The sequence below is a fragment of the Canis lupus genome, chromosome 1 (genome assembly GCF_048164855.1).
Source record: "Canis lupus baileyi chromosome 1, mCanLup2.hap1, whole genome shotgun sequence".
In the NCBI taxonomy this organism is placed as follows: domain Eukaryota; kingdom Metazoa; phylum Chordata; class Mammalia; order Carnivora; family Canidae; genus Canis; species Canis lupus.
In genome coordinates, this window is record NC_132838.1 from 26696699 (window position 1) to 26768787 (window position 72089).

A 72089-nucleotide genomic window follows, 5' to 3' on the forward strand; every position below is an offset into this window, starting at 1 on the left:
TGTTCAAGGGGGCTAATGCCACCGCTACACATAGGGTCTCAAGGACAATCAAGGGAGAAAATATAATAATTTTAAAATAAAAATTATTATTTATTGTTCCTAAAACAAACTTCAGAATTTACCTTTCATGGGTATTTCAGATGCACATTTGTGTACTTTCTATAAGTATTATAATGTGCTGGTATAAGAGTGACTCTGGCCTTTAGTCTCTATGTAATATTGTCTTCCACTTTTGGCAATATCCAAAATTGAGAGGAGGTAACCTTAAACAACTGAACAAGGAGAATTTATATTAAAGAATCCTTGAATCACCTCAGTGTCCATTACATTTATTCCTAGGATTAGAAACAGCTATATGCTAGAACTTCAAAAAAATATGTAGGTCTGGTTCTAAGGAAAGAAATTTACAAATGATAGAAAAGATACTTAGAAGGCGAAATATTAAGGTATAGGCCCATGATATCTGAGTCTACATAAAAGATTACCAGCTGCTAGAAGACAGATAAGAACAACGTAAGATGCACTTGTTTTCCCTCTATATAGATACATTGCTTAGAAATGATTATTTTTCCCCCTTATGTTTCTTGAGTATTTACCAAATTCTCTGCCTTCTATCTAAGATTTGTTTTGGGGGAAGGAGAGGGGAGGAAATCTAAGATGAAATCTAATGCTTAGCACATTAACTTTTATTAACTTTAGATAATTAGAAACTGCTGAAACCACCAAATTCTTTCTTGAAAATGCAAGTGTACTATGATAACTTCCAAAAAAGCCAAGGAGGGTATTAGAATGCCCTCTCCTTTTCTCTCATCCTTCCTTAGAACCCTTTCATTTGTTGTTTTCCCATTTCAAATGCTGCCACAGCCTCAAATCCATCTTTATCTTTCCACATCATCCCTATTCCTTAAGCCCCATGCCATTTTGTACCTTCCCTGTGGCCTTTAGGTATTCTAATCTTTGGTTCAAATCTTAACCCTCCCACAACAGTGAGAGTGGCAGAAATAAATCTCATTCTTGTAAACTCTGCAGCTTTTTTTTTTTTTAAAAAATTTTTTTTTATTGGTGCTCAAGCTGTCAACTTATAGAATAACACCCAGTGCTCATCCCATCAAGTGCCCACCTCAGTGCCCATCACCCAGTCACCGCCCCCCCCCCCCCTTCCACCACCCCTAGTTCGTTTCCCAGAGTTAGGAGTCTTTCATGTTCTGTCTCCCTTTCTGATATTTCCCACTTATTTTTCTCCTTTCCCCTTTATTCCCTTTCACTATTATTTATATTCCCCAAATGAATGAGAACATATAATGTTTGTCCTTCTCCGACTGACTTACTTCACTCAGCATAATACCCTCCAGTTCCATCCACGTGGAAGCAAATGGTGGGTATTTGTCATTTCTAATGGCTGAGGAATATTCCATTGTGTACATAAACCACATCTTCTTTATCCATTCATCTTTCCATGGACACCGAGGCTCCTTCCAGTTTGGCTATCGTGGCCATCCTGCAGCATTTTTTTAAAGCAAACGTTTAAAAGGTAATTGAATCAACAACTAAGCGAGCAGCCTTTTAGGATGAGTTATGAATAGACACTAGAAGCTCAACACTTTCAATATGAAAAATCTGTAAGCATTCGAAAAGATAAAAACGAACCATACAGATGTGTTAAAATTCCAGTTCATCTCTGCTGTCCTGGTTAATTCTGCCCCGCCCTCATGTTACCCAGTTTTTTTCCCCCCCGCTCTCTCTTCTCACATTATCTGTTCACTACGTATCCATAGTGAACCGTCCGGGCGCCGATCAGATGCCTGAATGCTGATGGCTTGGAGACTTGCCAGGAGAGGAAGTTAAGAAAAAGAGACTGATGATACGCAGCCGTATTCCATATATTTGCATTTTGAAATGGAGGTAGTAGGGGTTTGGCTGACATGTGCAAAATTCAAAATGTTGCCTGCCCCTGGTTGAAGCCGGGTTCCAGGGCTCTGGGATGCCCCCTCTAGCTCCGCCCGTCCTGCAGGCCAAAATCAGGCGGGATTTCTCCAAGGCTCGGTTCTCACCACTACATTCCGGTCCTGGGTCGGGCACACCGTGGGCGTATTAAATGCACCTCCTGAATCCTGATTCGCGCGGGATGACGAATTTAGGGGACGATCTACCGTGAAAAAAAGAAAAAAAAAAAAAAAAAAAAAAACAACTTCATTTAGAACCAACTACCTTTAGAAACCGTAACCAACCACCTGAGGTTCCGCTTTACTAAACACATCACCGGTGAAGCGGAATTTGCCTAGTGCTTCGTACCGAAAAGGTGCTGGCTTTTCGTTTCCCAACAAACCAGGATCGCCTCCAAAACGACCTTTAGAGTGACTGAAACGAGAAGGGAGGGCATGCGGCGCAGGGAGGCCCAGTTGGCAGGGGCGACAGAAAGTCACAGCGCAGCGCTGCTGACCTAGGTTGACACTGACTGCGGAGCTCGAGCGCCGCGGGAGCCAAGCAGGCGGCGCAGGAGCGCGCTGGGCCTCCTCGCGCTCCGTAGGACGAGCCCTCTGGGCCTCCGTAGGCCACGCCTCCGGCGGGGAGGCCGAGGCGAGGCTGCCCGCGTTGGTGCCTGTTCCGCGTGTCAACGACCGGCCGCGCAGAGTCGGAAGACTAGGAGTGCTCCGGCCTCAGAGCCGCCTCAACCCGGAAACAGAAACTCTCCGGCCTGGCACCACCAGAGCCACCTCCGTCAGGAAAGGCAGTGCACATGCGCGCAGGGGGCCCTGGGCAGCCCTTAAATACCGTCATGCGCGCGCGTGCGACCTCTTTCTCTGCCGCCGCCGAGTCGCGCGGAGGCGGAAGCTCCTGGTGAGTTGAACGAGGCGGGGGTAGTAGTCTTGCCCCTGCTGCTTCTGGCCAAGGTTGGGTTTCGGCTGATTTGTTTAGTCATCTGGTGTTTTTGTTTGTGTCTACGTTATAGTGCGGTCAAGATTCGGCTACACTCGTAATCCACCGCCATGGCCGAGGAAGGGTGAGGCCGGGGTGCCGGGGTCGTGGTGCGGGCTCAGGGTGGGCCGCAGCGCCCCGAGGCCACCTCGCAGAGGATTGCGCGGAATTTGCTGGTGGTTTTGACTTGGTTTGGTGCATTTCAGCATTGCTGCTGGAGGTGTAATGGACGTTAATACTGCTTTACAAGAGGTGCTGAAGACCGCCCTCATCCACGATGGCCTAGCACGTGGAATTCGCGAAGCTGCCAAAGCCTTAGACAAGTACGTGTATCAGTCTCAATACTGTGGGTTGTTGGAACCGGAGCAAAACTGCAGCCAAGGGAAGAAAGCGTGAAGTTCATGGTGTTAGCACAAGAGTTCTGAATGACATCGTCCTACAGGAAACCTAGGAAAAGGTATCAGAACTCAGATATGTATAGCCCCACAAAGTTCGTGGGTTCCTGTTTCGAGTGGGAGTAAGCATTTGATGTTTCTTAGCCAAAGACTACAGCGTTTGAATGATGACTTAAATTGTCGGATACCCCTTCACTCTCTCGATGAGTGAAACATGAACAGTCTGACAAACCTGTAGGTTGTGGGACGAATCTCACTTGAAAAGGACAGCTAGGAGTCCTCATTTGGCAGTTTGCAAAAATTGAAGTATGAAGTTAGGGAATTGCAAGCTATTGTGGAAGTAGCCGGGTTGTTGGGAGAATTCAGAAGGTAGTAGCTATAGAGGTGAACACATGAGAAATAATTGTAAATAGATCTGCTTAGTTTTGGGGCCAGTGACGTTGGCCAAAACAACTGCATGTATTAACGATTTGAGCTGAATTTTAGTGCACTTTAAGAAGTTCTTAAGTAATTTTAAGTCTGTTCAGCTCACTTTGGTGTAGACTGGCCACTTGAATCCACTGAAAAGAACAGTTGGAAGCCCTTCGAGTCCTGGTGTGACTCCCCTGCAGTATTTGTACAGTGATGGTGCTGCACGGTATTGTGTTCCTGGGCCAGTAACCGGTAACAACTCTTAAGCGTGGTTAGTTTCATACAACAGCTTTTAAGCGTGTAATTGGCTTGCAAGAAAGGATGACAAAAGTTTGTGAACTAACGGTACATAAACTTAGTATTGGGGAGTTACTGAAAGCTTGATCCTGTAGATGAACATAGGCTCTTTAACAGGTTCCGCAAGCTGAAGGAGTTGTATCTTCCAGTGGGTGTTGCTTGTTTTGCCACTGAAGTCCTTGCAAAGATACATACCTCCCTTATAAAGTGCCAAGAGAGTAGATTCAGACCTGAGATTGAGATTTCTCCTATTGGATTTTGCATTTCAGGCGCCAAGCCCATCTTTGTGTGCTTGCATCCAACTGTGATGAGCCTATGTATGTCAAGTTGGTGGAGGCCCTTTGTGCTGAACACCAAATCAACCTAATTAAGGTAAGTTACCCATTTAATTTGATTTATCTGAATTGTTAAGAGATACCTTAGTGTAATGAAAATTGAACCACTTAGAGTTGTCTGGATTAATGCTACTTTATCCTATCAGTAAATTTCGTAAAGAGCGTGTCCCTGCTTTCTGGTGTGGAACATCACATAAACATGGTATGTTGGACTGTGCTGAAGCTAGTTACGGAAATGTTATATTCCTGTGGAATTGCTAATTTTGGGTGTTGGTACAGAGTGAGCATATTCTAGGTGATATTGGTGCTGTACATGATGACAACTGGCTCCCTCTACTGAACTGCAGTGAGGAAACTGCCATGTCACCCTATCTGATTACAGCTACCTTTTGGGTCTGATTTATTGTCAGTATTCCTGTCTGGTAACTAATCCAGTGATTTTTTTTTTTTTTTTAATTCCACTCAATAGGTTGATGACAATAAGAAACTAGGGGAATGGGTAGGCCTCTGTAAAATTGACAGAGAGGGAAAACCCCGTAAAGTGGTTGGTTGCAGTTGTGTGGTGGTTAAGGTAAGTCAGTATTTCTCTCTGGGATGAATGTTGTGCTAGGAAGCTGTGTGTGTAGGGTTTTAATTGTTAAAAGTCAGGAAAGTCATAAATTTGTTATTTTCAATATTTAAAATCCCTTTTCTACTTTTCAGAAAAGGAAAATAGGCTGCAATTAAGCCAGCCAATGAATCTGCTTACCTGAATATGTTTCTGCAGAAATTTAAAAATTGCTGGCAATAGTAATGCCATGTTACGAGCCTTAAAGACACTGAAGTCCTTAAGGTCCCTGAAAATGGCTATAAGAAATTTTAGTGTTGTGAAACATTTTCCTAAGACACAAGCTAACTTTAACTTTGTAAAGCTTCACCATAACTAGTGCTAACAACTTGGTAGAGTTTCTAAATGTTTAAAAAATGGTTTTTGTTTATTTTTTTAGGACTATGGCAAAGAATCTCAGGCGAAAGATGTTATCGAGGAATACTTCAAATGCAAGAAATGAACAAATAAAAAACTTGGTTTTTGTTCCTCACCTGCCTTTGTTTATTTTGGGGGCATAAGGTCTCTGTTAGCAACGAACAAAAGATAATCCTTGTAGAATTAGCAAAGTAACTAACTGGAAACCTGCTACTTCTCCTGATTTCTAAAGGAAAGCCTACTCCAACCACTAAAGTGTGGGTAACTGAAAACAATGACTTACAGATAGCCTTGCAGTGATTGTGACTGCCAAGGTTTCCTAGATGTCATTGATCAAGACTAAGGCTAGGCAGTCTAGGACCTAGAGGAAATGGGCCGAGGCTGGTCAGTGTGGTTAACCTTGGCAGTCCTACAATTTGGCAGCAGGTTGAAAAAGTTGAAGTCAAACTGCAGATATGGGCAGGATTGGATTTAGGGTATGGGACATAGTAGAGGATGGCCAGAAGTGATTAATAACGGACATGCCTATTAGAAAAGGTCTGTCCATGGGGTTTGTTAACACTTGGTGTTAGATAAATGTTAATTAAGCACAGAGGCAGGATGTGCTTTGATACGCTCAAGTCTCAATCCCAGGGAAAGGTGATTACACACGTATTTCAGGCCTGGACCAAGTTACTGTGAGCATGAATTAGCCATGTAGGATGAATAGTGTTGTAATCTTTTTTTTTTTTTTTTTTTTTTTAGTGTAATCTTAAACCCTGCCAAATTGCTGCCTGGGGCACTTTGAATCTCTACCCTAGTTTCCCAGTATTGCTGTTTAGTTAAGGAGGGGGCACATGTGTGAACTGGAGCCAGATCTGGTTTTGAATGCTCACTTGTTGAATAAGCCCTTTTCTAAAGCCTGCCTTTGGAGAAGTAGCAGCCTCTACCATCCCTGAAAACTGCTGTTCTCTGCCTGGTAGATTTACTGTGGTGGAATGAATGGCCTCAAAAGCTGTATAGAGTTAAAGCCATAAATAATGTACCCAGGGGTTCATCTACCATTAAATGTCAACCTGAGATATCGAATTTCTAAGCAAAGAGCTTTCTGTTGCTCTTGAGTTCTGGTTTATGTCAACATCTGTGAAGCAAACCATTGAGTTATTCTATTATCTGGCACTGTTGGAAGATGTTGAGGGAATAGCAAGAACCTTTACCAACTTTGAGGCTTAATGGTTTGTGGGGAATTCTGAAGCTCGTGCTAGGGAGAATGGCCAAGTACAGCACTCTTCATTTTTTTCACTAGACTCCTTTTGGGGGGGTAGTATGGAGAAAACCAACTGCTCAGTATTCTGTTGTCTCACTAAGGTAAGCAGTGCAGCCTTTTTTTTTTTAAGATTTTAGTTACTCATGAGACCTAGGCAGAGGAGAAGCAGGCTTTATGTAGGAAGTCCGATGTGAGATCCTGGGGTCCAGGATCACACCCTGAGCCAAAGGCAGACCCTCAGCCACTGAGCCACCCAGGCATCCCAACATTGTTTTTTGATCTTTGCATCTCCATTGTCCCCTGGGAGAAAACCCAGTCTCTTCAAGGAATACTCTTGTCCTTGATCCATCTTTCTCAAAATAGGTACTACCCTACTGTGGCTGTTACTCAAAATCCTGCTACTCTGGATGATAACCATGCTCTCGTTTGCTGTTGGCTTCTGTCTTCTAAATGTCCGTGTGACCAAAAAGACCTCATATGGTCAAATCCAGTTGCATCACAGTGTTTTCCTCTTCCCTCTTGCTGGGATTTTCTCCTATAACTTTGCCATCCATAAATGAGTGCATCCACACTTACCCTTCAGTCTTTTGTTTCTCCCTTTGCACTGTGTTAGAACCAGAGTTGGGCTCTGGCCCATTTCTGTGCAGCCTTCCTGGGACATTCCTGTAGCTTGAGATTCCTTCTATTTCTAAATCAGTTCTCATTTTATTTTTGATCAATGGTAGACAAATGATACATTCTAGGGAGTGCCTTGTGAACACCCACTTGAACAAGTTTTGTATACATTAAAGTGAACGTAATCACCCTAAAATGTTTTCGTTAGAGGAGTTAACTAGTGTATCAGGCTCTCTACCAAGCGTTCATCTCTATTTTCTTCCAATTTTCAAGGCATTGGCATCTGGGGTCCTCTGCTCCTGCTTCTACCTTGTATGGTCCTCAAGCTCTTTCTTTGCTGCAGTAGCTTTTCCGCTAACTGATGCTGTGAATCACTGCTCACTTCAGGTAACATCCACACAGCTCGGAGAGCAGGAGTTTGAGCTTTATGCTTGAAGTATAGTTTTCCCTATCTGGCAGTCTACTTCAAAACCCAGTTTAAATGTAACTTCATCCCTAATGATTGTGACCTGTCTACAGCTTTCATGGGATTCACAGTGGAGCTCCTCCATGCTGAAGTACCAAGGCAGAAGCAGCTGTCTTCGTTTTTTACTAGGAAAAATACTTCTGTGAAACCAGTTGGTCTCAGAATCTTGACCTCTCATGGACCTAAGCCAAGCACTTTATACTGTTAACTGGCTCCTATGGTCAGTCAGTGAGACCTGGACATTCCTGTTCACTTAGGCTATAAGAAACCTCCAAATCAAAATCCTCCCATTTTCTTTGTCCTTACCTCTGTTTTTATTTTTGCTTGGTCTTGGTTTTATTAAAAGTTCTATTACATGTATTTTTGGTAAGCCACTTTTAAGTGCTTTTAAAAAAGAACCAGGACATCCGCAAAGGACTTAACAGGGCTGTATTAAGTCAGTGTCTGTTAAAAACAGGAATTTGTTAGTAATTTTTAACTAGATTGTGGAAGCAGTGAAGCCATATGCAGGCAGAAGTGCATAGAAGTCCTAGAACAGTGTGGGAGTATCAGTTTGATTGAAGACTAATCTAGCCCTTAAGATGGAGCTTGAATTTTTCTTTTTAGGTGAGTATACATATAGAATTAGGTTCTGTTCAAGGGATATGTTCAAGCATTTAATACTTTTTGCTGTACTCTTGAGACCTAGAGGAGGAAGATAAGGATATTTAGCTAAGGAGGGGAAATAAGGGGACAGCTTTCATGACTCCAGGCTGGTGATGGGGCAGGCCTAGAGGGGTGAGGCATTGTCTTCCCAGTCAGGGTCCTCACCTCAATCTACAAGCCAGAACAGAACTTGTAGGCAGTAAATTCCAGAAAGAGCAGTGGAGGCATCATGGCTCCACTGATGGTTAAGGAGAGAAGCCACTAGGCTCACCTTCCTGTAGAGAATCTATTGGTTAAAGTATGACTAATTTCTGGTGGCTGGCCAGGTGCTGGGGGGCAGAGGGATCATGGAGGTCAAAATTGAAGATTAATCTTTCAAAGGGTTGTCAAAGGGTTGTATTTGGGACTTGGGTTACATAGTCTTGCCTCAGAATGTTCACAAGGATTTGGACTGGTGCTTGCTCCCAAAGGGAAAAAGATTGTGAGTCCTTTTAAAACCTGGATTATGTTTCAAATAGCACAAGCACACCTAAATTCAAACTGCTTTATCACAAGAAAGGTGTTTCAGCCAGCTTTTTTTTTTTTTTTTAAAGATTTTATTTACTTATGAGAGACAGGCAGAGTCTTAGAGGAGAAGCAGGCTCCCCATGGGGAGCCCGGTGCAGGACTCCATCCCAGAACCCTGGGACCATGCCCTGAGCTGAAGGCAAGATGCTCAACCACTGAGCCACCCAGGTGCCCCTCAGCCAGCTTTTTATCTGAAACCTGTATTACCTAACCACAGTCTGCTGATTGAAGTTGCATCACAATTTGGCCTTTGCTTGGAAAGACTTAGAAATGAGGAAGGTGATCTTGAGGATTCCTTATCTATACAAAAGGGACAATTTTCTCAGCTTTCTCCTGGTTTGCATGAAGCATCCCTTCAGTATGCCTTTGCTTTTGGTCTTTGACCATCATCACTGCATTCCGAATTTGCTGATTTCCACAGCAAATTGGCTTTGGAAAGAGAAAGTGCCAAAGAGGGGAGAGAGAAGTACTATTACAGGTAGGAAACCGATCTCTTTCAAGTCTCTTTATGAACTAAACTGGATGTGAAATATGTAGAGGTAGAGACACTAGTGATCATCCTGTAGTCCTGACAACCCAAGAGGTTGTATGTTAATTTCTCAGTTTTTTTTTTTTTATTAAGATTTTATTTACTGGGCAGCATGAGTAGGTGGGGAGGGAGCAGCAGACCCCCTGCTGAGCAGGGAGCCTGATGCGGGGCTCTATCCCAGGATCTTAGGACCTGAGCCGAAGGCAGAGCTCAACTGACTGAGCCACCCAGGTGCCCCAACTTCTCAATTTTTGATGATAAAGGAAAAAAATTGTACAGCATCAGTTCAGAATGCCCTTAGGTAAGAGCACTCATTTATTGTCTAATAATAATAATGATTAAGTAAAATGTATAATTATATAATGGGATATCATGGTACCTAAAACATAGACAATATGAAGGACATTTGTTAATGTATTTTAAAAGAATATTCAAAATGTACAATAGGACCACATTTTGTAAAAACAATAACATATATAAGGATATACAACGAGGTTTTAGTGGTTTCTGAAAAGGTGGATATTTTGGTTTACCTTTTGCTTTTTTTCCTTCAACATGTATTGCTTTTGTAATAAAACCTATTTAAGGAAATGAGATAATGGTATAGGGCTCTCTTGGGGTTAATATTAAGTACCACTAATATACAAGTTAAAGAGAATAATGCTTTGTGAACAAGTGCATTTATTTACTTGTCCAGTAAAATAGCAATTGGGTAAAACACAAGCTTTAAAAGGCTGAACTTAGACTTAGCCAGCAGAGGGCAGTAAGAAGCTGGTGCCTGGTGAGGGACCTGTCTGCAAACCAGTCATACAAGTACTAAGGACAGTGCTCCTTTCCACAGCACTTACCCTAACATCGAACAGAGACAAAACTAGCGTGGCCCCTGCACAAGGATGACACCCAAATTTGTGAAGCAGCAGTAACTATAGCAGGCTCCCCGTAGGGAAAGCTGCTCCCGCTCTAATATTGTTGGGCTTTAGTTTACTACTTAGGCTGCATTCACTTTTTGCCTTGCTATTGCAGAATCTGCGATCCCTGGCCAGGGAGGTTGTTTTCCTTATGTCCCTGGAAGCTGTCAGTAGAGGTGACTGTGGTTATTTTTATATGCAACTAAGAAATTGAAACTCTGCAACACATTCCTGGAGGAAAGTTTTGAGTCCATAGTTGTATGCTTCTGTTAAACTCCTCTTCCACTACACTGAGATTTGTCTAGAGCCACCTGAAGGCCAGAAGGTTTCAGAGCAGGCCGATTGTGGAAAATGGGCAGAATTTGGAGAGTATCATGGCAATAGATGTATTTTGGAGATTACAGTTCACATGATAGCTCCATGGAAGCATTGACTTGGTTCTGTGCTGTGTCTCTGACCTTGCACAGTACTGGTGTGGTAGGCACTTGGATATTTTCTCTTGGATAAACAGATTTGACCTGCCTATCTGTCTAGTAGGTTAGTTAATTTGTGGGTTTTCTTTTCGGGCTTGAACTCCACAGCCTCTTTTGCTATTTCAATTTCTCATGTTCCTTTTATTCTGGCAACAACAGTGAATCTCTCAGGGTGGGCCTCTTTTAGACTAGAACGGTTCCAAGCTGTCTCAGCCTCCCTTCACTCCAGCTCCACTCTTGGGAGCAGGGCAGAGAAGTGTATTCTATCACAATATGGGGTACAGAGCTCTAAGAGTCTGAAAAAATCATTTAAAAAGCCACTTTGAGACCTGGGAACAGTAAAAAGTACTTGAATTCAGTGAAACTATTTTTACATTGCAATAATTTCTTTTTGAAGCCTGTTTATTAAGACACATGCCAACAGCACAGTATTGTACAAGTGATGTGAATTAAACCTTACACAAATGTAGTATTTGTCTTTTTATTTTTCCTTCTCTCAACTGCCCCCAACTAAAATTTACAAATGGGTATAAAAATCCTGTTTGTACCTGGTTGGCTTATTAGAGAAATACTGAGTGAAAGGCCTGTGATATTTCACAGTGCTGCTACCAGATTAAAAGTAACAAAATGCACATAAATATGAGATTCATAACAAAAATAAAATATTAACATACAAAAGGCTACAAATTAAAAGCACTGTTTTCACTTTTGGACTTGATGTTCAGATATACTTGGTGAGTTCCAGAGATCAGCAGGTGTTTTGCTAAGTGGGTGCATGTTGTGCCTTGCTGGGAGGTACTTGCCCACACATGGATTATAAAGTGATGCAGTTATGCCATTATTTTAGGAGGGATTACATGTATAATTTTTAAGAAGAAATTAGAATCTTTTCTAACCCTGCCCACAAGTTGCATTTTGGAAGGCAGCTATGATCACTATACCGCCAACAATACACCACCAACTGCATTGTGATATCCAGTTCACAATTTTATATTCTAAATTTCTGACATATGAAGAATCTAGAAACTTTACTCTAAAACATGAAAATGATGACATGTATAACATGAGCCATGCTGAAGTGCAGAAGTAGAATTCAGAGCCCTATACAGAGAGGAATCAATGTATATTAAATCTTTCAGATTTTAAGTTACTGTGGTCAAGGCATAAAGATCATCCTTGTTATGACCTTGACTGTGGCCTACCGTTGTCATAAGAGGCGGGCTCATTCAAAGCACTGCAGGGCGCCTGGCTGCCATCTGCAGTGCTGGGTAATAGAATGCAGGACGGAGGTAGGTGTGGCTGACATTCAGTGGCAACGTGATATTTGGGCAGCAGTAAAAATCAAACAGGTAAGAAATGAGTTGGTCTTCAAAGAGGCTTCTCTGTTTTAGTAAAACCACTTAGTGCTTTTCTCTTCTCAAAGCTTGAGAACAATGGGTAACAGTTCCTTTAATGAAGCAGAAATCTGCCTGAAAAATGCGTCTCAGGACTTTCTAGCATCATGACAATTTGAAATAAGTGTTCTGTTCATTTGTGGCAAATGAAGGTGACATTTTAAAAGCAAGCTGTATTTCTGGGGGTTGGGGGATAGAGAAGAAGAGGAAGGAGGGGGCAGAATGGGGAAAAAAATAGAGATAGGAAATGAAAGAGGGAGGTGTAGGGGGCCAAGGGCAGACTGCCCCAAGATGGGAGATTTTAGCATGAGGATTACTTGAGTTAAAGACCACCAAAGCTTAGTAGATTCAGGAGAAGCTCTTTACTTCCTCCACAGCCATCTGAAAAAAATTTATTTTTTAAAAAAGATTTTATTCATTTTAGAGAGGGAGAAAGAGCATGAGCAGGGAGGGGCAGAGCAGGATGAAGTAGGAGACAGAGTCTGAAGCAGACTCCGCACTGAGCATGAGCCCTATAGGGAGCCCATCATGATCCTGAGATCGTGACCTGAGCCAAAACCAAGGGTCTGGTGGGCAACTGGCAACCCACTGAGCCAGCCAGGTGCCCCCATGAAGGATTGAGATTGAGGACCTGCTCCAGAGAGGGAGCCATCACCACAAATAACTACACTATAATGTGAACTGGCTATGGTGGACAGGGAGGAGTTCAGCAAGGCCTGTCTGATCAAGCTCCTCCCCAGTGTCTTCCCCAGTGGCCCAGCAAACATTCGTTTACCAAACATTTACTCTTTTCCATCTTTCTGTGAATTGCATTCCTTCCCTTTGAAGTCCCAGATCGCTACCCCCTTCTCCTTAGTTCAGAATGACATATAGACCCGATTTTGCTGGTCTTTGGAATTTTTATGTCTGTGTGGATTCCCTGTGCATATGAAATGAAATTTTATTTTGTTAATCTGTCTTTGGTTAATTTGATTACTAGTCCAACTGAAAGGATCTTGAAAGGCAGAGGAAACTCTTCCTCCCAGACAGTGTGAATGAGGAGGTAGGTGGAAAGAAAGAGAAGGAGGAGGTGGGCATGGGTTGGGGAGAGAAGAAGACAGAGAAGGAGGGCTGGAGAGGGAGAGAAGAGTATGTTTATGTTATTATAAATTAGTAGGAAGCATTTATTAATTTATCCACAAATTATTTTCTTCGGTTAAAAAAAAGAGAATATCAACATTTGCCTTTGATTTTTGGAAGGTCAGTAATCACTTAACGTTATAAATCACGAGTTGAAAATACATATAAGTGAGTTGAATATCAGCTGACCAGTTCCACTTTTATTGCATTGGCTTGAAGTCCAGTAGTTGTTTTCCCTGGTGTTCACAGTCTCAACTGTAATTATGTTTTATTGAAATGAAAGTACTCAAATCATTGCCAGTCCTCAGACTTGTGCTTGTGTGCTAAAAATGTTTTCTCTGAGCAGCAAAATAAAAAAAATTATATCCTACCTATATAGGTTAACTGTATCTTCCTTGCAAAGCATTGAAATTTGGAGGTTGACAGTCAGTTTGGATGAAAGATGCCAACTCTTCTTATTTAAGGAAAAAGTACATTTAATAACATTTATATTGCTTTATCTAAATTGAAACATAAATAACCAAGCAAAATCCTCCCAACATACAAATAACATGTAACAAAAACAGGAGCACCTGGGTGGCTCAGGCCATTAAGCATCTGCCTTTGACTCAGGTCATGATCTCAGGGTCCTGGGATTGAGCTCCACACCCAGGGTCCCTGTTCAGTGGGGAACCTGCTTCTCCCTCTCTCTCTGCCCCAATCCCCCTCCCTTGGGCTCTCTTTCTCTCTCTCAAATTAAAAAATAAATAAATAAATAAATAAATAACATGGAACAGAAGCAAAACATCTGTGTAGGGTTTAGTGTGTGGGTATATAAACTGTTCCTTTTAGCCCTGTAATTCTGATTCTTTGATTATTGCCTGTTACCTTGATAATATGAGTTAAACAACTGTGCAAGGAGTTAACAGACCTTTTATTCTATCATTTTGTCATTGTAGGCAATTCCCAAATTGCTTCGTGTCTGATATGAGTCCTTTGAAGGGGGTCTACCAGCAAGGGACTCTAACATCATTCTGGGCTCTATTTAAGACTAATTTAGTGCAAAAAAAAAAAAAAAGAGTATATTTCTATTATGCCTATCACGATCACTTCCTAGAGTTAGCTTATTGCTAAATGATATAAAATTTAGGGAAGTTTAGTAGTCTACACAATGACACAAGTGATCTGTTTAATACTATCCTCTAAAGTAATCATAATGGCAATTGTGGTACATTATTTTCTGACTATCAATAGCTACCTTGCCTCTGTTACCATTTACTGGTTGTGTTACTTTTTTGAAGTGACTATGTGTGCTGAACAAAATGTGACCTTGCTACTTTCTCCTTATATTTCTGGAGAAGATGTTCTCTTGCCCGGAAAGAATTGGGTCTGGAGTTCAGGCCTGAAGTGATGAGATTTTTCCCACTGCAGACTCTACTTGCAGTTAGAATCTGAACTTTTAAGATAGAAGGACCTGAGAAATGGTCTTGTTTGATTCCCTCATTTTCCAACGGAAAAGATAGAGTCACAAATCCTAGGACATGCCCCAAGAAGCCTTTGGATATGTGTATAAACTGAGAGATTATCAGATTTGTCAGTTTGTTGAAGATTAAAATATTCTGTATTTAATATACATAGGATTATTTGTCAATGTGTAAGTGAAAACTATCAGTGATGAGAACCACAAACATCCTATAAATCCATAAACACTTCTTAGAGCCTGAAAAAACAGTTAATGATGGCAATTTAGTCGGCTCCTACAAGAGGAATGTATAGATGTGGAAGAGTGTTTATACAAAACAAATGTACGTGCATAGTCTTTCACAAGTCATCCTTTTGCAATGCTCAGCACGTTGAGTTTGTCCATGCACTGTTTTCCTGATCTGCACTTGTTCCATATTATCCAGGCCAACAACATGATATAGAGGAGCAATGTCTCTGGAACCAGAGATCTACAGCAGAGACCTTTGTGGGGCCCTCAGAACATAGGTGAACCAATAAGTTCAACGATGTGTCTTTTAAAAAAAGATAGAAGGGAAGGGGAGCTATTGGTCCAGAAAACAGTGATTTGAATAAAACCCATCTCAAAGTGAATAATGAGAATGTATTTTTACAAAAGTTTATAGCTAGTGTCTTTGCCTTGTCATTAAATAAAGAAATAAGCTTTAATTTTCAGAAGCAGTTATAAATAACTTTAAAGGAGGAGGACTGCCATCTATAATTGATTGGTAAGGAGAACTGGACTTTTCTTTTTAAAAATGGTCCTGGATTAGGTGTCCATTCTTCTAACATACTGTTGGCAGAATGTTGCTAATATTTGTAGAGAAGAGCCTACCTCTTAATGATCTCTTTAAGTTATGGTCCAGAGACTTAGATTCTTATCCTAGACCAGAATGCAGTTCCCACCCACACAAATCTGGGGAGACAAGTACACTAATACATCAGGTGTTAATGGTTTACATGGCAATAACAAGGGAAAGAAAAACTAATTTTTGAAGATATGGAACCCTCCAGGTATGTTTTCAGATTCTAAAGGTTAGTGATGAAAAGAAAATCTGCAAAGTTTATTTACCTACTTGTCTCTGTAGTTTGGTAAAACTCCAAAATAAAACTAATTTTTGTCAATGTTAACTTGTCTTCCACCTACTCTCATCTCTATGAGGGTTTCTGAATTTGGAATCATTGAAGAGAAATCAATTTCCTGAGAACACGTTAGTTAATATTAGAATTCAACATATGTGATTGTTATTTTTAATGTTTTAAAATGCTTTATTCGTGTTTGCATTGAAAAAACAGATCAAGGGATCCCTGGGTGGCTCAGCAGTTTAGCGCCTGCCTTTGGCCAAGTATGTGATCCTGGAGTCCTGGGATCAAGTCCTGCATCCGGCTCCCTGCATGGAGCCTACTTTTCCCTCTGCCTGTGTCTCTGCCTCTCTCTCTCTCTGTGTCTCTCATGAATAAATAAATAAACTCTTAAAAAAATAGTAACAGGAATTACTATTTAAAAAAAAGCACATCAAAATTTAGGTCATATGGAAGCAATATTTAGAAAACTCAGAACTACTGATTTAATGTGTAGATAAAAACTCCCAAACTTCTCTACAGTAACTTATATCTAAAACATACCAAGTTTAAAACAAGATTACTGTAGCATTACCACTTTGAATGAGAGTGGTCTTAATCTACTGGCTGAAGAAATGTATGAAAGAGCCAGCATTCTCTAGTTGGTTGGGTTTGTCCTTTGCAGGCCTTTGCGTTCCTTTGGAGGGTGGTTTCATTATATTCTACGCAGTGAACAGGAGATGGCAGCATGACTTCAGACGTTCGAGAAGAGGCGTCTAATCCCTTCTGAAAAGAGGAGGTTGGAAGATGGAGAGCAGAGTTCTAGCAGCAGGTGCTACAGTGTGTCTATCAAGCAAGATACATAGGAAACAAATGTGAAATAAAACTGTTTAATGCCCCTGAATGCTGCAGATTTTTACGCATATTTTCCAGTGTAATAGTCCCTTCCTTTGTAAAAATGAAATGGGTCAGATGTTGAGCTTTTTATGGGATTTAGAAAGCTGTACAAGCCTAGCAAAGAACTTGGCTCTACAGCTGTGAGATTTCTAATTTCTGCTTTTTTTTTCATATGGAGAAGTAATTTTCTAAGAACACTAAACATGTATCTTCCTTATTTCTTCTCAAGTTTCTAAACAGACTTTAATAATGATGGACAAGGAACCTGGATCTCAGGTCCATAAAAAGACATAAATGCACAGAACTGGAACTGCTACTCTGTTTTGCTACAAGGTTAATGCAGGAGAAAAGCCATTAGATTGGTAAACCCATGGGTCTCCAGGTCTCAAGACCTCAGCTTCTTTTCAGTATTCAGTTTGGTACCTTTCCTGGAGGAGGCAACTTCAAGGAATATAAACATGTAATGTGCAACCTGGATATATCTTACTGACATACTTAAAATGATACATATTTGTAAATATATTTACATACATTCTATATATAATTGAACTTGGAATTTCTCTCTTCAGGAATTTCTTTTAACCAGCTACTGGAAGAGTACCTGGAGAATCAAAATTTATTGGCTTTATGAACAAAGAAGAAAAAACAAAGGCCTCTAGAAAAGGTTTTGTGCTACCTACGGTAGGTCTTTTTACTCTGGTTAGGAAAGAAAAGATTCAAAGGATCATTGGAAATTGGAGAGTTGAATTCCAGCTTTAACCTTCATTTTAAAATTCTATACTTAGGGGTGCCTGGGTGGCTCACTTGGTTGACCACCTGACTTTTGATTTTGTCTCTGGTCATCATCTCAGGGTCATGAGATCAAGCCCGTGCCAGGTCCATGCTGAGCAGAGAGCCTGCTTGGGATTCTCTTTCTCCCTCTCCTTCTGCCCCTCCCCCTGCTCATGCTCTCTCTGGCTCCCTCTCCATACATACATACATACATACATACATAAAATTTTGTTTCTTAAGAGTCTTATTTAGGAGATATTTTCAAAAATGCTACCTTTTAAATATGGATTTCTATTGCTCATTTTCATTAACCTGTGAGCTTTAATCTCCTCATGTCTCCATAGGGTCTGCTTTAGGCAATGCTTGGTTGTTGTGGTTATTTAGTTTTGTTTGTTTTGTGTTTTGTTTTTAGAAAGCAACCCTTCCACAATGGCAAATTTTGATCTGTGTGTACTAAACAGAACATTTTATTAATATGCTAACTCTCTTTCCATTAAAATCCAAGGTTAACAAGTACATATATATAGCTTTTATGGGCTGACCAGAGACTCGAAGGTGAACTTGAAATTTAGTCTACCACTTGGCAGCTTATGTCACTGACAGGGTTACTATATCAGAAATAATGGCTTGAGTGTGAATTTGAATAAATGAAAACCATAGATGTTTAATCATAACTCAGGAAGAGGTTTATCCTAGCCTCAATTATGTAGTAGGAAGGAATATCTAACCTTAAAACCCAGGCCACCTTTTTCAATATGTTGAGCCTCCTCATTAAATAATTGTGAACAAAAATACTGCTAGTTTTCATCCTTTTGATGTACTAAGAATTTAGTTCTTAAGAACTTTAGGATGAGATTTGACAGAGGTTTTTGGTGTGTTTGTAGGACCAACCACTGGGCATCAGATTGGATAGTAGAAGTTGACATGGTGTTCATCATCAATTCATTTGAAAATGAGAACTCAGGGGAACACAATCACTTAAAGTGTGTGTGTGTGTGCGCGTGTACACTCATACTAGTTGTTTCAGCCCATATTGGCCTGCATGTGAATCCTAGCTTTGCCAGTGAGTCATTGTGAGACCCTAGAGAAATCATTTAGCTTATATAAACCCCAATTCTTTTTCTCTAAAATAGGAATACTAATAATGTCTTACAGATTTTAAAAATTAAGATTAGATGAGATAATATGTGTAAAGTGCTTAGCTGTGTTCAGAACATAAATGGTGGTGGGTTAGTATGATGATGATACAGAATTATCACAGAAAATTATATGCATATATACAATATAATTAGATTACTTTTTTCTTTGCAAAGCCCTTGGCTATATAAAGATAGTTTTAAAATCTGTTAAAAATTTGGATATCCCTTAAGGAATAGGTTTATAACTTTTAGTTACACACTGCTTGAGACAATTTATTTGTGTAACCTTCTCAGAAAAGTTTTATAAATAGTTTCGAAGGCCATGGACTTTATTAGGGTCCCAGTCCTAAGGGGTTCATAGAAGCTGGTCTAAAGATTATTTAGTAAGATTATAGAAAACTGTTCTACCTAATGGGAGTTTATGTCTTTCAGATTCCTGCTCTTGAATTCAGCTCTCAACTCTGGCTTTGTGCTTCCATAGATACCATGCATGTTAAGAGCATTGGTTGTAGCTATGTGGAGCCATTCCTCTGAACAGCATTTGTAAAGCAGGACATCCATTTTTGCATACTACTTAATGTACTGCATGTTCAATACAATGTGTTACTTTTTTTTTTTTAAGATTTTATTTATTTATTTATTTATTTATTTATTTATTTATTTATTTATTTATTTTAAAAGATTTTATTTATTCATGAGAGACACAGAGAGAGAGAGAGGCAGAGACACAGGCAGAGACAGAAGCAGGCTCCACGCAGGGAGCCCAATGTGGGACTCGATCCCAGGTCTCCAGGATCATGCCCTGGGCTGAAGGCGGTGCTAAACTGCTGAGCTGCCTGGGCTGCCCAGGTTTCATTTATTTATTCATGAGAGATTCAGAGAGTAAGGCAGTTCTTATGCTCGGAGGGGCCATAAAGAATGGAATGTATCACAGCTATAATTTTATAATTATTTCATCCTTGTCCTCATATCCTTCATCATGCTCACATAGCAAAACCCCACCCCTGCTTATTACAGTACTGTTAATTCAATACAGGTTAATACAAGTGAATCTGGTCCATTCCTACACTCATACAACTGAACACCATTGCAGAAAAGCATGCAACCAAACCAACTGGGTTCATCTTGCAGGCTGGAGGTTAGAAATTGTGGTGGCAAGTTGACATTCCTCTCTGATTATTTCTGTTTTCTTTCAATGAAATAAAAAAGCAAGGTCACCAACCAGAAGAATCGAGATGAGGGAGGAGGTGATGAAAATTTGAGGTAGAGGAGACATCCAGGAGAGAGAGTGAATAGGCAAAGTATATGATCCCACATACTTTAGCTACTGTCACCCTTTCTTAATTCTCACGTAGAGCAAAACTACCCAAAGGAGTATCTAACCTCCCTGTTTTCAGTTCTCCTTGCAGTCCATTTTGAAACCACTCCAATCAGTATCCACTCAAAATTTCCCTGAAACTTCTCTCCTCAGGATCAGCAGTGAATCACTTGTTAAATTTAATGTTCACTTCTCAGTCCTTTTCTTGACTTCTCGGTAGCATTTGAGAGTTGAGCACTCCCTCTCCTGTGAAACACTTCCTTTACTTGTCTTCAGGTTTTGGTTGCTTCCTTGACTCCTTCTTGGTCTACATTACAATTCTTCATTCTGTCTCTGACCGAAATGTTGGAGAACAGAGGTTTCATTCCCTGGGTCTCTTCTCTATCCACACTTACTATCTTGGTGGTCTCATCCATACTTTTGTGGAGGGCTTCAAATTTCTACCTTTTTAACAGAACTTTCCCCTGAACTCCAAATAGCCTACACCCGACTGCTCACCTGATATCTCTGCTTGGATGTCTGACAGGCTCCTCTAACCAAGCTTCTCATCTTTCCTCAAAAACTCATTCCACTCCTGATTCCTCCCCACTGTAGTAAATCACAACTCTACCCTCTTAATTGTTCAGGCCAAAAACTTGGGAGTCATCCTTGCCTTCTCTCTTTCTCTTTTTCTCTCTTTCTGGTTCACTTCTGTCAGCCAATCCTGATGTTTTTACCTTCAAGATATAGTCAATAAGAGGTGATCTCTTTCCACCTTCATTGTTTCGTTCTGATCCATGTCAATATTATGTCCCACGTGGACAGCTGCAGTGGCCTTCTCACCAGGGTTCCTGTTTTTACCCTTGACCCCAACAATCTATTCTCCCCAACAGCACCCAAGGGAGCCTTTGACAACTTAAGTTATATAATTTCTTCTCTGCTTGAATTCCTTCACGGATTTTCATCTCATTCAGAGTAAAAGTCCTTAAAATGCACACAAGTCTTTACATTGTCTGACTTGGCTATCTCTATGATCTTTCTCCTTTTTTTTTTTTTCTCATTTACTTCACTTTAGCCACACCAAGGACAGGCGCCAGCAGGGTGGGAAGCAGGTGAGGTTCAGGTGCTCAGACTGAGGCTCCATGTTGGTTCACCCCCATCCTACAAGACAATCAGGGTTGTCCCTACTCTCTCTAGGGGTAGTGACAGCTTTCTGCTCTTGCTAGTCCTGGGATCCTATATCATTCCTTGCTGTTCCTCCAAATGAGCTAACTTTTTAAATAATCTCTTTATTAAACTTGGCTCAAATAATCTGAGTATGCCACTTACTTCCCACTGGGACTTGGACTGATACAGGGACACAAGATATTCTAGCAATAATTTTAGGGAGCTAAAGAGGACTGAGGAGATTACCAACTGTCGTGTGGAATTTGTACATAGATGTAAAACATCTGAGGAGACTGAGGTTCAATGTAAAACACCCAGCAGAGAATACTGAGTTACATTTGCAAATAGAGGCTCAAGTAGCCTGATGTCAAGTGGTCCAAGTCCCTGCCAATCCCACAAAGGCAGGGAAATGAATTTGGATACATGTTCTTTCCTCAATATTAAGCTCCCACCAGCCAAAGGTTCAGAGAAAGGTGATGATAATAGTTTACTTTTTCTATTTCCTTGACATCTATACCCTCTAGCCTTAATGTCTCCTTCATTGTTACATTTATTTAGCATGTCCTGTCATTCTTGTGTGATATTGATTTGCCAAATAAGATGAACAAACAGGCCATCACCAGTTCACCAGTGTCAAAATAGCTCTGAAGGGAAAGACATCTGTGGAGGATAAGTGAGAGGGCACTTAGGTGGACAGAGGGACCCAAAATAAACAGAAGGAAAAAAATAAAATAAACCTGAGATGATGCAGAATTTTGGAAACAATTTATATACCAATGCTGCAGTGGTAGAGGGACTTCTGGGAGAAAATCTGATGTTCATCTGTCTCAGAGATAGTGGTGGCTGGGCTTTCAGGGGATCAATAAGCATAATTTTTCCTATGTGTGTGGACTGATCTGCAGTTGTATTTGTGCGTATGCACAGTGCTCATAAATTGAACATAAAGAACAGATTATTATTTTTTCTATTATGTAACTCAGTGCAGCACCCAACAGAGAGCTTTGTATTTTGAACATGCAATCATTAGTTAAATGACTAAGTAAATGTTAATCTACTGAAAAGTGAGAGCCCAAAACACCAGAATATTAATACATTAAAACTTTTCTTCTTATTTAACTGATTATTGTTTTTTTGAAAAGATTTATTTATTTATTCATGAGAGACACAGAGAGAGAGAGAGAGGCAGAGACACAGGCAGAAGGAGAAGCAGGCTCCACATAGGGAGCCCGATGCGGGACTCCATCCCGGGACTACAGTATCATGCCCTGGGCCAAAGGCAGGCACCAAACCACTGAGCCACCCAGGGATCCCCCCATAACTGTTTATTGTTTTGGTTGGATTTGATTATGTTAATTGGCTCTTGTCAATTAATAGCCAGCTATTAAACCTATCAAAGAAATAAATACACTGGGGATCCCTGGGTGGCACAGCGGTTTAGAGCCTGCCTTTGGCCCAGGGCGCCATCCTGGAGACCTGGGATCAAGTCCTACGTCGGGCTCCCGGTGCATGGAGCCTGCTTCTTCTCCCTCTGCCTGTGACTTCTCTCTCTCTCTGTGACTATCATACATAAAAAAAAAAAGAAAAAAGAAAAAAGAAATAAATACACTGAATATCTGTTTACTTGGCTGAAAGCTAATTGCTGTGATTTCTTTCTTTTTTTTTTAAGATTTTATTTATTCATGAGAAACAGAGAGAGAGGCAGAGGGAGAAGCAGGCTCCATGCAGGGAGCCTGACGCGGAACTCGATCTCAGGACCCTGGGATCATGACCTGAGCTGAAAGCAGACACTCAACCGCTGAGCTACCCAGGTGTCTCTAATTGCTGTGATTTCAAACACCTTTTGGATCTCTCTCCCTAAAGGAGTTACAGAAGAATCTATTACTTTTTAAATCATTAACATACAGCCATTGTGACTTGTGTGTGTGTGAATATGAAAACTAAATGTTAATATTGTCAAGTTACTGCTCATTTTTTTTTTAAGATTTATTTATGATAGACACACAGAGAGAGGGGCAGAGACATAGGCAGAGGGAGAAGCAGGCTCCATGCCAGGAGCCCGACGTGGGACTTGATCCTGGGACTCTAGGATGGTGCCCTGGGCTGAAGGCAGGCACCAAACCGCTGAGCCACCTGGGGAATCCCCTGCTCATTCATTTCTAATTAGAACCTGAGTTGCCTTGACCACTTTTAACCTGAGCAAAAGTATAATTAATCTGACAGAGCAGCAAAAACCCAAAGTGCCTCCTGGATGAATGAGTAAAAGATGTGTCCCCAAGTGGAGCATCACTACCATCATCTTTATGCATTTGTGAATGCATATTAAATAATTCAAGTTTTAAATGAAATTATTATAATTTTACCAATGCTCTATATTTGCCTTAAAAGCTAATTTTGTGCCATCTGAGTCATTAGATAAGAGGAAAATGAGGAAATGTATTTCATATGTTAGATTTAAATACATTTAAATTTTGGTGCAACTTTAAGCTTGAGATGAAACTCTGGGGTCCTGTAGAATTTTTTTTACATACTGTATAATAAAAGTCTGTAATCTGATACCTCACACATCTCCATTAACCTCTAACATTGAATTTGTTCTATCCTGATTGTTTTTTCATTGATACAAGTGTTTGGTGAGGAATTAAGGAGCTTTCCTTCACAAATGTTTTGTTTGATTTACAACACGTGGGGCTGTGATATTCCTGGTTAGAATATTTTACTGTTGAAATCCTTAAAAAAAAAAATTAGTTGAATTCCCAAAGGGTAATGTGCATCAGTTCTATGTTAAGCTCTTTGTTTGGACTTATTATTTCAGTCTCCAAAATGTGTTTTCACTAACATAATTGTGCTGTAAATACAAAAAGTGTATGTACAGCTTAAACATTTGGGAAGGCTTCTACAAGTTGCTTTATGCTGGGCAGTTTACTTTTTCTATAAAGGCATTTCTATTCCATACTCTACTGTCCCACAGGTTTCTGAAATGTGAACATGGACTCTGTAGGAATTCTATTTTTGGACTTAAAAAACACCTGCATTGTATGGTAGACAGTTTTCACTATTGTCTAGATGAGTGCTTTCTCCTTTCTTCCTTCTTGAGTACACGGACATCAGTTTCACCAGTTTCCCTTTGAATTTTATGTACCCTCCTTTGATTTATAGGATGTAAAGCTTCCAAGAACCAGAGTTAGGTGTCATATTCATCCTGTCTGTCTGTCTGCCCTTCCTTCCTTCCTTTCTTTTTTTTTTTTTTTTAAAGATTATTTATTTGAGAGAGAGAAAGGGAGAGAGTGAGCAGGGGGAGGGGCAGAGGAAGAGGGAAAGAGAATCTTAACAATCTTCCCACTGAGCATGAGCATTTGATCCCACCACCCTGAGCTCAAGATCTGAGCAGAAATCCAGTCAGATGCACAGACGACTGAGCCACCAGGCATCCCCGTCCTGTATTTTTCATGCTGTTCCATTTTCTTTTTTTGACCTTCCTAATCACCTCTTTTCCTCCAGCACTCTGTAATTGTGAGCCATCAAAATATAGTGCCATCTTCAAGATGGCCCAAGCCCCACGTCACTAAGACATATGCTCCGTATCTGCTCTTCCCGTTATGGAAGCCAGTAGCCATGTGTGGCTGTGGAGCACTTGCACTGGGGCTAGTCCAAAACGAGATGCACTGTAAGTGGGAAAAACACTGGACTTCACTTAATAGAAATAAAAAAGATGTAAAGTATCTTATCAATATTGATTACGTGTTAGAATGGTAATATCTGGGGCTTATTGATTAAAATGTTTTAAGTGTTTAAATCTTTTAAGAGATTTGAAAGTATTATTAAGATTTTTTTCTTTTTTGTTTGAGGCTACTAGAAAATTCTTTTAAAAGTGGGACTATCAGAAAATGTGACTCACATTTGTGTCATGCATTATATATAGGTTAGACAGTACTGCTCAACATCAGTCTTTCTCAAATCTGGTTGCCAATCAGAAGCATCTAGGAAACTTTTAAAATCCCCACATTTTCTTGAGTATTATTCCAGACTTATGAAATCTGGATACTGGACGTGGGTCCTGGGAATTTGTACGGGAATTTGTACTCAGACAACTCTCCTGATAATTTTGAGGCTGCCAGTAGGTAGAGCAGCATTTGAGAACTTTTTTTTTTTTTTTAAGATTTCATTCATTTATTCAGAGAGACAGAGAGAGAGAGAGAGAGACACAGGCAGAGGGAGAAGCAGGCATCATACATGAGAGCCTGACATGGGACTCAATCCAGGGTCTCCAGGATCACGCCCTGGGCTGCAGGCGGCGCTAAACCGCTGCGCCACCGGGGCTGCCCGCACTTGAGAACTTCTATTCGATGTGGCCCCTTTTGATACCTCATGCCACACTTTTTGGTCCTAGGTCCAATGTACTACAGGAAGCGCTCTTTTATGTGACTGGCTATGGTTGTGGGTAAATCACAAAATATTAGTCCCTACTGCTTCCCTTAACCTATTTATTTAGAACCCTCCAGGAAGGGGCTTAATGAGCGAGGGTATTTGTATAATGCTATAGAAGCTCTTTTATCTGATTCAGATGGGACCAGCAGTGGCCATTTGCTTTTCTTTCTAGACTTTTTGGGTTTAATTAAAAGAGTAGTTTTAGCTTCACAACAGAATTGAGAGGATTTTCCCCATACATGCCTCCACACGTGCATAGCCTTCCTACTATCAGCATCTTCCTCTAGAATGAGACATTTGTTACAATCACATTTGACACATCATCATAATCTAGGTGCACAGTTTACTTTCAGATTTGCTTCTGGTATTGTACTGTTTACTGTAAAAATGCCATTTAAAGGGGAAGGGGAGGGCAGCCCCGGTGGCTCAGCAGTTTAGCACCACCTTCAGCCCAGGGCCTGATCCTGGAGACCTGGGATCGAGTCCCACGTTGGGCTCCCTGCATGGAGCCTGCTTCTCCCTCTGCCTGTGTCTCTGCCTCTCTCTGTATCTCTCATAAATAAATAAATAAATAAATAAATAAATAAATAAATAAATAAAATCTTTAAAAAAAATAAAGGGGAAGGGGAATGATATATTCATATGTCAAACATTTTATGTGAACTGGAAAAATATATACATAAACTCCAATATTAATCTTTTGATGTAGGGCCAGCATGTTTTCTTGATATACCGGTCTGCAGATTAGAGTTGTCTAGTATCTTTTTTCCATAAGCAAGATCTAAAATGCTTCCTTTACCATTTTCACCTCCATATCTTCCATATCTTTAAAATGTAGAATGATCTTTTTTTAAAGAATGATCTTAAATATACTTACAAGGCAATCCATGTGCAGTGTTGCTTAGCTTATTGTGATTTTGTCTCAAATTCTGTAGTGTTATCACTTAATTTGTCAGAAATCATTTTTCCATCATTCTGAAGCATTTAACTTAGTTTCCACAGAGATAACTATGGTGTGTTTTTGCTCTTACGTTTCATACTATTTATTAAATACAAAACACTGATAACAATTACAACTGTTACAATCAGGTTCGGGAATAAACCAATTTGACTACTGTTAAGCATAATACTCAACTGGCTGGAGTAGGGCTTCTCAGGCGTCATCTGCTTTTGACAACATTTAAAATGCCATGGGCATCAGTATGTATGTTTAACAGAAGGAATGGATAGTATGGTGAATTAATCTGGCAAATCAGTTAATTGAAGGTCATTAAGAGAAGCTCTACTATAAAACATAACAGTAGTAATAGTAACTGATATTTATTGAACATTTACTATGTGCCAGACGTAGAAACTTTATGCATAATACCTCTCATTTGACCCACAAACATCCTTTGAGACATGATTTATAACTAGCTTCATTTTATGTGTGAGGAAATTGAAGTGTCCAGAGGTTAAATCACTTAAGGCCACACAATTTTAAGTTTGGAAATAAAATTCAAACCCAAGTCAGTCTGATGGAAGTGTCTTGGACCAACTTTTAGTTTCAAAAGCCTAACCTTGATGAGAGGGTTCATGCTGTCCTTTGCTGGAGACCTCACTTGGCCTGACATTGATCTATGGGACTGGGTCTTGACACTCTGCAAAGCAAGCAATTACCATAACAAATAACTTGCATGTGTGTCCTAGATTAGAGGACAACTCTATAAACCTTCTTAGAATAGGAGGAAGCATCATGTAATTAATGTATCTAATGTCTTAAACCAATGAATAAGTTGAGTGTTTTGAAGCAAACTTTGCTAAAAATATTATTTGAGCTAGGGCCCAGGTTTCAAGGAGGTAAATAAATTTTTATCCTCATTTCTGGACACTCTATTATGGGATCCCGAAACCAGGTATTTATCATGCTGTCTCCTCTGGGGCGCTTTTCTTGGTGTGATGAATGTGGCTTCCTGGAAAGGCTGTTTTACACCAGCCTTGAGGCAGAGACCTTTTAGCTCAAAGAAAAATAAATTGGCTTCAGAAAAGAAAAAAAAAATCATTGTCAACCTTTTAATCCTTCATTTTCCATCTTCTCTTTCCTGACTATGGTACCATGAATAGTTCAGTCTTCAGGGATTCATTGTTCACTTCTAAAAGAGCAGCAAGTGACCCAGATGTGTACTTTGAGTGCCTTTTATATGTTTTGTCACACCCATATTTGTATGTGATAATTAATCAACCAAGGATCAAGTACCTAAAATACTGCCCCAGGCTATCTCTGACCCCACCATAATCTTCCTCCCTCAGGAAAGAGAGTGAGCTGCTTTGCCAACGTGTCATTTGGTAATATAATGTTTTTCCAAGAAGTTTTCTAGTGAGCTACAGCGATTTACACCTATTTTCTTGTCTTTGCGAATGAATAATGACATTTATTTGCTTTGAACTGTAATTATGTCCAAAAAAGTCATTCTATTTATTTAGTGGTTCTAGATTTTCTAAGGCTTTACTTTCAAGCCTGCCACATTTGAACCACTTTTTTTCTAATGATTATTTTGATCTGAATGTAAAAAAGAAAAAAAAAAATCAAGCTGTGTAGTTTCCCTTTTGCCATGGTAAGAATAGTCAAAATTATTCTGTGAAAATTTCAGTTCATAAAAACTTGCTGCCAGGGAAGTGAGCAACTCTGTTAAAGCCTGTGACTCAATGAGATACAGATTGGCTGTGCTGTGTCACTTGTAATTAAAGATGTCTGGCTGCCAGAAAAGAAGTAGTGGCCATGAGTAGGTCCAAAGAGAATGAAATTTCTCTTACTTGAGACCTTTCTCTGGGTGTCTGTGAAACAATACTAAACGTGAGTTTTGTTTCACTTCAAAAAAGTTAGCTTTAAAAAAAAAATTAGCTTTATGGTGAAATCAGCTTCTTGATGAGAAGAGATTCTCTCCATGGTTTTTGCCAGAAGGTCTGCATTTTAGGATTGGAAATCAAATTGAATATCAAGAGTGGATGGGATCCTTGGACATGCCTTTATAGATGGACAAACTCAAATAAGTTGCAGAGGGCACTAGATAGATAGATAATGGCTCACACGTGCCTTTTAAAATAAATGCTATTTGTGTTGTAGACAAATGGTTCTCAAACTGTGCTCCTCAGAGCAGCAGCAGCAGCAGCATCACCTCCATCTAAGGGAGGCAAATTCTCAATCCCTACCCCCATCTTCTTAAATTGTAATCTCTGCGGATGTGGTCTGGCAATCTAGATTTAAACAATCTCTCCAGGTGATTCTGTACATTGATATTTGAGAACCACTACTGTACACAATTATTTTAGCTGGAAGGAAATTTTGCCATCATCTCTCCAAACTTACCGCTTAAAATACAAAGATTTGAGGCTCAGAGAAGTTCCATGATTTGCTTGGGTGTTAGTTTGTTCCAGGTTGCAAGGAATAAAGTCAAATAATGACCATTTAGTTTATGGAAAATTATTATAGGGGTTTGTAGGGTGCAACAGCGATATTAGTATGTGGACACAGCCATATCTCTTTCACTCTTTGTTATTTCTAATACTTCTGACAGATGACCTTGTCTTCTCTCCTACCTCACGGCTTCTGCTTGCTTACACTTTTCATTGCTTCCTTGCTTTTACTTAATGCCTTTTCTCTCCATTAGCAGTTTTGTTTTGTCATGTTTTTCAGTCTCTGCACCAATCCACAGTATCCCACTCTGTGTCTTATTCTGTAAAGTCCCTATGAAAGAGGATCTGGTATAAAATATGGAGTTCTGCTGCTAGGCAGGACTCTAACATCAGACCATCTCATTCACTCATTCACTCAACAGCCATGTGTTGGTTCTTTGGGTCTTTTATTATTCTAGGCTGTAGAGACATGAGTGAAGAAGATAACACAATATTTATATATCTGTGGCTCTTAAATTCTAGTTGGGAGGATGGAGAGAAAATAGATGAGGAATAATATTTACAGGACCACAATCTCTTATCTGTGCTTCTGAAATTCAAAATGCTTTTTGAACTGAAAGGTATTTCTAACTCAGTTGGCAGCAAAACCTGACTTGACTTGAACTTAACTGGCAGCAAAACCTGACCTGGAGAAAGGTGAAGCTATTTGTAGTCTTTGTTTATGGCTCTTCCTGTGAATCTCCATGCACGGCATTGAAGAAATATTAATGTTTGATTATGGGGAGCTGATCCTAATGGGAAGATGACATAAAGTCTTTATAAAAATGTTTTTAAGAGTTGAATTCTGAAACACAACTAGTCCTAAGGGTTTTGGTTAGGATTGCAGGCTTGTAATAAGGATTGACCAATCCAGTGCTATGAGAAAAAGTTACTCAAGGTAAGAGGATAGAGAAAATGGAAAATGCTATACAGATTCTAAACACTAATGATTGCTATGATTCTTCTTAGCGTGCTTTCAACTCTGCAAAAAGTCACTAACACATAGGGATGAGGAAATGTAATCACCAGGAGAAGATAAAGGGACTATTGCAAATAAATCATTCAAAAAACGTAATTTATAAACTTCTAATCAATTCTCACCAAGTAATTCCTTAAATATATTAAGTATTAAGTAAATTATGAAATCTTAACATTATGGCCTGATGTGGGGGGACATTAATGCTCTTAAAGCATGTAGAGTCTAAGGAAATGGATTTAAATCATGCCCTTCTATAATAAGGACATAAATATATGTTTAGAAAATAATGACTAAATGGATTAATTAATGACATGGCAAAGAGGGAATGAAGAGGAAGGGAATCTGAATTATTTCTTCTGTATGTATCTGTTGTGTGTGGTTCAACCTAAGCAAATTTATGGCCTCTTTATACAAGCATGAATTGCATATGGAACTTTTCTATGCCATGTTAGTGATACCATCAGTCTTGTCAACTTCAAATTCTGTCCTGCTATTGATATTTATTTATTTTTCTCATGCTGCCTGTAATACAGTCTTCACCTGGTAGGAAATACTATTGCTAGCCTGCTGTCAACATATTTGAAAAATATAAGTGGTATCTGACTCTATTGTCTGACTCTTTGCCTTATTATTTTATCTTATGTGTATAATTTGTAACAATATTTAGTATGCACTGAACTGTCTCATAAACCCAGAATAAACTTAATGAACATCAAAGACTGGATATGTACCTTGACATATGCTAGATTTACATTTTTAAGTGATTTATGGCTTTTTGATCTCCAAAGTTTTTAAATAAGAAGTTATGTTTGGCAAAGAAACATACATTGTGATCTACAAAACCAGTATTGGATGAAGAATTAAGAGTCATCCCATCATTCCTGTTGGCACACAATCACATGGTCTCTGCATGCTTGTGGTTATACTCAGCCACCTCCATGTCTTTACAGCTTCATTTTTGCTGTATGTGGAGTAAAATATTAGCAAGTGCTGATTATGTTTTGTGAAATTATAGAGACTTGTCTCCTCTCCCAATCTTTGACATATACTGTCAAAGTCTTCTTGCATCTTTTCTTTCCCACATTGTTACAACAGTTAGTTTTGGCAAATTTCATCATTAGTTCATGGTTTCTAGACAAAATTGTCTCCAGAAGACAGAGTCCTATTTTGTATTGTCCATTTATAAATGTAATACCCAGATTTGGTTACGGTAATCTGACCGATATAGAATATGACGACAATAGAGTCTCCTAAATCTGGAACCATACTGTTACTTTGCAATTCAATCATATCTTTCTTCTTATTTATTTATTTTACTCAGAGCTGTTATCACTTTTCTAGTGTCTCTGACACTTTGTTTGGGCAACTCTGGATCTTAGATCTTCATAGACTGTCCTTGGTCATTGTTGGTTATATAAGTGATACTCAGAAACAGCCTATGTACTATTATATTGATAGGTCGAGGTGAAGACTACACATGGGAATAGTTCAAGATTACTAGAAAATCTCTGATTACATTAATTGGAGATTTAAAAGCAGAGTTTTCATTTAGTTTTAAATTTTGAGATATAATCCAATCGTGTGTGAGTGTTTTTTTTAAAGATTTTATTTATTCATGAGAGACACACAGAGATAGAGGCAGAGACACAGGCAGAGGGAGAAGCAGACTCCATGCAGGGCACTTGATCCTGGACCCCAGGATCACACCCCACAAAAGGCAGGCTCTAAACCACTGAGCCACCCCGGCGTCCTGGGGTAAGTCAATTGTTAATCTTACTGTTAATGATAGTCTCATTAACTTTGTGCCTTACATTTACTAATTTCAGAAAATGTCAGTGGGGATTCATGTTCAAGATATGAGCTCTGAAGTAACAAGTAGTGTTGGTGTGTATAAAGTTTGTGGAGAAAAAAACTCAAAAACACTTCATCTTAGTATTTGGATTCTAGAAATTGACCATAAGGATGTTAGAGTTTTTTTGTTGTTGTTTAACTTTTGTGGTTAAAAGAATGAATTACAGTCTTGATTACAGATCTTCATTGCAGACCTTCAGCTTGTGAGGTTAGGGGAGTGATTTATAATGTTGACTATAGGTCAGATTGTCTTTGAGAAAGCTGTGCTTTCAACACCACGGGGTTAAAAGAGAAAACCTAAAGGAAAATTACTATATTAAAAACAACCCTCCTCCCCACTCCTACTCCCAGCCCCCACTCTCCCCAATATCCTGGTTTATAAACCAACATAAAATTGATGCTGGTGACTGATTGTCTTTGCCTCCATGTGTCGACTTCCTTACTGTTTTACTTTTCCCCAGCTTCCCCGTCTGTGCTCATTACTTTCACTCACTCTAGTTCTATCAGGATTATTAAACTGGTTGAGTCCTGCTTTGTGGTCTCTTTGAAAGGAAACTCATAGCTACAGCCAAAGACAATGGAGGAAATTTCACTTTCCTGGTTTTAGCATCATATTGCTAAGGGAATTACACTGTGTCATGAAATATTGGTTGGTTACCAGATTTCCAAGACCTCACTCATGGATGTAACCCTTATAAAATATAAATAAAGGCAGAAATCCAAGAAAGCCATACTAAACTTCCCAAAGGGAATTACATTTTCAAGACAGTAAACTTTTAAATGTGTTATGTATGGTCCTTTTAAATGTTATAACTGATTTCCTGATTATAGAGAGTGGACAACAAATACAAGCAAAAAATATAGAATAGAAAATAATAGTTTTGAAAAACTGCCACTTAAGTATCCACACTGGATACTTAACATGCATATTGCATTTTTTAAAAATGAATTAGCTGAGCACTAATTTTAGATTTTAAGTGGTCTTACATTTTGTCTTCTATTCCAACCTCTTCCCTCATTCTAGTTTTCATATTGACAAAAACTGTCTTAATTGCCCCTCTATCTAACATGGGTAATTTAGAAACTAGAAATTCTGATTCATTTGTTACCTTAATAGAACTAAGTTACTAACATAAATGTGTGATAATATTTTCCAATTTTAGCGTATTTGCTGCCGAAGTGAGCACATGTAATAATATTTTCCATAAAGATTATTCTCTTAGGAAAAAAAAATATTGACAATGACAAAGTGCCCAGGCTTTATTCTTATAGTGAGTAGTATAATCGGAATGTCTTTGGGGATTCAGTTCATTAATATATGTAAAATATTTCATTGGAGGAGTGTAATTATTGACAAACTGTAAGTCTTCAAATGTGCCCCCTGCACAGATAAAGTTCCACTGAACTTCCCTAATGACTTGTAAACGAGAAAGGCAAAAGTTGCATGGCTTATCAATGTCAACTACACTCTAGCTGGTTGACACTTAAGTCACGGAGGCACTCCTTGAATGTATGTGTTTTTCATTATAATAATTTGCCTTTTAAAAGGCATATTCATATTAAATGTATATGTGAAATAGAATTGTCTTCTGAAAAGGGATAAGCAAATACTGCAGTGTAGGCCAGGGAAAATGTTGACATAGACTCCAGTTGATACAGGACTTACAGGAATGGCCAATCACCAGAAAGCCAAAGTGACATTTGGGATTATCGTTGGCTGTTCTGCCAACCAGTTTTTGGTTTCTTCCAGCTTATTGGGTAACAGTGAAAGTTTTTGATTTAGAGCAGAGGTTGAAAATCTGTGGTAATTCAAACATGGACTACATTTCAGCTAATCTTTACTCTCCCTATGAGCAACTAACTGATTAAAAACAGCGAATAGGATTATAATGGAAATGTGCGTTTTAGAATCAGGAAAAAAATATTGTAGCAATCTAAGTGACCCTCTCCAGATAGTCGCTGTGCTACTTACAAGTCTCCCCTTAGTTTTTTCATTCATAGGAACTCTACACTTTCTTAGTTCTGAAAGCAATACAACCTATTCTTAAAAACAAATGCCAAACAACAAAACAAACTTCTGTAATTTTGATATTTGCTTATGCCAGTTTAATTCACTAGTTTTAATATTCCTAATATTCCGAATCTCTATTCATTCTTTTTTAAATTAAAAAATTTTAAATTTTATTTTAATTTCTATAAAGTTAACATGCAGTTTTATATTAGTTTCAAGTATACAATCTAGTGATTCAGCAATTCTATGCATTACTCAGTGCTCGTCAGGGTAAGTGTACTCTTAATCCCCTTCACCTGTTTCACCCATTCCCCACCCCCCACCTCCCCTTTGGCAACCACCAGTTTGTTCTCTATAGTTAAGGGTCCGTTTTTTGGGTTGTCTCTAGATCTCTATTCAGATGAACTATATTCCTTCCCATCACTGCCTTAGACCTCAGTTCTCGGTGGCACAGGTGCCAAATCTCGGTGCAAGCAAATGGTGGGGGTGGAGGTGCTGATACAGGCCAGCTGGAAGCTAACAGGTCACAGTGAAGTGAGGAAAGTGAATTCTCTAACTTTTATTTCTGCAAACCTCTCCTGTCCCTAGTTGTTTCTCCACCCACGGAGGGTGCCAATATGAGACTAAGCCCAAATGGGAACCAGATAGTATTATCTGGTCCAGTCTAGCTGTGGAAAATCTCAGAGGCCAAGGATGGAAGTGTCCAGGATTAAGGTGAGATGTAGTCAGAGTATGAGAGGCAGAGCTGGATCCTTCAAGCATTTCTTTTGGAAACTGAAGGAAAAAGAGACAAGAGCCTAATCCTAAAGATTTGCAACTTGGATACCAATGTGGGAATCATGGGCCTTTTGGATGGAAAGGGAAAGAATGTGGTTTCCCTGGGTAGTTGGAAGAACATACGATAACTTTTAAATTTTACCAAAACTTCTGATTCTGGTCCATGGTTAGTACCTCTCCTTGCACATCTCACTGCAATCCCAAAAGTCTACCAGAGTATGACTCTGTGCACTGATTTCTGGGCTTCGTCCTTGAGATGATGATGACTTTTATTAAAAGAATCACAGTAAATAAATATTGTCATATTTTCCCCAACTATATGAATACATTTTAAGGTAGCCAGAGGCCACCAAGAGAATGGTTTTAGATTCATTACCAGTGTGGGAATTACACCCACAAAGTCTTACAGTCCTTGAGTAACACAGGACTGAGAGCTGTGGGCTGAGTGCTGGTGTTCCAACTGCAAGTCAATGCAGAGTATATCCAATATGAAAATGGAATTGGTTCAAATGATGAGTGTATGGAAGTTCAGAAAAGAGGAAGAACTACACAGACTTGAGAGAGAAGAGACCTGTGTGGAAAAAGTGTCACTAGCTAGACTAGATTATGCAGAAAGAAGAACAGGGGTATTTGTAGGTTTCCTGATGACAGGAAAGTAGTATTCAGGAAGATGGTGAGGAACTTTGGCAAAAATAGGCGTAAACATTACATAGGGCTTTGAAAGTCAGTTTGAGGAGTATAAACTTCATACTAAGGGTGAACTATTGACATATGGTTTAATTTTTAAAGTGTGGCATTTTGACAGAAGGAAGGTTTTAGGAAAATTGTTTAGCAGAAATGCCGTTTGGCTTGGAGAGTAGCAAAGCTGGAAATAGGAAAGGCAACAAGAGTTCTATGTGGGGCTGGCAAGACCCAGAAAAGGTAGAAAGGGCACCTGGTTGAAGGAAGACAGCATTCTCTCTGCATTGTAGCAGTTAGGGAAGGGCCAAGACAGGGCCACTGGTAAGAATGCTCATGGCTATGGAAAGTGACGTCACAGTGCTCCAACTTGAGAAGAGTAACCCAGCCTTCTGCTTTTGGAGAAGGAGACTTAGTGTCTTGATTTCATGTGGTAGATCTGCATGACACAACTAGTTTCTCTACTAAGGCTGGGGGCTTCTACTGGCTCCACTCAAGGCATACCGTAAAGATTTTTCTAAGAAATTAGCTCCAGGGGATCCTTGAGTGGCTCAGTGGTTTAGCACCTGCGTGATCCTGGAGTCCTGGAATCGAGTCCCACATCGGGCTCCCTGCATGGAGCCTGTTTCTCCCTCTGCCTGTGTCTCTGCCTCTCTCTCTCTCATGAATAAATAAAGAAAATAAAATAAAAAGAAATTAGCTCCATGGAACATTGAGGCCTGTCTGTTGGTTGTAATCTTTCTGATGTGATTTTACCTGCACAGAGCATGCATGTCAATTTCATTTTCATCACTTTGGATGAAAATGCTTAGAGCAGAAAAACCAATTTGGTGTCTGGTGCTTTTTAGGTGCAGGAATTTCAGTGGCTTCAGATGGTTGCCACACCTTAATTCTTCCCAGTTCCCAAGGACCTCCTTGTCCTGGAAGTTCTTTGAAAGCATGCCTCAAAACCCTAGGACATAGTCCAAGCAATCATTCAGCCTCATACCCACTCATTCCTCTTTATCTTAAGTGAAATTAGCATGATTTCATTCACTTACCAACATTTATTGACAGTCTATTATGTATCAGATTAGCCCCTGTGGGGATCACAGTGTAGTAAGGAAATCAGATAGACTAGCAATAAAGAAAGCCTCAGACACACCATGATTGGTACCATGTAGGATGGGACTCTGGAGCCAGACCATTGAAGCAGCTCTGCTACTTACTGGCTATGTGACATTGGGCAAGTTACTTAATGTCTCTGGGGTCTCAGTTCTGCCATTTGCGAACGAGAATAATAGTAACACCTAACCTAGAGGATTATTTTGAAAGTTAATAGAAGACAAGTATTTAAAACAATACCTGGCACAAAGGAAGTGCTCGGCAAATATCAGCCAGTATACTCCTGGCCAGGGGAAGGGCAGACACAGTGAAACATAGCATAGGGGCAGCTGATTATTGTTAGTACATTTTAGCAAATATGAGAGATCGATAGCCAGAATCCACTCAGACTGGTCATGGCAAATTTCTGGTTGGTCATTATGTCCATTTTGATTGGTTGGTGACTGTGCTGTATGGTTTATTATTATTATTTTTTTTATCATCCCGGAGTCTAAGTCACTGATTTTGAAACATTATGATATATTATCATAGCAAAATGCTTGCTAAAAAATGTAATTTCTTGGGCCCTAGGCCAGAGAATTAGTTCAGTTAACATAGAGTGGGCCCAAAATATTTTAAACAAGCTTTGCAGGCCTGCTCTCTGAGAAACTCTGATTTAGAGAGTCAGGGAAGGTCATCTGGAAGAAGTAATGTTTAAATGAAGACCTGAAATTCCAGTACCTTCAGGCAAGAAGGTGGGAAGAGCAGGATGGAGCAGGAGATCATTCTTTTCAGGGGAATAGCATGGGCAAATGCACAGAAGTGAGGGGAGAGACGTTAGGGATGGCTGGAGTATTGAGTACAGAGGTAGAAAGCAGCAAGCCCTGTTTTTTTTTATTTATTTTTATTTTATTTATTTATTTATTTTTTATTTATCTTCCTGACAGTGAATGGGAAGTCACTTAAACTATTTTAAGGATTGGTGACAGGATCACATTTACACGCTAGAAAAGCTCTGGTTTTGTGCAAAGGGAGGAAGCACAAGCAAGTCAGAGGCAGGAGGCCAACCGATGACTTCTGTAGTGAGAACTGCTCCCTTGGTGGCCTGTCATGTCTCCTAACTTTGCAGTTGGCACCATCCCTGACTCTTTCCCTCACTACTTGACATCTGAACCTCTCTTGACTTCTTTAGCCCCTCAGGCTTTAGTATCTTTTTTCACATCAGGTGTGGCTTCCCTGCTTGTGGCTCTGGGATTTCAGGAATAGCAACGATGTTCTGGCCCCAGTGCTTGGCCACACGGGCCACACAGGCATCTGAGGAGGCAGCTTTGGAGTGTGGCGTGCATGGAATGTAAGATAGGGGAGGCAAGGCTCTGTCTTGTCGAGCTCTCTTGTGGCTATGAAAATGGCACCTGGTGTAGCAACAGTGTCTAACGGAGTGGTCTACAGTAGGTGCTCAATAAAAATACCAAAAGATGACCACCCAGAAACACCAGAGGGCAGTTCTACGTTCCACAGATGCTATGAACTGATCTCTAATGACCCAGCTTGGCACTGCCAGTCAGGAGTCATTTTAATTCATCCTTTTGATCACACTTTCTTCTCCCCACCCCTTCCTCATTCTTTGCATATTTCCTAAGAGGAATAAGGGATTGGACATCATTTTTTTTTCTTTAGTTAACCTTAACATGTTGTATTTTAGCTCTACAAGCTATTCTTATATTGTATCTTTGGCTTACTTGGAATCACATTGCCAAAGCAGAGAAAGTACAAATCCTAGAAACCTGTGACACTCTCTAAACTCATGTCAGAAACCCATCCATAATAATTTCCCAGAATGAGATTGAAAAGGAAAGGACAGGCTGTAATCAGCTGTAGCACTTGTCAGCTTACCCCTCAGATCTTACCCTCCTGCCAGCTCTTTGGGGCAGGCTTCCCAGAGGGCAAGAGGTAGAAAAAGGAGCTAAATAAGCTTCTAAAATGGTCATAATTTTCTAAAGGCCATGTTTTAAAACCCTGGGATTAGTCCCCAGAAAACCATTTATTCAAGTGTTTATTAAAACAAAGTTATGGGTAATGCTCTTTCCCCCATGAGCTGACTGGATGTTTGTTAAAGCTGAGTTGTACTTATTGATAATGGGGATTAGAGAGGATTCACTATTAAGTGCCAACTGCGTGTTTAATTGTTACTGCAAGAAAAATATAACTTACTGGTACACAGTGCAGAATTTTAAACAAAGTGCCCTTTATACTTTCGGAGGAATGTGGATGTTAACCAAATGTGTCTGCATGGTTTCAATTAAGCAGAGGAATGTTAAATGTAAAGCTAAATTGATGAAAATAACCAAACTTTCTGACAAACCAATAAATTGGAGTCTAGAACTCATTGCCCATACTGTATAGCAGCCAGAGAAACATTGCTAGCTCATCAATTTTTACCTAATTTTTTGAGTTAGTTTATACTTGAAAAGAAGGAAGGAATGCTAGGAAAGTAATTTAAATTCTACCCAGCTATAAACAGAGAATATGCATGGTGGGTGTTGACCTTATTCTTCACAGTATGCAATAGAACTAATTGTTTATTCTTTTAGCAATTTTCTCATTGACATTTTTGGAAACTTAAGACAAAGTTTTGAGGGAACTCTCATGTCAACATTTTGGCAAATGATCTGACCAAATGCTAGTCACTGAACTATTTTTCTAAACTCCTTAGAACTCTTCCATAGCAATCCTTATTCTCTTAAAATAATATTTTAATTTTCCTTCCCTCAAATTTTGTATTCCTAAGTGTTGCTGTCACATTGAGATGACAATGTACAAGAAAAATTATGATCTTGGAGAAAATCCTGAAAATTTTCAGAAAACAGAGGATAAAATTACTTAGTCAGAAATCTAACTCTGCACATTTCTGCCTATGTCAGAAATTTCTATTTCTAACAGAGAAATTTACCTCTGAATACATCCTTATATTCTGGGGGAAATGGCAGGAAATGAACTGAACCAAAAACAAGTGGGAGTTGAAGCCATCATCTTTACTATTGTGATCTTCAGGTGACATGAAAATGGGCATCTTTGCTGAACCATGGCCCAGGAACCCGCCTTCCGACAGGCTGTACGTGCTTGAAGTAGAATGGTTGCCAAATGCAAGGTGGAGTCTCTTAGTTTTCGAGTCCCTGTCTCAGGTTCCAAGTGTGCCAAATGGACCCTCTGGTACATTCCCAGCCAAGGGTCTTTTCAAAGCCTATTTATGTTATAATTTCAACAACACTGGAGGACAATCAATTTTTTTTTTTTAATTAGGTGGTTCCTCAGCACATTTTATTTGGTGACCACTTAACAAATGTTATTTTTTTGGACACAGTCATGAATCTGCTTCTTTATGTGCCTTTAGATTAAGTTGTCAAAACTTTTTTTCAGTATTTTTCAAATTGGCCTACAATTTTAAATCAGACATACTTAGATACATTACACATTTACTCTATTTCAAATTTTCATTACCTGCTTAAATAGCATCCAGAGGGGAAAACTCAAGTGATCTTGCTTGAGAGCAGGCAACATGGTTTCCACTCAAATGAACTTTGTATCTACTTGTTTCTGATGGTTCTGACTCTGCTCAGTTAATACTCCTCTGATAGTTTCCATGAACTGCTGAATTTGAGATGCATGGTGGCTCTCGGTTGATGAATTAAGTATTTACAGCACCTCCTGTGATGATAATTATCCTTCAAGCTTTGTATCATCCACACATTTGATGAGCTTAAACCTCTAAGGTATTCATTCATATCATAGCTAAAAATGTGGTAAGCCCCTGGACATATGCCTCCAGGTTGGGTTGATCTGAAAATATTTATTGTGTATCCCTTGTTCAGTCTTGGGATGCAAAGACAAAGAATGTTACATGGTTTCTGCCCTCAGACACTCTCAACAGACACTATAGTAAGGCATTGATTGATAGATATATTTCAGTCAGCTATTAATGCATTTAATGTGCTATTCCCCCGGTAACATTCCTCATTCTTTCCATTTATTAAGTGCCTACTATATGCCAGACAATATGATAGGTCTTGGAAATAGATACAACACCATCTGTGATTTTTATTCCAAATTTATCCTGGAAGACATTATCAAGAGTTTTTCTATAATCAAAATCCACCATGACAGTTAATTTAGGATACTTTCAACCAAGTAATCTTATCAAATTCAGACAGGCGGAGCTTGTAGTGAGCAACTTTAATTCTCAAGTTTAGGATGATACCTGAAGCCTTCTAATTCCCTGGCTAGTTCGTCAGATATCCTTCTGACTTTACCATTCTCTTTTCTGGGTTTGATTATATTTTTACTAGTTATTTTGTTTTTAGAAAATTCCATTGTGTGCTTGTGTTTTGCATCCACCCTTTCTTCTCTAGTCTTTCAGAACCCCTGCCCTCTGGTTCCATCCAGCGCTACTCAATTTTCACACTAGTATTCAGCCCTTAGTCAATTTTTTGCTCATTCCAACATTAATACTTTCAAAAGATGTGTAAGGATGTCTAATACATGTGTTGGACATGATATCTATCAATCATTATACATTCGCATTTGCATATACACACATTTGCTTTAACTATACCCAAGATAACTTTTGTCTCTAACCCAAAGATATTATATCATTTGTAATATAGGGTAAGAAATATTATCATTTACACCATAACCTCAAAGCCTAATAAATGCGATGTTATTATAAGGATGGTCAGGCAGTATTTCTAAGTGGAGTTTTTGGGAAGGTCTTTAATCACCATCCTGCCCTAAAGAAATACTGTTAAATGCAGGGATGCCTGGGTGGCCTAGTGGTTGAACATCTGCCTTTGGCTCAGGGTGTGATCCCGGGGTCCTGAATCGAGTCCCATATCAGGCTCTTTGCATGAAGCCTGCTTCTCCCTCTGCCTGTGTCTCTGTCTCTTTCTTTGTGTCTCTCATGAATAAATAAATAGAATCTAAAAAAAAAAAAAAAAAGAAAGAAAGAAATACTGTTAAATGTGCTATATCTGTTTTGCTCTTCAAGGGCCACCTAGAGTATGTATGGTCCTTCCTATCACAGCGTAGAAGTAAAAATCTGGGAAGGTCTCTGCTTGAGTGTCGTCAAGTGTTTTATAAGTCTTTAATTACAACCCTGTGCTATCATTTGGTACAGATGTGGTAACACTCTGATTCAACAATCATTTATTATTAAGGACCTATCATATACAGGTCCTCTTACAGATACTTTGACAATAAATTGTTTATTCTTTATTTTAACAAGTATATGTATTGAGAACTTATTATGAGCCAGATTTATGTACCAAGTGGAAGATTTGCTATTTGGTCTCCAATCCTAGGGAAAATCCCAGTGAATATAAAATATAAAGATAAAGCAGCTCAGAAACTTCTTTGTGTTTATTTTACCAAAATAATTGTGCAAAAGTTTCCCATATTTCAGGGTCTATAGATACTGAACATGAACAAAACAAAATAAGAAACTCTTATTATAAGAATATTGTTGGGACACCTGGGTGGCTCAGCGGTTGAATATCTGCCTTCAGCTCAGAGCATGATCTCGGGATCAAGGATCGACTCCTGCATCGTACTCCTTACATGGAGCCTGCTTCTCCCTCTGCCTATGTCTCTGCCAATTTTTCTGTGTCTTTCATGAACAAATAAAAATCTTAAAAAAAAAGAATATTGTTGTTTTTATTTGAATTTCCTAACACAATGAAGAATAAAGCAAAGATCATGTATGGGGGAAATATATACATCTTTCCTTTCTACCTTCAAAAAATTAAAAGAATCTTTTTCCTGCTTAGAGTCATAGTAATATATATTTAATATAAATTTATAATATATTTAATAATTTTGTATTTTATATAAATTTTTATGTACATGTTCAAACTCAAGCTGAGTGTTTTGGATGAATCCAATTCTCTTATGAATAGTGACTCACATAATTTTGGTCACCAGGAAACTGGTGTGACTAACTTGTTGGTAGATTCCTTTATATTCTTCTTTCAGAGGTGCTGACTTGGTAGTGTTGGTTAAATTTGAAAAAGAGATCAGAATGGAACTCAGAGTAGGCCCAGAACTCAGAAAACCTTGTCCCTCATTCTAGCTTAGGCTGTGACATTAGCTGTATATCTTCACTTCTCCATATATAACACAGGTACATCTCTACTGAGTAACAGTCTTCAGGGATCCACTAAAAATAATTTTAATTGTAAAAGTTGTAATAATAATGATAATAAAAACAATAAACAACATTAATAGTAATAGCTAACATTCATGAGGCTAAATATTCTATTTATTTTATTTTATTTTTAAAATATTTTTTACTGCTTAATCAAGAACATTAAAAAAAATATTTTATCTATTTATTTAGAGAAAGAGAGTGTGTGAGCAGAGAAAGGGACAGAGAATCTCAGAGCCAGATGTGGGCTTGACCCCATGATTCTGAGATCAAGACGTTGAGCTGAAACCAAGAGTCAGATGCTCAACCAAATGAGCTTCCAGGCACCCTGAGGTCAAGTATTTCAAATACATCCTCTTTAATCCTTATGATAATCTATATGGTAGGTTCTATTAGTCTTCATTTTATAGCTCAAAACACTGAAGTTTCAAGAGATGAAGTAGCTTTTCCAGGTCTTCCATTTTTTTAGTGCATATTTAATAGTTTCCTTTGGACTTTTCTTCTTTACCATTTGGTAATTGGCCTTCCATGAATATTATATTGAGAATAGGTATATCTGTAAACTCAGTTCAAAACACCATTGTTTGATGATGTAATATATAAAGATATAATGTAATATATAAGGATAATATATATAAATGTAATCTATAAAAGACAATAAAGATATAATCTGTAAAGGTAATAAAGAGATACCAAATATGGTGTTTGAGACTTAAGTTAATATTGTTCGATTATTAGTAGCATCAGAGAAGCATTTGAAAGCAATGTCCTAGAAGGTTAAGGAAATGAGAGAAGGTTATAGAGTGGCAGTCCCTGAGATGTCAGGAGAAGCCAGTAGGGTCTTTGGGGTAGTCTTTAGAAAATGCTTTTGCTCACAGCAATTTCTTCTTCTCCTTGGGCCTGTAACAAAGGACATTTTGTTACTAGAACAATTTATGTCAAATCCCCTCCTGATCCCAAGAAAACTGGACTTTTGCTTCCAAGTTGTATTTCTCTCATCCTCTCAAGGCCAAGGTTTGAAAAAACCTCTAAAAGCAGGATTCAATAAATACATTGAGCTTGCTAGGAATATTTAGCTACTTGGTTTTGTGACTGTGGCAAATCATTCACTTGAGCAGAGCCCGAAGGGCTTTTATTTGCCGTTATGGGAAATACAATCTGGGCGAGATAGAGAATGTTCTTTAAAGGGAGATATTTGTGGGTCACTTCAAAGTTATGCGTGCATACCTAGGGCTCTCTCCTTGAAGAAACTTTGTTAGCATCAGCATCCATGTTTCTGTTTTTAGTTTAGAATGCACATTTCTCCTCTCCACTCACCAGCCCCCTCATTCCTCTTTTTTCTGGTAGCTTTGCAGATTGAAAATACCTCTCTCAGGACACAGTAGAGAGAGGCCTGGGATGTGATGCTGAAAAACAGCTGTGATTTAGAACAATTGAGGCCCCCTGGATGTATTTTCTGCTTTACCAGCAGTTTGATAACTAAGGACTATAAACTTTTAGTGGTGATTCCAAGTCCCTGGAGGCTGCCCTGTTCATAGCTCACCTTCCACACTATTTTATAGAGTATAACATTGGCTCCTGCCTTTTTAAAGAAGTATTTTCTGGTTCTTTAGAAATTTTGAAACATGATATATTCCAAATGTTGAGAAACTCAGTTGGAGAAGACTAAGTTGACAATATTCTTATGTACATTTTGGTGAAGAGTGAGGGTGTATTTTCTCATGCAAAAAAAATGGGTTCTATTTGATTTTGTAAAATTTAAGAAATATTCACTGAGAATTGGCTAAATGCTGTGTACTATGCTAAATGCCAGAAAGTAAAAAAACACAGTTTCTGTAGTCGAGAAGCTTCTGGTCTAGAATAGCTTACTTCCATAAAAGTGCACAAGGCTATGGTTGACTGTGCTTATTGAGACTACATTATAAATATTATAACCAAAAAAAAAATACAGCAATATTCAAAGTATATTCTTAATGTAACTACTGTTTAAAGTGCTGTATATTAGTAGGTAATACAGCAAGTATTTTATAGTCAAATAAGTTTGGAAAATGCATGGTTAGGTGAAGTTAAATATGATTCTTTTTGTGATCCTTCAGGAGGAAGGGTGGGGTGCAGCACCCCAAACTTACTTGAGTTCAGAACCCCCTTTTTTGAAAAAAAATATTTATTTATTTATTTGAGACACACACATACACACACACACACACACACAGAGTAAAGTGAGAGGGGCAGAGGAAGAAGGAGAGAGAGAATCTCAAGCAGATTCTATGATGAGCATGGAGGCTGACTCCGGGCTTGATCCCAGGACCCTGGGATCACGACCTGAGCTGAAATCAAGTGTTGGTTGCTTAACCGACAAGTGGCCCTCTGAACCCCTTTTCTTAAACGTTCCCAGGGCAGGACCTGTGAAACACAATTTTTAACAAATATCTTAACTTTTAGTCACTTAAAAACTGTATTTAAAGGAGGCTTGTCAGGCTAGAAAGTTCCAAGGCGACAGTGTTCAATGGGACTGAAAGATCTACTAGGTAACCACTTGCATTCATTGTTGGAGAGCATGGAGAGCCTGTCAACCTTTGACCTGACATGCCCATACTCAGGAGATACCAGCTCTTGCCTTGCCTGGTTCCTTCAGCCTCCCTGAAGTCTACCACCCAGAGGGACAGGAAGAGTATGCAGGGAGTAACCAGGAATGTCACAAAGTGGGGGCAGGTGCTCAGGTGCAATGGCAAATCCCTTGGCCCGATTTGGAGAGGCTGGGTCAGGCACCACCTCATCAATCTCCAGAGGTAAATCAGGTCCATGACATTTTTATAAAACGGAGCATTTGTTTTACCAAATGAAACATTTCCCCGAGGCTTTGTACACAGAAATGGCAGAGGCAGCTGTGAGGAAAGCGGCCAAGGTAGCCAGGCAGCAGCCCAGGAGCCCTGGACTTGCCTTGGACACCGTTACTCATTTGTTGGGAGGGAGACTTCTAGTGGTGCTTTACAGATTCCAAAGTGCTATCGTGCAGTTCATTGCTTTTGATCCTTCTATCAGTCCACAGAATTAGTAGGGGGGATGCTTCCCACTTTATTTTATTTTAATTTTTTATGGTGAAAAAATTTATATTTAGATTTATAGCCGGCTGGACTCAGTTTTGATGATCCCAATTTTGTTGGCAACACCCAAAGCATCATAGTCAGGAGCCAGTTGAACGTATGCTTTCTTCTCTCTATCAGGCCTGATCAAGGTGTTGACCTTGGCCACATCAATGTCATAGAGCTTCTTCACAGCCTGTTTGGTGCTTATTGGCCTTGACATCCACAATGAACACAAGTGTGTTGTTGTCTTCTATTTTCTTCATGGCTGACTCAGTAGTTAAGGGGAACTTGATGATGGCATAGTGATCAAACTTGTTTCTCCTGGGGGCACTCTTTCGAGGATATTTGGGCTGCCTTCGGAGACGCAGGGTCTTGGGTCTCGGAATGTAGGTGACGTGCGGATCTTCTTTTTTTTGTGACTGTGTACGCCTTTCAGCACCACTTTCTTACCTTTCAAAGCCTTTGCTTTGGCTTCGGCTTTGGGAGGGGCAGGGGCTTCCTTCTTCGCCTTCAGCCCCATCTTCGTGAAAGGGATCTCCTTCCCACTTTAGAGATGAACAATTTAGGTTTAGAAATGAGAGGATTTGCCTAGAGTTACATGCTAAGGAAATAACCAAAGCAAATCAGTGTTAGACCACAGAAATAGTGCTTCTTAAGAATCATCTGGAGATTCCGATTTAGTGGGTCAATGGTGTGGCCAGAGATTCTGTATTCCTAACACTCTACCAGGGGATTCTGTTATTGCTGCTTCCTGCTAGACCATACTTTGAGTAGCAAGGTTCTAGGCCACATTGCTTCATGTAAATAAGAATTGATTGAAAATGTACGGGCAGTTTGTTTCTCAAAAACCACCTTACAAAGGTCTCACTCGAGTAACTATAAGACTCATGATGGCACTAGATGTACCCCTTTTTTTGTTTTTGAAGATTTTGTATTTATTTATTCATGAGAGACATAGAAAGAGGCAGAGACACAGGCAGAGGGAGAAGTAGACTCTCTGCAGGGAGCCTGGTGCAAGACTCGATCCCAGGACCCCGGATCAAGACCTGAGTGAGCCAAAGGCAGATGTTCAATCACTGAGCCACCCAGGTACTCCTCTAGATGTGTCTCTATGGTCACATAGCTAGCTGCTCATGCTCTCTCCACCAAATCTGACATTTCTTTGGCCAGTAAAACCCCTGTTCTGTGGTTTGCATCAAGTCCTTTCTTTTCTACTTAATGTTCTTCACATCTGTCCTTCTGTCCCCTCATCTTGTCCCATTACTATTTTAGATCCATCTAATTTTTTTAAAGATTTAATTATTTATTTGTGAGAGACACAGGTAGAGGCAAAGACACAGACAGAGGGAGAAGCAGGCCCCATGCAGGGACCCCGATGTGGGACTCCATCTTGGATCCCAGGATCACACCGTGGGCTGAAGGCAGACACTCAACCACTGAGCCACTGGATCCATCTACTTTTTTGAAATTCAAAATATGTTTTTACTAAGAATTTCCTTCTATCGAATTAAACCATACCAATTTATAACTCAGGGCCTCAATTAGTGAACATGTACAGATATTATAATTATTAACTTTTGGGTAGTCCATAGTGTATCCTACATAATCCATATGTTTATATAGAGCAATATTTACTATAAGGAAAAAAAATAGATTTTTAAATGTAGGTCTTTTGTGGATACATTTTTCCTAGGTCGGGTAGAAAAGTGTCTCAAAATTATATTTTGGATTGGTGGAATGAGTAAGGAGTGCTATGTTATGGGTAGTGATGTGAGTTAATGGTTTCCAGCTGGCTTCTGAAATCACACAGACTTGATCTGAATTCCAGAACTTCTATCTGTGTGATATGGACAATTTATTCAACTTCTTCTATACGATGAGAATAAATGATAATACTTTTAAGATTATAAATGTTAGAGCAAGATTTTCTGTTTTACAGAGAATAATTGGTGCATTATTGTTACTGTCAAAATATAACACAGTAAATGTCACTTTAGTGTCAAATTCATAGCTTGAGGATAAAGTGCTGAGAGGATAGATTAATGATTAATTAAAAATATATATAACTTTAAAACCTGCAAAATAGGATCCTTCAGCTTTTGCTTTCTAAAACTGTGACTTGTTTTCCGATTTAAAAAATTAAGAATATTATGTGTATTTACAGAGCCCCCAATAAAATTCTTGTGCTTTCAAAATAAGTATTTATTTATCTTTGATTTGGGGGATTGTGTTAAAAAACTTCAAAACAAAAATAATCTATGACCTTTGTAATTATAATGAGATTGTTTTCAGTAAGGTGTGAAATATGAAACTCAGGAATTCTTATTGGCCATAATTAATGTATCCTAAATCTTTTAAAATAATTCTGAAATGGGTTTGGTCTGAAATCTAGACAGAATTTGAATGTAGAATTGGGACGTTGGGTCTTTCCCATAGCTTTGCTTGTATTGTAGCTTCTGTTATTGACAAAATCCTGGTGCCCCCAATTTTTTTGCTTACTCAAGGCCTGATTCTCAAAGTTGAAGCTGCTGCCAAACTCAGGGGAGTCAGAGCATGAGAAAGGAAATTGAAACACAAATTCATGGAGCATGTGTTTGAACCTGGACCACAAAGAAGGTGCTGGACATGGATAGCTCCTGGGCAGGGAGATACTCAAGGAAAGAACACCTGATGTGTACTAAGAAAAGTAAAGAGACTGGCCTGTTGTGAGTAGATTGTGCATAGGATAGAATGGAGAAAGATAAATACGATGGCACCAGTAAGGCTGAATTAATAAAATCCCACAAGATGGAGGGATTTGAACATACTGCTGAAATTTTGCTTTTTATTTTAAAAAAATAATGATGAAACCCATTTAGAAGTTGTGATCACATCACTGTAGGTGGGAGGTAAGAAGTGGTGCCCTGAGAAGTGGCCACAGTACTGGAGGGCAAAATAAGAGAGGAAAAGCAATTGCATTAAAACAACAACAACAAAAATCAGAGCATTCGTTGTCTATTTGCATTTGAGGAGGTAATAAAAAGAAAAATTCACCCTGACCCCAGAGATGCAAGCTCTAGTGGCCAGCAGAATAGCCACAACTGGCAAAACCAAGAGATTATTGGCTTACTTTTAGATATGCTTCATTGAGGTGATTCCAGAACTTTTCGATATAGATGTTTTGTCATCAATTGAGTATTAAGAAAGGCAAGAAGTGCAATTGAGAGGCAACACTGTGGACGTGGCAGTTGACATATATCACCGTATAAAGTTTCCAATGAGGTAGGTTGAAAAAGAGGAGATAGAGACAACTAAGAATGGACTTCCACCTCTGCAGAATAGAAACAGGTCAAGAATTAACTGAAGATAGAGGAGGACACATCAGTGGGGTAGGAGGTGGAGGAGGCCGAAGATAAGATCCAAGGATTTCCTAAAAGCTCGTTCATTACCTATGTGCCATGGAGCAAGCGGAGAAGCATGGGGGCAGATTCTAGGAGGATACTATGTCCTTTTTCATTTACAGCGAGCCTCTCAGCATTCTTGTATACATCACTACTTCATCAAACATTAGTGTAAACATGCAAATTATTTATTATTGAATAGTTAGAAAAGTGGTGATAAAAATTGAGCAAGAATATCTTTCTTGACAAATTAAATTTATATTGTGTGAGAAAATAGGCACAGTTTTTCTTTGGCAAATTGAAAATTTTTAATTGCAATAACAATATTATAGGAATAATTATAAAAATCATGTAATATATTGAGTGACTGCAATCATGTTAGCATGCATACTGATGTGGATGCTCTGTTCACTCTTCTAAGACCCACTTCTTCACTCTATCTCATCCTCTCACCTTATGCAAGAACATCTGTACTTTGCTTTCTAATGAGTCATTTCCATTGACACAGACACGTTATTTCTTCAGTCATAACCTGTTAACAAGAAAAATCTTCCTCCACCTCACTTTTCCTTCAGGTTTTGCTCATTGTCTCTGCTTATAAACACATTTCTCAGTAGAGTTGACTTTACTCGTGGCCTCCAATCCTGCCTCAATGCCTGGTGTGCCCACACTAATCGGCCTCCCCTACTTCTCCCTTCCTTTCATTCCACCGAAACAGTTCTGACAAGGTCAGTGAAGACTGAGGACCTCCATATTGTTGAATTCAGTCAGTTCCTGGTCTTTATATCACTCACCCTCTCAGGAGTATTTGATGCACTTGCTCACGTCCTTGGAATACTTTCTTCATGCCCCAAAGTGAACTTAACGCGTCCCAAACTAAACTCCTTACCTCAGCTCCTCCCACAGTAAATGGTAATTCCATCTTGCCCATCGTGTGGGCCGAAGAACTTGGTGTCATCCTTGGTTTCTTTTTTTCTCTCAAACTCCACATCCAATATGATGGCATCTTACTGGCTTTACAATAAAAATATAACCAGGGATCTGGCTACTTCTACTCCTGATGGAAGCCACCATCTTCTCTTACCTTGGTTATTACATCCTCCAAGTTGTCTCCCTGTTTCCACCCTATCTTTTCCTATGATCCATTCTCTGTATAACAGCCAGGGATACAGCCAAGAAATTAAGACGTAATATTATTTCTTTGTTCAAAATTCCCCAATGGCTTCCCTTGTCACTCAGAGTAAAAGGCAAACTCCTCATGATGGCCTCAAGGAGCCCTACATAATCTGGTGCCTGCCACTTCTTTAATCCTGACACCCCTGATGGGTTTGACATGCCTGCCTCAGGGACATTGAACTTGATGTGTTCTTTGCTGGTATCTTCCTGTGGCTTACTATCTCAATTCTTTTAGGAATCTTCTCATATTTCACCTTTTAAATTAAGTCTTCCAGGCCTGCTTATTTAAAGTTATGAGTTCTTGCCCTTTACACCCCAGCTTTCTTCTAAGCTTTATTATTATCATTTTTATTGCACTTGCTACCATTAGGCAAAATATATCTTATATGTGAATGCCATTAGAGTAGTGATTTTTTTTCATTGTTATATACCAGCACCTAAAGCTTGTCTGGCATATAACAGGCACTCAATATATATAAATGAATTAAATTAAAAACTAAATCAGCCTGATTTAATCTAATAAAATTATTTGCATTAATCTCATATTAAACATCCAGAAAATTGTTTGTATTGACTGTGGAGTATTTTGGATTCCAATGCAGTGATAATCCAATGATAAATTTTAAAGATTGCTTGTCTTTTAGGAAATATAGGTTTCAATGGTAGCATTACTTTTTGGGAAGTAATCTACATTCATAGGAAATGCATCAAGGAACTAATATATGTGAGAAGGTCCTGGCATGGATTATCAGTGATTATCAGCTTCTCAGCAGTGTTATCCTGGCTATAAATATGTCTCACTTTCCATAGTCAATTATTTAATGAAAGGTAGTGTAATCAAATGGAAAGAGCCTGAGATTTTAAGAAACCTAAGCTATTCCTCACCAGTTGTGTGACCTTGGCTAAATTATGTAACCTTTCCAGGTATTTTCCTCTTAACAAAATGGTAACAACAGTGAGGTGATTGTGATGATTAATTCAGAGAAATTTTTTGAGCAGGGACAGTTTTGTTCATTGCTATAATCTCAGTGAATATTACATGTGAGCAGCGAGTGTCAGATACTATACTCAATAAGATAAATATTAGTTGAATGAATAAATGAATGAATAATGTTTGCAAGGCATCTAGACTAGTGCTTGGCACATTATAGGCGCTTAATAAATAGTAGCTATTACAATAGTTATTAGTAAATTAACTATATTTCTTTAATTATATAAAACTCTTAGAAATTGAAGAACACAGAATAGGTTCTAGCTGACTTCAGCTGTTTTTTTCCTTATTGGATAGAATCGAAGATGCTTAATAGAACTTCCAGGATATTTATAACACTACAATTAGAAAGCATTTTCTTTGGCTTTTCTCTTGATGAAAAGTACCATTCAACACTGAAACTAGAGCTGTAGTTAAGATAGAAGCTGCACTACACTTTGATTAACAGTTAATGTCAAAACTTAATTTCCTTAGTTTTTTTGTATAAAGGTGATGGAAGAATGACCAGTAAATGGTCCTGATGTTTTCACCTAAACTGTTCACTTATAGTCTCCTTGCATATGATGCCACCACAGCAGAACCCAAAGGTAGCAATTACCCAGCCACATCATGTTAGATAGACGTCTTCTATGTTCAAAGGCTGTTAGGGCAGCCCTGGCTATCTTTACCTCTGAATAGAGAAGAGTTAGCAGTAAAGGAACTGAAATCAGCAGATCCAAGTTCTAGTTACAGAGCTTTAGTAACCAGTCATATAATGTTCCATTATTTGACAGCTCCTGATCTATTAAAGGTGATAAAAAAAGTTCGTATCCACCTTTTGTTTTTGTTGTTGTTTGTTTCGTTTCTGTGGGCAGCAAAGTTTATTGAGTGATAGTAAAGTTTATTGAACAATAGTACAAAGCTCCTGAAGAGGGAGGGGAACCAACAGGGTTGCCCCCTTACCCACCTTTCAGTGGAATTTAGAAAGGAGAAGTACATATGCTTTGTTTGCAAGCAAGAGAATAACACCTAAAGTTTAAATAAAGAGGGTGCGTTTTTGTTTTACATTTTTTAAAAATAAAGAGAGAGAGGATTTTTTTAAATTGGAGTTCAATTTGCCAACATATAGCATAACACCCAGTGCTCATCCTGCCAAGTGCCCCACTCAGTGCCCATCACCCAGTCACCCCAAGCCCCCGCCCACCTCCCCTACCACTACCCTTTGTTCATTTCCCAGAGTTAGGTGTCAGAGAGAGAGGATTTTAATTAGACATCGGGTATATCTTATGGAAACATGGACAGGATGTGTAGCTAAGCCTGAGTGAGTGCTGGAACAAAGAACTAGAAAACCATCAGAAACCATAGCTCCTTAATCAACCTCCTTTTCTTTGTGCCAGTTGCGTTATGTTGCTTTGTGTTTCTACTTCATCATCTTGGTTTCCCCCATAGACAGCTCTGTTGGTTGGTTCATTAACAAACAAAATCTTGAATTGGTAGTTTTGACCACCAGTCTGGTAACTTAACAGGTAGAGGAACCTCAGAAAATCTCCTGTGTTTTAACTGCAAATTCCCAGAAAAGAGTCTTCAAGGAGACCTTGCTTAGGTTAGACGTCCTCATGGTCCAATCAACTATGGCTTGGGTTTGGGTGACATGCATTGTTGCCCCTTTATTGTTTTATTATTATTTTTTAATTCAAAGATTGTGATTTTTTTTAAGGTTTTATTTATTTATTTATTCATGAGAGACACATAGAGAGAGAGGCAGAGACACAGGCAGAGGGAGAAGCAGGCTCCATGCAGGAACCCCAGGATCATGCCCCTGGCCAAAGGCAGGCGCTAAACTGCTGAGCCACCCAGGGATCCCCCATTGTTGCCCCGTTAGTGGGTTCTGTGGGAATATTCTGAGATGGGGGATGGGCAGATTCTTGAAAAGAATGTAAGAAAGCGTGGGGAAATAATGTTCAAAGAAAATGATTGACTTTTCCACTTCAAGTCTTTACATTTATTTGGAGATGAAAAATAAAAACATGTAAAAAGTTTAAATTAATTATCTTTATGTTTTCCCCAGTATATTGATTTTTTAAGTGAAAAAATTATATTGTTAAAACAATTGACTTGATTATGATTTGATCAAGATGAGTTTAGCTGAGAGAAGTGTCTAATTTACAAGTACGGAGTTATACAGAGGGGAATTATGTGTTCAGAAGGCTTCATTTGAGGTAAAAGCAGTGCAAGACTCCCCCTACCACCTCAGTGACACTCACTCAACTTTCAACTCCTTTTATCTAAAATTAAAAAGAAAATAAAACATAACAAACAAGCAAGCAAAAAACTCCAGGAAATACTTAAACTCTTATAAAAACACAGGAAAAGAAACTTGCTTGGAAAGTTTTCAGTAAGTTATGTTTGGTCCCCAAGGTACCAAGGTCCATCCCAAGTGGCTTGTTTTCATTTCTTTTAATGTAATATGTATTTATATTACCAAATTAGCACTGAATAGATTCCAGCATGGTTTGGGTTTACCTGAGTATACTCTGAAGATTCTCTTCATTGTTTTTATTAATGTCTTTTCCAGCATTTCTAAATGAACTTTATTTGTACTGTACTAGCAGCATAAATGGCTCATGGAGAAAAGTTTGGAGAATATGGGATAATATACAAAAATAGAAAAAAACCACATAGATAATCACACTACCTACAGGTACCAATTGTTCATATTTTGTCTGTTTCAACGTTTTTTCATCATTTTTTTTTCTAATAAAGAATTAGCCACTGAATATGCGGCTTGTGTTTTCCACTTATTGTTATAATATGAAGTTTCTTGTGTCACTAAACTCTTCATGAACACTCTAATAGTGTCAGAATGTCCTAAATGGATGTATTATGTAGTAAAACATTTTGTGTACTTTCACCCTAACAGGGGGCATTGAGGTTGTTTCTTATTTTACTTTATTATAACAGCAATATGTAATAATGCACATTTTAACGATATAATATTTGTCCCAATTTCTGTTATTCCCATAGGATTAATTACTACAAAAAGAATTACTTGGTCAAAGGTTAAAGGTTGTACATTTTCATGTTCTTAAAGCCATTTCTAAATTTCTTTCCAGAATACATGTTCCATTTTACAAATCTATAGACCAAAAAAGATGTCTCTCCTTGCACCTTTATAGTATTGAGTATAATCATTAAAAACAAAATAAACCCAAAAAACACCTGTTAACTTTTGTGGGGGAAATAGCATTCTGTTTTCATTTGTAACTAGTGAAGTTGACAATTTTTTCTCATATATTTCTCATATTATTAGTCACTTAGAATTCTTTTGAGGAGCATCTGTTTACATACTTGGCTCATTTTAGGGTCCTAATATTTTCCTTATTAATTTTTATGAATCTTTTATTTATTAAGTGTATAACCACTTGTCAAATGATTCAGAAGCATTATCTTGTTTTGCATTTAGATGCTATGCATTTTTAGCTTCAGGTCTACTGTTGTTACTAGAAAATTTTCCTTCCATCTTTCTACTTAAAAACTTACAAGCTTGTAAAAATTAAAGAACAATCCAATGGGCCCTTTATACTCTTCACTTCGATTCACTGGCTAATAGTATTTTGTCACCTTTTTTTCTCCTTCTCTTTCTCTCTCATAAATAAGATACATACATATATGTGCATGTACATGAATATGTGTGTGTGTATAAGAGAGAGATATTTATTCATGATTGTTGAACTATTTGACAGAATGACTCAGACACTTGGCTGCTACAATCTTTTTTTTAAAGATTTACTTATTTATTTATGATAGACAGAGAGAGAGAGAGAGAGAGAGAGAGAGAGGCAGAGATACAGGCAGAGGGAGAAGCAGGCTCCATGCCGGGAACCAATGCGGGACTCCATTCCAGGACTCCAGGATCATGCCCTGAGCCAAAGGCAGGCGCCAAACCGCTGAGCCACCCAGGGATCCCCCTGATACATTCTTTATTGTGTGATTTCTTGGAATAAAGACACTTGCCTACATAACTGCAATACTATTAATTCATCCAAGACAATGAACAGTTCCATGATATCTAATAACCAGTTCTTACTTGCATTTCTACTATCCCTCAAATGTCTGTTACATTCCTTAATTTTTTAAATCCAAAAATCCAATTAAATTCCATAGTGTATCTATTTTGTGTCTTTTCAGTTATTAAAGATTAAAAAACTTTAAATAGTCTTTTTTTTTTAAATTTATTTATGATAGTCACACACAGAGAGAGAGGCAGAGACACAGGCAGAGGGAGAAGCAGGCTCCATGCACCGGGAGCCCGACGTGGGACTCGATCCCGGGTCTCCAGGATCGCGCCCTTGGCCAAAGGCAGGCGCCAAACCGCTGCGCCATCCAGGGATCTTTTAAATAGTCTTTTCTTATGAAGAAGTTAAATGGCTTTCCCCTATACTTTCTACTTTTTAAAGTGTATCATTTTATTTAAAATGATACACTTTTATATCCAGTTGGAATTTGTGTTATGGTGACTGCTAACCATCTCAGCTCATTTTTCTTTCTAAATAGCTTATTTTCTTTCAGTAATATTTATAAACATTTCTTGAATTTCTTACTTATTTTAAAAGTTTTACTTCAAAAATTTTGTCCAACATTTTTTAAGTTCTTATACATACTAATTAGGATCTGTTCCAAGATATGTCTCTGTTCCATTGATCTTGTATGAGTTCCACAGAAATTTCATGATTATAGATTTGTAATGGATTTTAATAGATGACAAGTCTAATCATCATTATCTTCATTTCCTGTTGTCTAATTTCGGAATCATTGCACAAGTTTTGTTCTTATATAAATGCTAGGATATATCTTAAATTTCTCCTATTATATAAGGAATGTCATATTATATTTTTACTGAGATTCTAGTCATCCTCTGAACTTCTCTTTATTAAAGTTACATATTTTTCTTGCTTAATAACTCTTGGCACTCAGTAGACATTTTAATCTATATATTAATGTCACTTAATTATTTTCAGAGTTTATATAAATATGAGTGGAATATTGCTTGATATATGTGTTGTCTACCCAGTTATAGATATTCTAAATATCATCCCAAGATGGAGCCACAGAAGGCCACAGTGTTGCTCAACATTTATTGCTACTCTCTCTTCTTCCCAGATCCACCCTGATAGCTTTCATAGAATTGTTCTTTGGCATGAAGCTTTGATTATTAAAAAGATGGCCTTATTAACTTTGTTCCTACATCTACATTAAAGATGCTGTTTGTTACAGTTTATAGGAGTCTTGCTTATGAGAATCTATCAGAAACTTTTCTCTCTAGCCTCACTCTAATGAGTGCTTTTCCCAAATAGTTATGTTTTAATTTTATGGATGGTGAATCTTATAACTTATTATGTTTGAATTTATACTTCTGTCATTTGAAAGCTTAGAGCCAATTTTGTGAACTTCATTCATTCATTCACTCCTCCAGGTCTCCAATAAATGCTTTTACAAAATCCCAATTTTTACTTTCTTCTCTGAGTATATACTTGCATCCAAATGGTGTTTGTGCTGTTGAAATTGCTGCTTTAATTGGTCTATTTGTGACTTTTTCCCTTTCTCTTTAAAATATTGCAAATTTATCTATAAACTGAAAGAATGGTTTCAGGGAGCAGTAAAAGAATGGGGAGAATACCCACTATGGTAATAATGACCTTAAGTCTCATATTTTAAAGAGACTGTAAGTTTAGCTTTGCTCTGTCAATGGAGCAGAAGTGTTGTAAACACTTGAAAATCACTACCTCCAGGCCTAGACTCCCTTTGCTCCATCTCATTCTATAAACCTTCACTCATGCCCTTCAAAATATGAGAGAATTGACCTCATTATAATTTATGGAGATTTATTTCCACAAAATCTCAAGGTTCTTCAGGGGCTCTTAATATTATAACACCTATTGCAAAGATTTAAATCAGTGCATTATTATATATTCCAAAATATTCTTGTAAAGAAGGAGTGGGCCACATTCCCTCTTTCCCAGTTCAAGGAGGGAAAAAGTTCTGACTCCATTCTTAACAGCTGCATGAAAGGAAAGAATATTCTAATTACATTGGGAAGTCTCCTGATATGTCACAGACAGTTCTACCTTCAGACAGTGATGACAGACTATTTACACACATATTTCAGGAGAAAGGGCTTTCACTTTCCATCTGCTTTCTCTTTTGATGAATAGTTTTTTTTTTAAAAGTTAATATCCTTATTGGAATATAAGTTGCTATAAATATATGTAGTGAACATAGGAACATGAACCTCTTCTTTTTATTGATATTATATAATAGGTCAAAGTCATATTTATCATGACATCTTTTTATGAATCTAAAAAGTTGTGGGGTTTTTTTTGTTTTTTTTTGTTTTGTTTTGTTTTTTACTAATATTAGTACAGCTAGAGGAAATAAAAGAGATTCCTTCTTCACAAGCTGAACTGGTAAGTTCAAGACCAGAGGTCATAGAGATAAATATTTTGTTTCATTTCTAAAGGGGCAGAATAGCGTTGTCAAACCTAATACCATTGTCTAAGAGGTTAAGCCAATTCCTGTGAAGAGCTCACATTTTTCTTCTACATCTGGGGGTTTGGCTTCCATCTGGATTTTCTGCTCTTTGAGTGTTTTGGATTTTGTGTATATGTAGCCATGCTTTGAAGAAGTTCACTCAAGGTAATCATATCTCTAAAATTATACAGTGTTTTGGATTAAGGTCATAATTATGCAGTTGCTTAGTTTTTCTTCTGATAAAAATGGTAATAATAAAACTGATGAGACTCAATAATTTCTAAAACGTACTTGGCTGGACTACTTAAAATTCGTGTTTTAATATCATACAGCTTTCAAATAAGGAAACCATTCATGGAAATACAAAAAGAGAGGTTTTTAACAGACCAAATTTTTTTTAAAGACTTTATTTTATTTATTCATGAGAGGTACAGAGAGAGAGAGAGAGAGAGAGAGAGAGAGAGGCAAAGACACAGGCAGAGGGAGAAGCAGGCTCCATGCAGGGAGCCCGATGTGGGACTCGATACCAGGTCTCCAGGATCAGGCCCCGGTCAAAGGTGCGCTAAACTGCTGGGCCACTGGGGCTGCCCTAACAGACCAAATTCAAATATAGGTAGTATTTTACCACTTTCCTATAAACTTTAGGTCCTATAGCTAGGTACTTGGTTTATTCTGAATAGAAACTGAGATTTACTGTTTTGAAATGATACCTTGTAGAAATTATGGATTTATTTCCTTGAAGGGTTCAGAGTGGAATTCTCATGATACTTAATGATTAAACAGCTATATTGTATACTATTCAATAAATTAAACTTCAGGGATGCCTGGGTGGCTCAGTTGGTTAAGCATCTGACTCTTGATTTCAGCTCAGGTCATTAGCTCAGGGTCATGAGATCAAGCCCCATGTTGGGGTCTGCACTCAGTGTGGAGTCTGTTTGTCCTGCTCCCTCTGCTCCTTCCCCTATTTGCTCTCTTTCTTTCAAATAAATAAATAAATAAATAAATTCTTTAAAGATTTTAAATTTCAGCTTCATCATAGGTTTTTGACACCAACAGCCATGTGTTGTTGCTTTTGATGATCTCTGTAATCCCTATTTCAGTGATTGTTACCATCCTCAGCTGGAATTCTCCTTTTGTAATCTGGGGTATCATGTTGAAGGACAATGCTAAATCTGGAAATATCTCCTATACCTCCAAAGAGACCTTGTGATATGCATTTTGTATTTACTGAATGTTATAATAGCCCATCTATTTGAAAATGGGTAATGTAAAAATCATATATGATATCTTTCTTTAACCTTAATATTTGGTTATCCTATGTGCTTTCCCCAAATTTTGAGTAGGCATTTGCTGTAACACTTTTGGAGTCATTTCTATGTATGAGTCTAGGTTGAAAAAGCAAAAGAAGGAACAATGGCTGTGCCAGATTTTTCTGAGCCAGTATTTGACCTGATTGCATTTCTTTAAGGAACCATATATCAATCAGGCATGATTTCTAAGAAATGCTTTATTTTGTTTGAAGTATAAGGATTCATTAGTTTTAAGAGCAAAACATAGAAGCTGGAAAATAGTTGTTTTATTTTTTTTTTTAATTTTATTTATTTATTTATGAGAGACACACAGAGAAAAGCAGAGACATAGGCCGAGGTAGAAGCAATTTCCATGCAGGGAGCCCCATAAGGGACTGGATCCTGGATCCCAGGATTTTGCCCTGAGCCAAAGGTAGATGCTGAGCCATGTAGGCATCCCTGAAAAATAGTTTTAGTTTTTTTTTTTTTTTTTTTTACAGAGTCAGCCCGTGTAATTTCTGAGCATAATCATTTTATAAAATGTTAGAAAAATTTCCTTCCTTCCAACTTTTGCATTCCAATTGAGCCTAATCGCTTTGTGGGTTTTGATGATCTAGCAGGTATGAAGCACTATACATTAAATGCAATGTTGACAAAGGAAATTCACTGGCAAGGGTTTCATTAACTGAGGATTAAGCTAAAACCCTTTCCCAGAATTGCCAATAAATGAGACTGTAATCTAAAATTTCACATTAAATTTAGTACAACTAAAATGTGTATGTTTGCACATGTGTGTGCTTACTGAATGAGTGTGTAAGTGAATGAGGGATAATCTTAATTTTTTTTTTTTTGGTTTGTTTTGTTTAATTCAGATGGCTGGAAAAGTACAAATTTTCCTGATTATTGTAAATGTAATGTACTAAGTAGGAGAAAATCCAATAACCTAAGTCTTCCTCTATAGACCCATCCAAGCAGATGCAGAAATATATCATTGAGAAATTTGAAAGGTGAAGCATTTACCACATTCTATGGGTGAGTTTGGGCCTGATTTAAGAGAGTATCTTTTTTTTTTTTTTTTTTAAGATTTTATTTATTTATTCATGAGAGACACACAGAGAGAGATTGGCAGAGACACAGGCAGGGAGCCCGATGCGGAGCTGGATCCCGGGTCTCCAGGATTAGGTCCTGGGCCGAAGGCGGCGCTAAACCACTGAGCCACCCGGGCTGCCCTTAAGAGAGTATTTTTAATAATTATCTTATGAAATGGAGATTTTTAAAAATATGTTTATAAATTTGATCTGGAAAATGCCACTCTGAAAGAGTACATTGTAGTATTTTTTATATTTTATATTATATTTGGATTTGGTCATGATTACTATATTACTCTAAGATTAGAATGAAGATTGCTCAGATATTGTTGAAATTCTTTTCTACATTACTAATTTAGGCTTAGACTTTGTGGAAATAGTGGTTGTAGCTGAACATACCAACAGCAACCTAATTTCGTGATTAAGTAACAATGGTTTGCTATTTCCTAACCGTATTTTTTAGTTAAGAGTATAAGCTTTTCCAATCTTTGGTATGAATAATTTGGGCTAATACTTGAATACAGTGGATAATGGCTCATTACACTTCAGTTTGTACTGTTAAAATCTAATGTCAATCATAAAAATTGCTTTGAATTTGGAGATGTTTATAAAATAATAGTCCTGAAGGCTTTAAGTGAACTCTGTGGAAAATTTGGCTTATTCTCTACTCTGAGGCTGATAAATGATATTCCATATTTTCAAACGAATCAACAAAACCTTAAGAAGTTAAATGAGTTGCTCTAGGCCTTGCATCTTGTTTCTTTATTTTATTTCTTTATTTATTTTTATTATTTTTAAAGATTATTTATTTGAGACACACAGCGAGAGAGAGAGAGGCACAGACACAGCAGAGGGAGAAGCAGGCTCCATGCAGGGAGCCAGACATGGGACCGATCCCAGGTCTCCAGGATCACGTCCTGGGCTGAAGACGGGGCTAAACTGCTGAGCCACTGGGGCTGCCCTCTATATTTTAAATAGGACACTAGAATGCAGTTAGGTTTCTCACCATTTTGTGTAGAGTTTCATTCATTGCGTCACACTGCATTTTAATTTGTTGAATAGTGAATTTCACTTTTAAAAAGTTTTATTATGGAATTTATTAATTCCAAATATATCTAACATTTGAACACAGCATGGAAACTCTTCTGTACTCAACATCCAGATTAAATAATGATCAATTCATGGCCAATTTTTTTTCATCCACACTCCAATTTACCTTCCTTTTCCCACATTACTTAAGTAAACTCTAGACATTACACATTACACACTACTCATGTACACACATATATGATAAAATTTCAGTTTATACTGCTTGTTTCCACAGGACTACAGAATTTTCATCTCTCTTTCTTCATGCTGAGAATCCTGGTTTTCAAGTTTGTTAGAATATCATCTAATTTGCCAGCTACTAATTTGCTTTTACACATTACCCACATAACAACCCCAGAATAACAATCTCTGGCAATATTACCGCAGAGCACTGTTTGATTTGTGTGTGTGTTTGTGTGTTTGTGTGTTTATGTGTAAGTGTGTGATTCTTTTTATCCTTGAGATATAAACCCTAATTCCTCTTCAGTTACTCAAAGATGATGACTAGTTGACCACACAAATAGAATTAGGGACTGTCCAAATATAGGAGAAAATCCTCTGGAGAGCATTTAAAAAGCAGATGGTTACAAATACAAGCACAGTTTGAGGAATGGAGTAGGTAGTGAAGGCAATTTCTTTCTGTTCTGCATTGACTAGTTGTAGTCAGAACATACTCCATAGTTCTTTTGTGAAAAGACAAGTGCCTGGGTGGCTCAGTCAGTTAAGTGTCTGATTTTGGCTTAGGTCATGAACTCAGGGTCCTGGGACAGGCTCCCTGCTCCGTCAGGGAAGGAGTCTGCTTCTCCCTCTTCCCTTTCCCCTGTTTGTGCTCTTGCGTGCTCTCTCTCTTTCAAATAAATAAATAAAATCTTTTTTTAAAAAAAAAGAAAGAAATAACAAGTAAAGCCATTACCAAAAATTTAAAAACTATTCTTAGACACAAGGAAGACACAAATAGGAACACAGGAAGCACAGGTTGACGGACGTGATTGAGTCACCGTCCTCAAGTATGAAATATGTCCTCAAGTCCACTAGGAACAGAAAAGAAAGACTGGATAGAAAACTGATGAAAATTAAAATCAACCATTTCTGAACATTTTTACAAACCCTCAACAGGGCTGTGCATTCTAGAGGAGATAAGAGTATACAAGACTGGGTTTCTGTTATTAGAGTTGATGCTGTAGTGGACACTGGTCATCCCCCCTGGTCCCTCTTCTCTGGCATGCACTCCTAGAGGTGCTCTCAAAGCAGGCTTGAATATCCTGGGTAGTCTGGCCCTGACACAACTTATTCGTTCAGAGATGGATATGTGCTCCCAAGCTGGGATCACCATATTGTTGCTGTGATGAAATATCCATTAGGATGCAAAAGAGCTCAGTGTCTGTCTGGGTTAGTCTCCTGAATACAGTTGGTGTGATCTTGGTGTGATATAGTCACTTTTGTCAGGTGTATATAACTGCAAACAGAAGAAAGGAGAAGAGAGAAGAAAGTGGATGTGCTGAGAGAACCAACGTGAAGAAATGGAAACAAAGCAATCCCCTGGCTCCCAGGAGCCTCCCAGTCTCCACTCAGTCTTTCTGGAAGCATAGCTGCGTTTCTGCAATTGGATTCTGTGAGACATTCCTGTACTTTCTTATAATCTTCTCTTTCCTTTTCCCCTTTTCTCCCCTTCCTCCTCCTTTTCTTTCTTGCCTAATTACCTTAAATGGATCTCTGTTGTTTGCAAACAAAGGAATTTTAATCAAAACAAGCATTCTCTTTGGAAACAATGAATTAATTATCATCTAAGACTCCCTACTATGTGCCAAAGGAGCTTTAGAGAAATTTCTGAACTGTGGATGTAAAACCAACATGAAACAAAAGTAAGAAAGGCAACTTGCATTTATTGAGAGTTTATCACACCCCTGGCAGTAGGCTAAACTCTTTAAAAACATCATCATAGCATCATATATAATCCTCACGCAGCATTATGGGGAAGGCATTATTATCTGTTGTCCTTAGTGGGTGAGGAATGTGGGGCTTAGAGGGGTTAACTTTTGTGTCCAAGATCACCTAGTTAATACATGGCCCAAGAGCCTGACCACTTAGTCACTATGCACTGACTTTTAGGCTAAACATAGATACCAAATATATAGAATTGGCATATTTGAAAACTGCATTCAGACATTTAAACAATTATCCATAGGTGGGGAGAAGAGAAAGTCAAAGTAGAATAATTTCATCTAGTTAATAAATGCTAATATGCAATAACATGGACTATCTTAGATTAAAATTTTGAGAATGATTATTGATCAGATGAAAGGTAAAAATATCATTGAAGAACGTGTTACATGGTAAACACTTAAATACTGCTCTTATACAAAGCTTTTGGAAATAAAATGACATTTAAATTGAGAGTAGAAAAATTCCCAAAATAAAAAAAAAAAAAAAAAGAAAAATTCCCAAAATGCTGGCACAGCAGATCCAGTCATATAATTAAAAAAAATTTCATCCCAAACCTCATTCCTTTATTATTTTTTCATGGTTCTCAGCCCAAGTTTCTCTCATGATGAGTGGGGAGAACTAAGGTTTTTGAAATTTTGCTTTTCCTTTTCAGTCTAATCAGTGGAATCAAAATTCTTCAGAACCCAAAATACATAAAACAGGTGCATGTGAACAGTACTTTAAAATACACTCAAGTTTGGTAGAAGTATATTCAGTACTCTTACTTGTGTCAGACAAAAAAATGAGATGGTTTAAAAAATAATAAACATTTTTCCCCTCTCAACAAAAAGCTCCATTCTCTGCCTCAGATAAGGGTGGTCTCAAGCATCAATAGCTGATATGACAGAGTAAATCTGAAACAAATTGCTGCCATGACAATCCCTCTTGGGTATGAGCTGATTGGGAAAAATACCACAAGTGTCTTAGATCTGAGCTGACTTAAGCTGGTGAACAGCATGTTCATTATCATCTAACAAGTTGAACATAATTTCTTTTATCTTTACACATTAAAATAAAGTATTTTAAGGGAACAAGTATATTCATTTGGAAAAAATGATCATCTAATATCTTTAATAATTTTGAACCCAATGTGAATAATTTTATATGAACTCTTTTGTTTGATCTTTTACTTATTGAAATTGCTTATGATCTCTGTATGAAAGGCATGAACTAAAATAATAGGTGGGACCATTAATTAAACTTAAATAAGGTTTAATTAATGTAAATGGTTGCCAAACAAAGAAGAGTCATTGTTCAAATGTTTCTTGGGATTAAACATGGAAAGAATGAATTTGTAATGCCCAAGATTGGTTCTCATCCCTGATTTGGCATCTAAATGATTATCCTTCCTGCCTTCTGGAATCGTGTTTGATACAACATTTCAGGGTTCCCATCATAATACTACAAATATTGGCTAAATCACAAGTAGTATCATTTAGCTAGCAAGAATTGCATCACAGATCAAAAGGCTTGATTTGGAGAATAGAAGTAAAGCCTTTAAAAGAAAATTTTAAAAATACTTTTTTAAAGGCCTTTTTTATTTTTATCAGGTTGGTTTTTTAAAAACTGTTTTTCATTTAGTTGCTTATAATTGTACCTAACACTTCTTTTAATTTAATACATTTCATTTTGGTTGTCTCAACTCCCAAGCTTTGACCAGCTCAAGAACTTATTCCAAATTGAGTTATAGAAGGACTGTTTCACCTGGATTAAAATGTAACACTTGCTGTATGTGTGAAATAACTTTTAAAAATAGCATTTGATGCCATAATCAATAACTTTTAAAAAAGAGAGATGAGAAATGATTTAAATATGGACTACATTTTAAAAAGTACTGTAGGGCAGCCCGGGTGGCTCAGCGGTTTAGCGCTGCCTTCAGCCCAGGGTGTGATCCTGGAGACCTGGGATCGGTCCCATGTCGGGCTCCCTGCATGGAGCCTGCTTCTCCCTCTGCTGTGTCTGTGTCTCTCTCTCTCTCTTTCTCTGTGTTTCTCATGAATAAATAAATAAAACCTTTAAAAAAAATACTGTATACAGCTTCAGAAACAAGTTATTTTTTTAAAGATTTTATTTTTAAATAATCTCTACACCCAATGTAGGGTTCAAACTCACAACTTTGAGATTAAGAGTCACATACTCCACTGACTAAGCCAGGTGCCCCTCAAGTTATGTTTTTTATTCTAGGGTTTTTAAAAATTCGACAACAGTGAGCATTAGAAAATATCCAATTTTCTGAGTAAATTATACAGTTAAAAATCCAAATGTACCAAAAATGGTATTTAAATTTCCTTGCAGGCCAATTCATGGTAAGTTTCAAATCTAGCAAGGAAGACCCAAGTGTGTTTTTTATTAAAGCTTAAACAACCAGCTAGTATAATGTTCCTGAAGTTTCATCCATCATGCTACCAATTTCTTCATACTAGGGAAACATTATATTCTCTTGTTATGTCTCAAAGACGAGAAATACATTCAAGAAGTTTTACCAGTGACAAGTGAATAATTGAGATGGTGAAAGTCATAGAGAGCATTATGCTTGCTAGGAGGTGTTTAGAAAGTAGGGCAAAGAGATTTCTAAGACAATTTACTGTAGTATGAACCATGCCCAGCTGATCCTTAAGTAGTGCAATCTATGAATTTACTTTTGCACTTTTCCTGGTCCTGTGGAATTCAGAGCTCATACAATAATTAGTGTAGAGTTGTCCCAGAAGTCATCAAGCATTTAGGCCGGGAAAATGAGTCTTTATGGAAAGCATGTAACACAATCACAGAGGATTAGGATGAAGTTTCTGATGGAAATTATAGCATGAAGCAAGATTTGTAAGAGAGTTTATTGCTTCTCATATTGTTGCCAGATCAATAGTGTTTGGGTGCTCTTAAATGATGAGAAAATATTTGAAAATTAAAAATCAGACCAATGAGGTGATTTTTGCTGCTGAAGGAATTATGACTCCTGTTACTTTAGCAAAAGCAAGCTGTTACACTAGACACTACCTGTGTCCAAGATAACTCACAAAGTGTTTCCCGTTGCTGGTTGCCTCTTCTCTGGATGTCTCATCATACAAAGCAGAAAGTTTTGGTCTCAACATTGTAGGATGGTTTTACTCTGACATTTTGACTCAGAAAAAATGTAGTCTTGGTAAGTAATCAACAAAAATAAAATGAATGAATATCTAATCTGCACACAATTCTTTTTCTAACTGAAATTTAGATGCGTGAAATGGGATCAAATGGGATATTGTTTCTTTTTTTTTTTTTTTTTAAGATTTATTTATTTATTCATTCAGAGAGAGCGAGAGAGAGGCAGAGACACAGGCAGAGGAAGAAGCAGGCTCCAGGCAGGAATCCCGACGTGGCACTCAATCCCAGGTCCCCAGGATCACACCCCAGGCTGCAGGCAGCGCTAAACCGCTGCGCCACCGGGGCTGCCCGGGATATTGTTCTTGAGCAAATAACAGACACATACACTACCAGAAAACAAAAAACCCACAACAGCTTAGGTAACAATTGATATTGTATGGATCCCATAAAGTAGCTAAATCTTCACTGGTGATTTATATTATAAAATGATATTGAAAATAAGTTCAGTTAAACTTGAAAAAAAAAAACAAAAAAATGGAAATATTTAACTGTACTACTTTGAAAACTAGAAAGGGATTAAATTGATAAATTTTACAGAAAATCATTGTGTATAGAAATTGGTCATTAAAGGTAAAATACAGATTAAAATGTTTATTTTTGTAAACATGGATTTCGATTGTATTCAGATACGATGTGGTACATCCAAAGTGATCATAAATGATAACATCCTGTATTCAGTTTTATGAATTCTTGTCCATTTATTGTGGGTTTTATGATTATGAGGATAAGACTGACCATTTACTTTAGTGTATCACCCCAAGATAGTTACAATCTACAAGTTTGCTGAAAGATTTCGCCCAATATTTGATGCTTTCTGATATGCTCATTCTCACCCAGAGTTGATTTAGTGAAGCATCACTATCTTTCCATATTCATGGCATTTGGCCCTGTTCATTGTTTAAATGAGTATAATTTATGCCTAATATTCCCAGATTACTACAGTTCATGGTAATTTCAAAGGCGTCTCCTGCATTTATTTGAGCATTTAATGATGAAAAAATGGAACTCTTAAAATCTAATTCCAGTAGTCCAAGGTAAATTCCATGTTTAACGACCAAATTCCTATCAACCAGTCCACTCTACATATAGTTTAGAATGTTTAGGACTAGGATTTCTTTTAGTTGTATTTTAACCATTTTCATGGTTATTCAAGTTTGAAAATCGAATCATTTTTATTTTTCTCCCTTCTGTTTTTAATATTCTTTCTGTCACTAATATATGTGACATTCAAATGTATTTCCCTCCTTTTTCTTTCTTTCTTTCTTTTTCTTTCTTTCTTTCTTTCTTTCTTTCTTTCTTTCTTTCTTTCTTTCTAGATTGATTTTATTTATTTATTTATTTATTTATTTATTTATTTATTTATTTATTTATTTATTTATGAGAGACACGGGGAGAGAGAGAGGCAGAGACACAGGCAGAGGAAGAAGCAGGCTCCGTGCAGGGAGCCGGACGTGGGACTCAATCCTGGGTCTCCAGGATCACACCCTGGGCTGACTGAACGCAGCGCTAAACTGCTGAGTCACCCGGGCTGCTCTTCCCTCCCTTTTCTCACTGCCACAATCTTAGCCTGATTCCTTACAGCCTGGATTAGCCTGATTCCTTATAGCCTGGATTTCAAGTATCTGTGACTCCTTTCATATCAGACTCAAACTTCTGAGTCTGGTGTTCAAAATATCCAGAATCTGGCTTGTTTTGCACTTCTACATTTTCTTCCCCACTTGAGCAAAGCACTCTTTTCTTACTACTTCCAGAATTCCCTTCTTTGTGCCCACATCTTTAATTTGTTCACACATCATTCTTCTCTCTCCATGTAGAATGTCCTCTGTCTTCTTATTACCACTCTAGCATTTCACATCAACCCTCCTTTGATTACAGATTTCAATCTCTCCCTCCTCTTTTAAGTATTTTCCAGACAACCTCAGCCTATGTGGAAACTCTACATATAATTATCTTTACAGTATAGGCAAAGCTGTGGGATTTTCTTGAATTGCTTTTTTAAATGAATTCTGTGTCCTCAGATTTTAAACTCTAAAAGAAAGAAAGCTAACAATGCATCAGCCCATGCCGAAAAATAGAAACCCTTAAGACAGTGATTTAATAGATGGAATTGAAGTACTGAGATCTAAAGAACTAAAACGACTTACAGTGTTTTTTTTTTATCAATAATATACATGCTATTGTCATGTTTTATAGTCTACATTGCTAAACAAAAGGACTAAAAAATGGAAATTTAAATTGCAGGGATTTACATACTCCTTTATAATCACAAATACAGCAAAGAAGAGTTATAATTTAAATGTAAGATGGAAAGAAGTTATTTAATGAATATGGCTTTTTCTATAATGATAATTTATTTTATCAGAAAAAGTAATTAAAATTAGTACTTAGCTAAAAATTAGTATTTAGCAAACCTTGTCCTTGGCATAACTAAGATTTTTACACAAAAACTAATTAAAATTTTTTCAGTATAAAGTAATATGACAAGTACTATAGCTATGAATTTGTTTGAGAAGGTAAAGTTTTAAGTTAAACCTAGACTTACAAAAAGTGTTTTAGTTCCTTATTCAATTACCCAAGAGACCAGGAAGGGCAGATAAGCTAACTAGGTTTCTCTTAACTCTTTACTTACTCCAGTTTGATTTAATAAGATCAATCACTATCTTTAGTGTTTCCCACAAAAATATTTACTCTTATATGGCAATTAAAATAGATCTATCAACTCAGATAAGCTCAGCCAACACCATGTGAAATATTCTTTGAAGGGGCTATTCCAGACAGTCCAAAGTTAGAAATACCTGTTCTTATCTCTGCTCTGTCTTCCAAAACATAGTTGTCCTTTATGGCAGAAAGAACTCTTTAGGGTTCTTCTTCATCTTCTTCTTCTTCGTCTTCGTCTTCGTCTTCATCTTTAGTTTACATATTTCTCCGCTTTTCATCTATAAGAATGCAATTAATTTCCCAAAAGTATAAACTTGCGAGTCTGAAATTACCCAGACTTAGTCTTTGTAGACAGACTTCCTTCTTTCATTTAAAATCTGAAGACCAGAGGTTCAAATCTAATTCCGTCACCTATTCGATATTGACCTTAAGCCAGGTAATATCTCAGAGGCTCAGAGTATTTATTTGCAAAGCCTGTGAATGATAAGAATGCTTGCTTTCATAAGGCTCTTAGGAGAACAGAACTCACTCTGAAGCATTTGGATCCAGTGTCCTTTCCAACTTCAAAAAAATATATTTCTTGACTGAGTCTGGATATGTTATGATGTAAGAGTTATTGAAAATTAAGTTGTAATACATACAGATTCATCATTTAATAGATATATTTTTTGATCAGAACTTTTGTATGTGATACAAGCCAAGAAGAAGGTTACCTGTGCTCACTGGAAAAAAGGAAATGAAAGGAAGGTATTAGGATGGGTTGAAAGAGAAACTTTACCCTGTGTAAGATGCATCACTTTTTCCCATCACTATTGGTGGCAGTGTTTGCATAATCTGTTCATTTGCTGGAACATATTCATTGAGTGCTTTCTTATTTGTCAACCCTTGCTACTTCTTTCAGAGTCTTTCTAATGGTGATGTGGTAACATTCAGTTATTTCCAAGAAGTGTCAGAATTTTTTCCAGATATTGTTTGATCTGATATCAATCTACTAACATTAAGTCCAATGAGCACAAATATGAAAAAAATAGAGACAATAGTAATATTATTGAACATTTTATAGTTTTAAATAATTATCCTTTCACATAGGATATTTCATTTCACAATGAAATATCCTTTCATTTCTTACATGGTAAGAAAAGAATCTAAATGAATCTCTACTTTTTATTCTTTCCTTGGTAGCATTTTAAAGTCAGAGTGGCAGGAGCAGTCTGCCTTGAGGGAAGTCAGTAAGGGGCTGGCTGCTCTTAGAGAATTTTAAAACAATTATATAACCAACTTTTAGTATATCTGTTTTGTCACCACGTGCTGCCAATTCTAAACAAAGTTAGTTATAAGCTATTTAAAAAAAAACTATCTCAGTTTACACAATTTATATGGTTATGTTCAGTTTTAATTACGTATGAGCACATGTGTGGGTGTGTGTAAGCTTCAAATTAGAATATTTTTAAGTTTATCATTTAATAAACATCACTTTTATATGAAAACTCATTCCAAAAACTTCCAGTTTAATGGTTTGACCTCAACACACAGAGATTCAGCTATACAGATTCATTTTTAGAGCAAGTTCTTGAGGGCTCCAAATCCTTCTAGCTCCCTTTGCAGGCAGTTCGTATTCATGGATCCTGATAGTACATTTTTCTTGTTTTCTAAGTACTGGATTTGAAATAAAGGATGATAGGATGGTGGTTGCTAAGACACCAGGAGGAAGTCTGTCTACAAAGACTAAGTCTGGGTAAAGCAGAACTTTAGTGGCTGCAATTTAGTTGTACTGAGTATTCACTTAGAATTCTTATTTATATTTAAAACTTTTCAACTTGTGGAGACATTTGAAAACATCTAGTCTTGATTCCAAAGAAACAAAAACAGAATTGCAATATTTTGAATTTCTGGTGAAGTGGTATTTTTTCTGATTCTTTGTCATACTCACCCTTATGTTTAAGAATTGTCTTATTTGTGCATCTGCTTCCTCATGTGAAGGAAACTTTTCAAAGTTAAAATTACAAAACTGTTCCGTAATCAGTTATAAGCAAAGGTAGAGTTTTAAAAATCTGACCATAATGCCTATGAGTACACAACAGTCAATTTTGATCAAGTCATTTACCTATTTGCAGATGTGAAGCCTCTAAACAAAAAATATAATGTTTCTTATTTAGTACTATGGTTGACCAATATGCAGGTATAAGCTTTTTTCTCTTCTTCAAAGGATATGGTAATGTATTAATATACCTTTAATGTGTAAAATATTAATTCATTACCTTTTATTCTATTTTGTAATGTTGTACTTATTTTATTTTTTATATTTTTACCTAACATGAATATATACGTAAAGTTCAATAGAAGAAAAATATCTACCACTTAATTTCTTCTTTGGCTATATTATTTGTTTCCTTCCATGATTACTACTGGTGATAATTTTGTTGAGTGGGGGTGTTAAAAATTATTTGCTCCAGGTATGTTGCTTCTCTTCAGCAGTATTTTAGACACCTAAAAACAAGCAAGAAAAATAAATACTCTATTTCAACATAACTGCAGAGGTTGCCAGGGACCTAAAGAAGAAGCCCTGCCTATTTAAAAAGAGTTTAAACAAAATATACAGACAGTCAAGGGTTAGACATTGTGATTTTCTTGTGACAAGGCAAGAAAGTGTTAAGCAAGGTTCCTTGTGGATAACTACTAATATTTGAATGGCAGATTCTCATTTAAATAATTTCAGGAATTGTTAGGTGTCCTAATTGGTGTAGTATTATTTCCCCATATACAGAAGATGTGATGAAAATGACTGGCTAGGGAGATTTTAATAGAATATTTAACAACTGTGTTTAAAAATTAGTGTTTAAACCAGGTTAAGAAATCCAAGGCAGACACATCAACATCTCTTTCCCTTAATAGATTTTATATTCTAAAAAACAAAACAGATCAGAAAACTTTCTGTCCAGGCATGGTTTACTTCCTTGCTCTCAATTCTCTGTTCTCTAACCACCTCTCTCCCCACCCAATGCGGTAGACTAAACTAAGCTAGATTAATTTCTTTTTCTTAAAAAAAGGTTTATTTATTTATTATAGAGAGGGGGAGAGAGGCAACAGTAGAGGGAAAGAGATAATCCCAAACAGACTCCCTGCTGAGTGGGGAACCTGACATGGTGCTCTATCCCAGAATTCTGAGATCATGACCTGAAC

General features: G+C 37.9%; 1 protein-coding gene, 2 long non-coding RNA genes and 4 other non-coding genes across 7 annotated transcripts; 6 read left to right on the forward strand and 1 right to left on the reverse strand.

Moving 5' to 3' along the window:
* Positions 1 to 1862: 1862 nt before the first annotated feature.
* LOC140632211 (uncharacterized) lies at positions 1863 to 2523 on the reverse strand. Its single transcript, XR_012029724.1, has 2 exons — positions 2293 to 2523; positions 1863 to 2146 (listed from the first exon to the last, which is right to left on the reverse strand). It is a non-coding gene; the product is annotated as an uncharacterized lncRNA (long non-coding RNA).
* A 33-nt stretch (positions 2524 to 2556) lies between these two features.
* Positions 2557 to 5433, forward strand: RPS12 (ribosomal protein S12). Its single transcript, XM_072824052.1, has 6 exons — positions 2557 to 2838; positions 2951 to 3001; positions 3123 to 3239; positions 4289 to 4391; positions 4824 to 4925; positions 5341 to 5433. The coding sequence occupies exons 2-6, from the start codon at positions 2988 to 2990 to the stop codon at positions 5401 to 5403; spliced, it is 399 nt and encodes a 132-aa protein (XP_072680153.1). The 5' UTR covers positions 2557 to 2838; positions 2951 to 2987; the 3' UTR covers positions 5404 to 5433.
* Positions 3470 to 3543, forward strand: LOC140608971 (small nucleolar RNA SNORD101). Its single transcript, XR_012010971.1, has one exon. It is a non-coding gene; the product is annotated as a small nucleolar RNA SNORD101 (small nucleolar RNA).
* Positions 4661 to 4737, forward strand: LOC140609030 (small nucleolar RNA SNORD100). Its single transcript, XR_012011037.1, has one exon. It is a non-coding gene; the product is annotated as a small nucleolar RNA SNORD100 (small nucleolar RNA).
* LOC140608991 (small nucleolar RNA SNORA33) lies at positions 5079 to 5208 on the forward strand. Its single transcript, XR_012010994.1, has one exon. It is a non-coding gene; the product is annotated as a small nucleolar RNA SNORA33 (small nucleolar RNA).
* Positions 5434 to 10211: 4778 nt separating the features above from the next.
* Positions 10212 to 10314, forward strand: LOC140608930 (U6 spliceosomal RNA). Its single transcript, XR_012010928.1, has one exon. It is a non-coding gene; the product is annotated as a U6 spliceosomal RNA (small nuclear RNA).
* Positions 10315 to 14042: 3728 nt separating this feature from the next.
* LOC140632215 (uncharacterized) lies at positions 14043 to 41992 on the forward strand. Its single transcript, XR_012029735.1, has 3 exons — positions 14043 to 16653; positions 17288 to 17399; positions 22759 to 41992. It is a non-coding gene; the product is annotated as an uncharacterized lncRNA (long non-coding RNA).
* Positions 41993 to 72089: the final 30097 nt, after the last annotated feature.

What these genes read in the sequence shown, in the direction of transcription:
- RPS12 (XM_072824052.1), top strand. An exon ending in ACCAAATCAACCTAATTAAG is followed by an intron (nt 4,392 to 4,823) that starts GTAAGTTACCCA and finishes TCCACTCAATAG; the next exon opens with GTTGATGACAATAAGAAACT. An exon ending in GCAGTTGTGTGGTGGTTAAG is followed by an intron (nt 4,926 to 5,340) that starts GTAAGTCAGTAT and finishes TTATTTTTTTAG; the next exon opens with GACTATGGCAAAGAATCTCA.